This window comes from Ostrea edulis, chromosome 5, assembly GCF_947568905.1.
Source record: "Ostrea edulis chromosome 5, xbOstEdul1.1, whole genome shotgun sequence".
NCBI lineage: Eukaryota > Metazoa > Mollusca > Bivalvia > Ostreida > Ostreidae > Ostrea > Ostrea edulis.
Genome location: NC_079168.1, coordinates 82,568,253 through 82,639,569, shown reverse-complemented (window position 1 = coordinate 82,639,569; position 71,317 = coordinate 82,568,253). Strand labels below are relative to the sequence as shown.

The 71,317-nt window shown below is 34.4% G+C and overlaps 9 protein-coding genes across 10 annotated transcripts in view; 5 read left to right on the top strand and 4 right to left on the bottom strand.

Moving 5' to 3' along the window:
- LOC125673117 (uncharacterized) overlaps positions 1-1,193 on the top strand; it is a 4,470-nt gene extending 3,277 nt beyond the window's left edge. The window contains exons 3-5 of the mRNA XM_056166487.1: positions 375-424; positions 638-759; positions 1,055-1,193. Of these exons, the coding sequence (XP_056022462.1) occupies positions 375-424; positions 638-710 (123 nt within the window). The 3' untranslated portion in view covers positions 711-759; positions 1,055-1,193. The remainder of the gene's footprint in view (positions 1-374; positions 425-637; positions 760-1,054) is intronic.
- A 2,705-nt stretch (positions 1,194-3,898) lies between these two features.
- Positions 3,899-8,128, bottom strand: LOC125654250 (ATP-dependent DNA helicase RecQ-like). The gene is made up of 2 exons (XM_056166488.1): positions 7,563-8,128; positions 3,899-5,138 (listed from the first exon to the last, which is right to left on the bottom strand). The coding sequence occupies exons 1-2, from the start codon at positions 8,030-8,032 to the stop codon at positions 4,214-4,216; spliced, it is 1,395 nt and encodes a 464-aa protein (XP_056022463.1). The 5' UTR covers positions 8,033-8,128; the 3' UTR covers positions 3,899-4,213.
- Positions 8,129-18,063: 9,935 nt separating this feature from the next.
- LOC125648942 (uncharacterized) lies at positions 18,064-20,833 on the top strand. The gene is made up of 3 exons (XM_048875991.2): positions 18,064-18,213; positions 18,306-18,518; positions 20,588-20,833. The coding sequence occupies exons 1-3, from the start codon at positions 18,064-18,066 to the stop codon at positions 20,831-20,833; spliced, it is 609 nt and encodes a 202-aa protein (XP_048731948.2).
- Positions 20,834-31,113: 10,280 nt separating this feature from the next.
- On the bottom strand, positions 31,114-35,875 carry LOC125666156 (uncharacterized). Its single transcript, XM_056166493.1, has 6 exons — positions 35,133-35,875; positions 34,737-34,855; positions 33,557-33,631; positions 32,384-32,503; positions 32,006-32,137; positions 31,114-31,461 (listed from the first exon to the last, which is right to left on the bottom strand). The coding sequence occupies exons 1-6, from the start codon at positions 35,152-35,154 to the stop codon at positions 31,291-31,293; spliced, it is 639 nt and encodes a 212-aa protein (XP_056022468.1). The 5' UTR covers positions 35,155-35,875; the 3' UTR covers positions 31,114-31,290.
- On the top strand, positions 35,824-65,084 carry LOC130046513 (uncharacterized). The gene is made up of 26 exons (XM_056166184.1): positions 35,824-36,003; positions 36,137-36,268; positions 36,654-36,779; positions 38,387-38,484; positions 38,845-39,016; positions 39,254-39,315; positions 39,882-40,005; positions 40,574-40,715; positions 40,902-41,019; positions 42,344-42,410; positions 46,321-46,692; positions 47,375-47,583; positions 48,525-48,625; positions 54,308-55,060; positions 55,737-55,837; positions 56,413-56,487; positions 56,593-56,818; positions 58,743-58,924; positions 59,012-59,184; positions 60,927-61,125; positions 61,280-61,357; positions 61,601-61,744; positions 61,864-62,063; positions 62,560-62,621; positions 62,983-63,239; positions 64,333-65,084. Exons 1-26 carry the CDS (start codon positions 35,824-35,826, stop codon positions 64,726-64,728), a joined length of 4,749 nt encoding a protein of 1,582 aa, XP_056022159.1. The 3' UTR covers positions 64,729-65,084.
- LOC125667935 (uncharacterized) lies at positions 41,880-45,778 on the bottom strand. Its single transcript, XM_056166486.1, has 6 exons — positions 44,831-45,778; positions 43,563-44,183; positions 43,306-43,430; positions 42,743-43,210; positions 42,280-42,514; positions 41,880-42,096 (listed from the first exon to the last, which is right to left on the bottom strand). Exons 1-6 carry the CDS (start codon positions 45,123-45,125, stop codon positions 41,969-41,971), a joined length of 1,872 nt encoding a protein of 623 aa, XP_056022461.1. The 5' UTR covers positions 45,126-45,778; the 3' UTR covers positions 41,880-41,968.
- Positions 46,018-49,130, top strand: LOC125680509 (uncharacterized). Of its 2 annotated transcripts, XM_048920177.2 has the most exons (3): positions 46,021-46,135; positions 46,321-47,608; positions 48,525-49,130. In XM_048920177.2, the coding sequence occupies exons 2-3, from the start codon at positions 46,645-46,647 to the stop codon at positions 48,527-48,529; spliced, it is 969 nt and encodes a 322-aa protein (XP_048776134.1). In that variant the 5' UTR covers positions 46,021-46,135; positions 46,321-46,644; the 3' UTR covers positions 48,530-49,130. The 2 variants fall into 2 exon arrangements, with proteins under 2 accessions (XP_048776133.2, XP_048776134.1); XM_048920176.2 differs by having other exon boundaries at positions 46,018-46,135; positions 46,321-49,130.
- On the top strand, positions 54,218-57,497 carry LOC130055095 (uncharacterized). The gene is made up of 6 exons (XM_056166489.1): positions 54,218-55,557; positions 55,737-55,837; positions 56,072-56,188; positions 56,413-56,487; positions 56,593-56,818; positions 57,285-57,497. The coding sequence occupies exons 1-6, from the start codon at positions 55,431-55,433 to the stop codon at positions 57,407-57,409; spliced, it is 771 nt and encodes a 256-aa protein (XP_056022464.1). The 5' UTR covers positions 54,218-55,430; the 3' UTR covers positions 57,410-57,497.
- Positions 63,963-67,693, bottom strand: LOC130055096 (uncharacterized). The gene is made up of 4 exons (XM_056166494.1): positions 66,683-67,693; positions 66,277-66,455; positions 65,958-66,083; positions 63,963-65,815 (listed from the first exon to the last, which is right to left on the bottom strand). Exons 1-4 carry the CDS (start codon positions 66,736-66,738, stop codon positions 65,691-65,693), a joined length of 486 nt encoding a protein of 161 aa, XP_056022469.1. The 5' UTR covers positions 66,739-67,693; the 3' UTR covers positions 63,963-65,690.
- Between the last annotated feature and the right edge of the window lie 3,624 nt (positions 67,694-71,317).

Sequence of the window (71,317 nt, the reverse complement as noted above, 5' to 3'; positions counted from 1 at the left end):
AATCTAACAAGTGAGCTTTTCTGATCACCCGCTGTCTGTCTCTCTGTCTGTAAACTTATCACATTATCGACTTCTTCTATGCAGAACCACTGGACCAATTGCAATCAAAATTGGTACAAATCATTCTTGGTTGAAGGGGATTCAGATTTGTTTAAATGAATGGCCATGCCCCTGTAAAAGGGGGAGATAATGCAAAATTAGGGTGGGGTCATTAAAAAATATTTTCAAGAGCCACTGGACTAGAGAAATTGAAATTTATATGTAAGCTTTCTGACATATTGCAAATTCGTGTCATGTGAATTCATTTCCAGTTTGTCATACTGTGCATGTCTTATGATGTATGTTGTTAACTGTTTCCTTTTTTATTATGTTAGGTGACGTTTCACCATTGGAATTTACTGTTTTTGGTTTACTTCATTCTACGGTAGGTCAATCCAATTTGACAAACATTACAGAGTACCAATAACTGACAGGAAATAATTCAACTGTTTTTTCTTTACCAAAGTAATGTTGTGGACGTAATGAATCAAAATATTGGTTGCAATCCCCTGAATTATAACATATTATTTATCAATAGATAGTACAATACTATAGGAAATTAAATGTGTTTTAGTTATTTCTGAATTATTTACTTCAGGGCATATATCAAGAGTTTTACAAAGAGGAAAGCAGTGGTGATGGTGGCAGTCTTTATCAGCTTCGTAACCTAATCAACAGAAGAAATGTATCAGGAGCTGAACAAGTGACCAAAGACTTAAGGTAATAGTAAATTGTCTTCATTGAAGTTTTAGTGTTTGAAAAAGAATGACATTCCACATTTATTGTATTAAAGTGGCCCCCTTTCTACAATGAATAATCCAAAAGGTCCATGGGCTGCATTGCTCACCTGAGTCACCTTAACCATTTTAAAAGATTTCCCCTCTATATTATATTCGCATTTAAAACTTTAATAATATGCAGACATGTATCAGTAATGAAAAATTTCTTGTTGTATGTACATATCATGGATTATCCCAAATGCTCTTTTAAAAATATGAATCACTGCATTGTTTAGGTCACACATGACATACATCATGGATGTAATGAGTGGATATGTGGTTGCAGCATTTATGAGTTTACACAACATGAATGATTTAGACGACAAACCACCAAACCTCCCACTATTTTCCCTCATGAATGAAAATCAAAAGAAGGACTGGCTATATGATCAAGCTGAAATTGTGATGGATAGTTTAGGAATCAAGGATACAAGCTACATAGAAGTGCTGCGTGACAATGTTAAGCATTTAGATATAGACTGTCAAAAAGTTGGTGAAATGAAAGACGTGAATGGGTTTAAGTGTGCACTATGTGATAAACACTATCTAACTGAGGGTCACTTTAGGAATCATCTCAAGAAGAAGCATCGGTGGCAGTTTCATGAGTGCGTACCACCAAAAAGCTCTGACAGTGTTGTTTCTAGTTTCATGAGGATGGTCCTATTGCTTCATGACACTTGTGATGCATATCGAATGGGGGATGGTGAACGTTGCTTTCGTAATGCAAAATTTGAATGGCTCTACGCAGGTGCGCTTGGGCATACCAAATATAAATTATGGTTATGGAGGTATATTGCATACATAGCTGCCATTCTTAGCCCAAGAGATAGTTTCGAGTACAAGTGGAACATTTGTCAGAATTTGATGGGAGGAGTTGACCAAAATGTACCTAATGATAATTGTGTGGAACTCCAGATCAAAAAGATAAAAACTCAGCTCAATACACAGGGAGCTAATAAGTCATTTAATTCAGCCAAAGTGGTGACAATGTCTACGCAAGTAATTGATACGATGAAGCAAAAACTTATGCAAGTAAATAATACAGTGAAGGCTGGAAGGAAGAGACCAGAGATTGACAAATCCAGGGACATCAGCCGAATTGCAGAGTGTGTGCTAAAAGATGGACATCGTGTTGTCACAGATTGGCCATCGCTCAGTCAAGTCAAAGAACCGCTTTCCAAACTTGATCCAAAGGCTATGCAACAGTGGATGCAGTTTCAGAAGAGAATTGCTTCCAAATTACTACACTAGAACATGGACAGTGAAAATGTAGTCTATGTAATCGTAGTAGGTCTTTGTTAGGCCTCGCCTAATGACAGGTGCCCTATAGGTATCATTTTATGTCAATGAAGTTGTTTCTTTGAAAAGAATTTCATGAACTTTACACTTTATTTCACAGAGGAAGGCCTGATTTATCAGATTTGTCATTGAATACATAATTATGGGAGTCGGAATTTTTTTGTGAAATCAGTAAGATAATGATAGCATCTTGTTTGATATACAGTATCTTTGAGACTAGAATTTTTTTTAGGGTGGATGTACCAATTCAACTACCAGACCAGATACATGTAGTTCAGTGGTACAGCACCAGATGGTTAATATTCATTGTAGGTCTCTTTCTCACTTGGCAGTTTTCTGTTAAATATGAGAAAGTATTTAAGCTTGTTACAATTATCGGTATCAATGGCCATTTTCACAAAAAATCTTTGGAGTAATAAAGTTTGACTCTGCCTTAAACTCAACTGTTTAAGAATGCCAGTTTTATTACCTATGTATATAATTAGGTTTGCTCTTTCAGAAATATACCAGTATGTAAAAGATATTAGAATTAGTGTTTTAATGTATTCAATGTAAAACGAAGGGATAATCAGCAATTTTGAAGGATTTAAATCAATTGAAAATAATATCTATTGTTAAATAATGATGAAATTGAAGTAGAATATATTTTCATGTCTGGTAAATGATTAGAAGCTAGTCTTTATGCACTTCAGACTTCAAAGTTATCTGCCCTTTGTAAAAATTAGAAAAATAGAATTTTCTACAGATATGTGTGGTAAATGATTAATTTTATTTCATGTTTTCATAGAGAAAGTGTATGATTCAATTTGTGCAATCATTCAAACATACTGAACATGCTGAATGAAACTGAAATCTTGAAAGCAATTTCACATTTTATTTATTTCTGTTAAGGTAGTTCCAACTTTGTGTGATGGTTGAAAATGAAAAAAAAAATCCATAACAAGAATTTACCAATTTTTTTTTATCCGTTCAATTAAATTTCTCTGAAAGAAATATCTCCATCATGCGCAAAGTTTCATTTGATAAAATATTTTTTCAAAAACCTATGATCGATGACATCTCATGAAGATCGATCTACCTTAATTTATGTACATGTGTTGACTTTTATAACGGGTGTGTATGTGTGTGAAACAACAATGTTGAATGTTTGGTTAAAAATAACACAGTATCTAATTGCATGGGAGCAACTTCAAAATCTGAGAAATTTTTTTTACATTACATAATAATACCCACCCCCATAGAATTCAATGCCATAAATATTTATCTAAATTTGATTTTCCTCATTCTTATATATAAAAATAAACATTTCCAATAACAACAATGCAAGATGCACTTTTTAATAAATACCCGTATGAAATTTTTAGACGTACTACACCTGGAAATCAAAGAAATCCAGGCGTACAAGAGTTTTACGTAGTTTTGAAAATACGGTTAAATTTGAGACGTACACGTATTTTGACAAAAATACGTCTCCTTAACCCAAGGCGTATTTTTCAAACTCCAGGTGGATTTTGTAACTTTGTTCATTCTAAATAGGGAATTCAGAGACTTAGACTTTTCAAGAGGCATATTTTTTTGTTAAAAGAACTTAGTCAATTTCATGAGACATATTATTATAAATCCAGATGGATTTTACAACTTTGTAACTTTTTTTGAAATTGAAGCTATTCTCTTTTTTTTTGTTGGTATGATTCTGTTAAATTCCCAACTTCAAGCAAATGTCTCAGTCCCTTGATACCAAAACCTTAACCAAAAAAAAAAAACTTGACACAAGTAGCTACATGAAATGAAATGCTTTTATCTTGGATATATACAAATTACAATGACAGCCATTTCCTCTAGATTGTATTGAAGTTGTGAACATTGCACATACAAATCTTGATAAATAATAATTACCTGGTATGTCTATTTCAATGACTGAGAATTTTGACAGAAATTTAATTACAATACATAAAAAATAAATTTCATTTTTGAAATTACATGAGGGTATGAACTGCAATGCTTCAAACATGTCAAACTGGCATTCATGAAGTGGTATAATGTTTAAAGAAGCATGTCAGTAGGAAGCATTGCTTTTTCAAAAATGAAATTCATTTCTACATTATATCAAATGTATCATCATCCTCATCATCAAACTCAAAATCTGTGTCATCTGACATACAAAAACTTTCATCACTTGAATCATCATCAGTTTTGTATAAATGAAATGGGTGCTGAAACTGTAAACAACACTTGTCTTCACAATCACATTTCTGTGAGCAAATATCACAACACAGATGCTTGATACCTTTTCCATTTGGAAGAGAATCGTATGACTGTAACATTTGAAGTCTACGGCATTTATCTTTATTCTCAATGTAATTTTTCATGTCAGAATCAAGTTTGTGTGTGTGTCTGCTGTTGTAAATAAGCAGATGCAAAGCTTGACAACCATCACGACCAGCACGCCCAAGCTGTTGAACGAAACTGTCCATATCTTTAGGTGGACCATAATGTACAACATTGTTGATGCCTTTATAATTCACCCCCATACCTGCTGCACTTGTAGCAATTAAGACTCGTATTGTCCCATTCTCATCATTCATGTCCTGTCTAATTTTTTCCTTCACTGTTTCAGATGTACAAGAATGAAACATATTGACATATTCCATAACAGACTTGTCCAACACCATCAGAAATGCAGTATATATGTCTGCACAAGTTTTTATACTTGAACAAAATACAAGTGTTCTGGTACAGTCCTTTTTCTCAAGAGACAAGTCCTTTAGTAACCAACCAAATGTCACTTCAATAGGCACAGTGTTTTTAATCTTTTCCAGAAATAATTTTATGTTTTCCCTATCTGGACTGTCAATAATGTCTACACAGTTGTTTAGAGCAAGTCGTTTCCTAATTAATTTTCTTGCTTCCTTACTAGCAGTGGCTGTGATCACTAGGGCAGGACAACTGATCAATGATCTTATCTCCCCGGTCCGTGAAAACCATTCCCTGAAAGCCTGGATATGCATTGTACTTTCTCCCCTGTGAACAAAAGTGAAATTAGAAATGAATTGAAAATGAAAGAGAAATTTGCATGTAAATTGTTGACAGAATTACAAATAATGAGAACAATTGTGTTTCACATGGGGAGGGGGGGGTAACTGGGGTGAAATATAATTAAATAAGAAAAGAGCCACACAAGCCGATTATTATGGACCCACCCCTACCCATGGTATGTTGAAATTAACTATTTCAATAAAGGGCAATGAGACCTGGGACTAGTAAGTTGTTAGAATTTGTTTCCCATTCCCTTTAATTTGTTCAATAACCAAGATGCCCACGGGCCTTATTAGTTCACCTGTCAGTGATGAGTCATGATGACTGATCTGATCGAAATTAAAGTAATTTCTGACAGGGTTGGCAAAAAAGTGGTCAATATGAGTATTGACCGTACTGGTGGTCAATACTGGTTAAAACCGGTCATTACTGGTTAATACTGGTCGATTGAAAATATTTGGTCATTATTGTCTGTGTTATTTATTTTAAATAAATAATGTACAAATGACTGTTGAATTGGGGAAGATGTAAAAATTTCTGTAAGTATATTAAGTATTGTTTCATCAGTCTTCATTTTAACTGTTGAATAAACATTTGAGGGGGTGGGTTGGTGATGTTTTCATAACAATGTCATACTAATATTTTTGCCCAATTTGTCTCCAATCTTTTAGGTTTATTTACGTTTACAAATACTCATAAGACCTATATGATTATCATGTGAAAATGACATTGAATATTCCTAAATTCAAATTAATCTATCATAATATTCAGTATGTCTTCATTTCATTCTTCATAAATTTTGAAAATACATAGATATTTTTGTTGCGGACACTACAGGTCATCATACATTACATATCTAATATATTGTCATTTATTTTAAAATCAATGTTGATAAATGTTTCTTTCTCGACTAATTCATGTGTCATAGGATCAACTCTGGAAAATTAGACATCAAAAGTTGTAGAATGGGTTTTATTTTAAATGGGAATTACCATATAACATTGACCATTAATTTTCCCTCATTATATATTGTTATGCAGTTTCAAAAAATATTGATGGTGTCACAGATGTTCATTCTATTAAACATGTTCTAAGGAATGATTTTATAGATTAAATTTCATAAATTAAAGAATACTGATAACTCTTATTTGTTTTCTCTCAAATTTTATATTGTTGCGGACACTACAAATATACTAAAGTATTTGAATATGTATACACTAGATGTTATGGGTGTAAATTCCGAGTTTGAACATATATTTTCACAATATTTTAATCCATTACATGTTTAAAGTAAATACTTGAATAGTTATAGTTATCATAAAGATAAATCATAATACATTTTCTTGAAAAAATCTATGAAATCAAAAAGCTGTTTCGGGCTCTACAGGGTTGTTGACACTACAAAACACAATATATCTGTCAGAAAACTTAGCAATACTGAGCTAAAGTCTGTTTCTTTGGTAGACACATTAGTAACTGTATTGCCTCTTACCAGTAAGAGTATAGAAGTTTAAGTCATCAGGCATTCCAAAATATGCACAGGTTGCGGACACTACAGAATGTTTGGGACATTTTTATGCCAGTTAGAGAAAAATGCGTAATTTTTTTGGGCTTTGAATAATCCACTCAAACTTTTTTATAATGTTTCATTTAGTATTCAACTCAATTTTCAATGCAAAACAAAAGTTGAAATAATGAATTAACATGTAGTTTTTTTTTCTTGTAAGTTTAAACATTGGAATTTTATAAAATTGCAAGACGTACAGGCATTTTCACTTATTTAAACATTATTTCGCTAATATTTTTTTGATTTACATACAGTAAATTGCACGTAAAAGTGGAATAATTTCTCACTGATCTGGTTTCTATTACCAAAAGCCTCTTCTATAAATCTCTTTGAACAAAAACTTGAAAATAAAGCCATTTTTGAGCTGCAACAGCATAACACACAAAATATCCCTTTTTTCAATTATATATCTTGAATATTTTTTTTTTAATAGAACATGGGACTTTTATATATCATTGGATTTGTTAAAGGTACCATTTGGTCAATATTTGGTCATATTTGTTATGGGTTTAATCATATATATTGATGTAGAATGCATTATAACATTAGCAAGTATGAATTATCACCAATACTGTGAAAATGGCATTTTGCATACGACCCTAATTTAACAAAATGCAGATGTGAATAACATTAATCTCAAGTTCGTTGTAGTGAATATGGGAAATTTCTTTCAACTGTAAGTAACAAAATAGTATAATCTATTTTGGTATATTCCCTATACTCTTTCTCATATGGAGTGCATTGAACAAAAAACGGGATATAACAACACATCTACACGTATAATTTACGTCACAATATTGAAATTTATTTTCTGTAAATAAGTAAATATACGGTTTACCTACCAATGAACAACAGTATGGGCTTCATCAACAACAAATAATCGGAAGGACTTGGATGATGACAACATATTCCGCCATTTGTCATTCTGTAAAACAGCTTCTGGTGAAGTGAAGAGAAATTGGTATTCACCAGCAAGGATCCCATCGTCCTCGTTCGCATCTTTACCAATGTAGGTTGCTGTAAATCCTTTTGATTTCAAAAATTCAGTCTGTTCCTTCATAATAGCAAGGAGGGGACTAACAATAAGTACGTGTGCAAGTTGTGGTTGGTACATACGCTCGTAAAACAAAGGAAATGCCATGTAACAGAGTGATTTTCCACCACCAGTTCTCAGGGAGAGGAACACATCCCGATTATCTAAAAGACTACTAATTGCCTTTTCTTGTTGAGCACTTAGCTTTTCCACTTCAAAAACTTCTCCGACTTTCGTCAATAATGGCGCTTCCATACTTGATTGTTTTCCGAATATCATTTTGAAAGGTGTTACGTGATTGGTCGGGCTCTCCGAGTAAAGTTTACTCGGACGTGATTTGATTGGTTACCCCCGTCATGCATAACTAATGAGAAACGAGCAAAAATAGCATCAGACAACCACGGGTATGAGGGAGCGTGAGTGGACTCAAAACCGTGGTTTGCGACGATGGAGGGATACCACGTCTTGCGTAATCTCCGAGGTTCTCCACCTTACTGGGAGAAGGCAAAGAAAGACATATTTGGTATGATTAGACAACTGGGTCTTCCTACTTGGTTTTGCTCTTTTTCAGCAGCTGAGACAAAGTGGACCCCTTTACTTATAACGTTTGGGAAGTTGATCAATAAGGTTGAATATACAGAGGAAGATGTTTTGAAGATGTCATGGGAAGAAAAATGCAAACTTATCAAAGCTGATCCTGTTACATGTGCACACTATTTTGACTACAGGTTTCAAAGGTTTTACCATGAAATCTTGTGTCATAAAACACACCCTGTAGGAGAAATTGTAGATTTCTTTTATAGAATAGAGTTTCAACAGAGGGGTTCACCACATGTTCATATGCTTCTTTGGATTAAAAATGCACCATCAGCAAAGTCAAATACATATGGAGAAATTTCTGAATTTGTTGACAAATATTTGACATGCAGGAAAGAGCAAGTTGAGTCATTTCTCATTAATTATCAAATTCACAGGCACGCTAGAACTTGCATGAAAAGAAATAAACCTATTTGTCGATTTAATTTTCCAATTCCTCCAATGCCGTACACAACAGTTTTATGTCCACTTGAAAATGAAGATCAAGTACCAGCAGCCCAGAAAGATTATCAAAGGGTGTGCACATTTCTCGATTCCAAAGAAAACAGAGATTCGAACTTTACATTTGACAGTTTTTTTTAACAAACTTGACATGAATTTAGAGACTTACATACTAGCAGTTAGGTCTTCTATAAAGCAGAAGAAGATTTTCCTCAAGAGAAATCCCAATGAGAGTAGAGTCAATGCCTATAATTGCACACTGCTTAAAAGTTGGTTAGCCAACATGGACATGCAGTTCATTTTAGATCCTTATGCCTGTGCTGCTTATATAGTCTCTTATGTTTCCAAAGGACAGAGAAGGATGTCTAATTTACTACATCAAGCATGTGAAGAAGCTAGGCCCTCCGATTCTGAAATACGTCAGCAAGTAAGACGAATTGGAAACCAGTTTTTGACTCATGTGGAAGTAGGTCCTAAAGAGGCTGCCTACCTTGTATTACAGATGCCTTTGCGAAGGACTTCAAGATCATTTATGTTCATTGATACCCACCCCCCTGAAGACAGAGTTGTTATGTTGAAACCAAGACATGTTTTAGAAGAAATGAAAGAAAATAGAACTGATATTGAGTCGAACAACATTGTTGGACTTTATCGACAAAGACCAAAAGATATTGAAAATGTGTGCTTTGCAGATTTTGTCTCAAAATTTTCTGTTAAATATAAAGTGAAAAAAACTGGAAATGAAGCCCAGATTAATCATAATTTGCTGGAAACCGAGTATGTTGAGGACACTTCTGATGACATTGAGTGCTCCTTGGAAGAGGATGTTTTGCAACATAGCTATGTATTTAATGCCTCGTTCACACGGAGATTTTAATGCGCATTAGTTTACTTCGAATTAAAATTGACGTCGCGATTTAATGCGAATTAAATTTACTTCGCATTAGCTCCGTGTGAACGCTAAGCGAAGCTAATTCGAATTAAATGTAGACGTATGCGTAATGGCCAATTTGGGTCACATGCATCATACCCATGGTCAGCTATATATATTAATGTTAGTTTTGTACGAAAAACTAAGCAAAATGATAATAATCACTAAAAACATGTACAAACAGCATGTCATTAGATAATGTCAGAAGTAAATTTGTGCTCTGCATAGGCATACTGAGTAATACATGTGGAAGGAATTGTTTTTAAATACGACAACAATGTTTTAAAATAGTGATATGATTTCTTTTTTTTTACATTTTTAAAAACAAATATGCCGCTCATTGTTAATTTTTATACCATATGACGTCATAGTAGACTTATAATACGTATTAGTAATTAAAAATTACGTCATAACAGTAGTCAGCGGAATGGTGAAAAAGACTTTCCGAAGTTTTTAAATTGGGTCCATGAAGAAACAATATATTGTCTAGAGTGAATGCTGGTCGTCAGAGGAAATATAACAAGTAATTTCTTGGGGACATATAAATAAACACGACAAAACTCCTTATGTGTAGATCAGCATGTAAATTGTAAACATATAGTATATACTACATGTATATAGCGTTTTGAACAAAGAATTCTGTACCTACACAATATTCATTAAAATATCTATAAAAATAATTTTCAATAACATACTCTATTCTTTAATTTATTTCGCGCACCCTTTAATAGATATGCATATGAATTTGATGCGCATTAGTTTACTTCGCATTAAATATTACCGCCGTGTGAACGCTATTTTATTCGAATTAAGAGGGTGTCCATTATGATATCAGGCAGAGGTCGGCACATGCTATCTCTCAGATTTTCATGAAACTTTGTGCACAGGTTCCTACTGACCCCAATATGAAATTTGCCAAATAAAAAGTTTCTATCATGTTTAGTTTGGGTTCAACATGGAAAAACAACTTTGAGATAATTTTCGGTTCAAAAAGGTCACGAAATATTGGAAAAAAGTGCTATGTTTGAACAGCTCTAAAATGTCATATAACTAAAAAATAGAGAAAAGCAATATTTTATATGTTAGATATACACTATATGCAATAACTAAGAGGGTTTTTGTGTGTATATTCATCCAATGAATGAATTTATTAATTGTTAAAATTGCACATATTTCACACCAATATATTTTACAAAATAATGATCAAAATATAAGATCTCACAAAACCCAATACAATGTCTCAAAAGAAATAGATTATGTATAACCAGAAACTTGAAGAGGTGTATTTCAAGTTACAAAAATAAATTCAGTGGGAAAAGCGAGGTTTGATGGTGAAAAGTTGAACTGAAATCTAAAAATTTTCAATAAGTGCAAAAAGGTCAACTACTTAAATGATGATTGTTGAACTACATAAATAGAAATAAATATGAAGTAGATATAACAAATCAATGATTAAATGATTAAAATTCATGAAAAATTACTAGAACATATGAACATTCAGAAATAAATTTCATGTCTTTGTATACATTCTATATAATAAAGGCAAAAAAAAAATGCTTATGTAATTCATTGTATAAAATTTTACAATGTTGATTTTTAGAGGTCATTTCTGACACAGGATTTGAGATAATAGTCAATTAATTAACACACATATATGAAGTTAAAATTATCAGTAAATCAAATTTTAATAAATTAAGAATCTAAATTCATTCACTCACATTACAAACTTGACATTGGCAGATCCCGAGGGGGTGGGGGGGGGGAGGGGTAGAAAACACCCTCTCCTTTTCTCTGGGACATCTAGATAGTTATTTATCATTAACCAGAAATTTTTTGACTCTCTTGTAAAGCATTTCCCTTTGCATTCATGAAATAACATGCCATATTCCATTTTCTGCCTACATCAGATTGGCAGACTTGCTTTAATGCATGTTTACTCTGATGCTGAAATATATATTGACCACTTCCAGATACACAAAATGTTTGTTGAAATTTACCCAGTGACAGAAAATGTTCATAAAGTATCTTCAGCTGATGCATAAAAGGTTATATGTAACTAGCAATCAATAATAAACATATTTACTTTATCAATTCATCGGATATGACCTAATGCAGATTTTAGATCATTTTTCTGGACCCCCCCCCCCCTTTCAAATCACTGTCTCTGTCTCTGTTTAACAAATGACAATAAACAAATCATGTCTTAATGCCTGGTACTTAGTAGCATGGTTTGCAAAGTAAGAGCTAGTGCATATTTCTGTTACAAACAAACTTTTCCCCTAGAAATTATGAAAATTGGCACTGAATTTATATTGATACATGTATATTAACAATTGATACATTTCACAGTATGGAATCTTATTTTGCCACCCCACCACTCTCTTCTAATTTATGTCTAATGCCATAGCAGTGTTTCTTTTGAATATTGGTTCACAAACAGGAATAAAATTTGTCACTTCAAAAATTGAAATATGCTGCAACCATAGAGTTAAAGTAGTGGTCATCATTTGATTATCTTTGTCAGCTGCAAAGTGTTTCTGTGAAATAACTGTCAACATATCTAGATTGAAGTGGAGCTATGAGTTCTGCAATTCCCCTTATAACTTCACAAGTCTTTTGTCTGTAGTAATTCTGTGTTCTCTCCAAAGCCTCTTCCTATCTTGGACTCAGCTGAGATCTAAATAACAACAGTTGTGTAAATTAATGGAAATAAAATGATGAACATGTTTAAATAGCACTGTAAGCAATGCACTAAGAAAGTCAAGATCATATGTTTGATATAGTCACAAGGTCAAAGGTCATGATATAAAATAAATTCTGGTCATTAGGCATTTCATGTGAAACAAAATAACCCAATACCTTATCCCTCAAGATATAACAGATCTGGTAATAATGAATGTTTTTCAAAAGTAGGTCAACATGGTCAAAGTCAGAAGTTCAAAAGTAAAGCTCTTTTCATTAGTAATCTATAATATGTGAAATATATATCAAAGCCTAATCCAAAGTGGCTGAGAAACTATATACCAATTTAAAGTTTTTGAAAATCATGTTATTTTAAAGACTAAGGTCAGGTACTAAATTAAAAGTCTGGTAATAAAGAATATACATATTTTGTATATCTTTATGTAAAATATCAATATAATAAAATCTGGGTTAAACTTCAAAACCAAGGTCACAATATCAAACAGCATGGTATCAAATGAAAGTTCTTGCCACAAGATATCTAAATACTAAACATAAAAGGCTAGACTACCTTATATATAGTTCAGGAGAATTGCCTACTGTAGGTTATATTTTGTTAAAAGTAGGCCAAGCACAAAAGTAAAAAAAAAAAAAATTGATATCAAAAGAAATGTCTTATTATGCAAGGTGAAGATAACGAACAGTGATCAATCTCATAACTCCTACAAGCAATACAAAATAGATAGTTGGGCAAACAGGGACCCCTGGACACACCAGAGGTGGGATCAGGTGCCTAGGAGGAGTAAGCATCCCCTGTTGACCGGTCACACCCGCCGTGAGCCCCATATCCTGATCAGGTAAATGGAGTTATCCGTAGTCAAAATCAGTGTGCCAAAATAATAAGGAATAAAAATATGAGAGCCTTATTACTAACATGAGCAAGTTCCAGACAGATATTGCCAGTAAAAAAAAAATCAGTCAAAAATAATCAGATATAATTTTAATATATATTATTTTTTATGCATGCATGCTGATATGTACATAGCTTGCAGGACAATAAACACTTTTCACCACTTTCATCTTGTTTTTGTGTGATTCTATTGTTTCTTAATTCAATGATTTGTGGATAAACATTGTGTTGTAGTACAGATTTTAAAAATCCCTATATTAACACACACCCCCCCCCCCAGATTGATTTAATGGTTTTTTTTACTGTGGGGATTTATCATTTTAATCATTATTATTTTAAAAAGAATCATTTCATCAAATGAATTGTTTGCATTGACACATCATGAGAACTTGCATCAAAATTGTCTAGCAATCAAAGACAGTTTTCAAAAAAAAATAACAGAGAAGATTCAACATTTATACTTACCACTTCCAACGGGAACAAATATTTCCCTTGAAACATTGAAGTTTACTGCTCTGTCTGCTTTACAATTTCCTTTGTGTAGTAGATAACAACATTTGGTGGTGGTTGCCTCCAGTAAATCCCAAAAGAATCGCAATGACCTCGGCATACTAGTAAGCATCTGCACCGTGCACGATAGTTTAAACAGTTAAACTTTTACGTCGAATTCGAAGTACCCCGATCTGTACAGCAGGGGGTCAATCTCGGTTGAATATTACACGCAGTTCCAACTTTAAAATATCTTGAATATCCACTTATGTCTTTTGAACAATTATTAAGGATTGACAAGTCCCTAAAATAAGGACCACTCCTAGAAAAACTTCACGTTTCTATTACTTATCAGCCATATCTGTTTACCCACGAAACTTTGATAAGGTCCGGGCTGAATATTTATTTTTCACCATCAAATTAAAAAAAAAATTAATTCCACGTTTACACTTGATAAAAAAAATCGAGATAAGTGAAAAATGTTCTAAATAAATACTGTTTTCTTCGAAAATTACAATTTATGCAAGTTTCGGATCATTTTACATTTTTTACGCCAAGGGAGGTAACTCAATTTACTGGCCTTTTGGCTACTTCTGTCAGTAAATGCTCAACAACAGCATTGTTTCCCAGCAATTTTATTGTTTCATCTTAATTATTAAGGAATTTCCTTCAAATATTGTTTATACTTTCTGGACAAATTTTATTGTATTGGGTATTATTTAACTTTACAAAATGATTATTTTCTATAGATTATATAGTGTCCTCGAATTTATGAAATAGGCATCTAAGTTTTGGCATCTAACAATGTTTTTTGTGAAATTCACTTTACATACGATAAAATTGGCGTATGACCTTAACTTTTATTGGGTATGAATAAAATTTTGGGGAATTGCATGTGCCAGCCGTATTATAGCTACTGCCTGATATCTCCGTGGACGGCCTCTTAATTTAATGCGCATTATTTTACTTCGCATCAAATTTGATGCGAAGTAAAATTTAATGCGCATCCGTGTGAACGAGGCATAAGAATGACACAGAAATTGTGCTAAGGAGGAAACCATGTATATTACGTTGGGTTCACTTTGATGTCGAAACAGAGTCGGAGAAATTTTACAGAGAGCTTCTAATGCTTTTTACTCATTGGCGAAATGAGGAGAAGGATTTGATAAAAAAAATTTGGTTCTTTTGAAGAAAGTTACCTGGCAAGATGTAGCTTCATCCAAAAGAAAAGAGCAGAATATGAACACAATCAAGAACTTCTTCATGACATTGAACAAGCATGTCTGAACAATATCGCAGATGAAATGTGTATGAGTAATGTTGCACCTGAAAATGAGCATCAGGAAGAAATTGACAGAAACTTGGGAGAAACGATATCTCAGCAATATGGTTGTTTTGATCCTGGACAAAATGCCCCAGTGTATGACGTTGGATTAGACCTTGGTATCAATAGAAAGCAGGTGGAAGAAGATCTTACTCAGTGGGGAGAACTGAAAGATAGTGCTTTCAGGGAAATGTTGAGAGGATTAAATGAACAACAAAAACAATTTATGTACCATGTCTTGCATAGATTGAAACTTGTTCTGAACCATTATTCGCATTTCTCAGTGGAGGAGCTGGTGTTGGGAAAAGTATTGTCACCAGAGCTCTATATCAAGCCTTGTACAAATACTTTTCACACAAATTGCACAATTCACCAAACAATTTGCATGTCCTACAGGAAAAGCAGCTCATAACATTAATGGGTCAACCATACATTCAGCTTTCTGTTTACCTGTAGGACAAGGATTCAAATACAAACCATTGGATATGCAGCAGCTAAGTCCCTTTCGCACAAAGTATATGCATTTAAGTTATTTTCATTGATGAAATATCAATGGTTGGATGTGGTATGTTTAATTTCATAAACCTAAGGTTACAAGAAATAACAGGAGTCAGGGCACCATTTGGAGGTATAAGTATTATTGCTGTGGGTGACCTTTTTCAATTGAAACCGGTGATGGATAGGCTGATTTTCTCTCAGCCAAATGTTGATTATGGGCCCATTGCATAAAACTTATGGAAAGACAATTTCAAGATGTTTGAATTAACACAAATCATGAGACAGAAGGACGATAAAAGTTTTGCAGAATTGCTGAACAGGTTGAGAGAAGGTTACCATGCAGATGAGGATTTTGAAGAATTAAAAAAAAAAAACATGACGGTCGAAAAGTCTGAGTACAAAGGTATACCACATTTGTTTACAACTAGGAAATAAGTTGAAACATTCAATTGCTCTGTATTTAATGCAGCAGCAGAACATTTAAAAATTGTTGTTGAAGTTGTAGATTTTGTTGCGAGTTCCAGATGACAGCACAAAAACAATGGGGTTAGCTAGCAAGTTAAAACTAGTTTTGAATGTCCCTGCTGAAATTACAAACAACGTGAGTGTTCAGGATGGCGTAACAAATGGATCCGCTTGCATAATAAAACGTTTTGAATATCTTGTGGAAGGATCTAACAGAGTCAGTATTATATGGGTTGAAATTTGAAGAGGAGAAAATTGGGCAGAAATTGCGAATTGAATATGCAAGATTTTATCATTCAAGCATTAAAAAGAGTTGGACACCTATTTTAGAAATAACAAGAATGTTGAAAGTACAGTTCAATGGAACCTTTCAGGTGAAAAGGAGACAATTTCCTTTGCAACTTGCAGCAGCAAAAACTATTCACAAAGCTCAAGGTTCTACATTACAGAGTGCTGTTGTTCATTGTGGAACAAGGAAAATGGAACATATACATTATGTTGGTTTAAGCAGAATCACAAAGATGGACAAATTGCATATTTTGGACTTGAACGAAAAAAAGATATCGGTTTCAACAGCTGTTCTTGAAGAAATGAATCGACTTCGAAATGAAGCAAAGATAAGCTTATGTTATGAATCTCTTGAAAATCATGCTAATGCAGCTGCAAGAATTCTTTTCTTAAACATAAGATCTCTCCACCGTCATTTTCTTGATTTGGAAAAAGACTTTAATTTGCTATTTTCAGAATTCATTGCAGTGGCTGAAACGCGTTTCATTGAATCGGACAAAAATGAACATTTTTCATTGCCAGGTTTTCAGCTGCATCGCTTTGATTACCCTTGTCAAAGTCTGCAAAGACCAGTATATGGATTGGCTATTTATGTGAAGAATGGTGTCTTGATCCAGAATTTACAGAAAAACATGTATGAATCTACACAGGTACTTTCTGCTGAAGTTGCTTTGGGCCAAAGATGGATTACTCTAAAGTGCTTACATTTGCCACCCAAAACTTCTACTTCATGTGCACAAGAAATTCTAAGAATTTTACTTGGATCTGATTTGCTAGAAAAACCTCATGTGATAATAAGTGATCTCAACATTGATGCGCAAGCAACTTCACTGTTTCGGTCTTTTATGTTTGAACAGTTTGGTCTTAGATACTTGCCCACATGTGTTACTACTGACTATAGTTCTGTGATTGACCATATTTATTTGATCAGCTTATTTCTTGGGGCACATTAGAGACATACTATTCCGATCATAAACCCCTTTTTGTTTCCTTGAAATAAAAAATTATAAAATGTTCTCAACATTTGGTAAAATCAAGAGAGAAAAAAATGTAATGTATTCCAATATTCAGAAATAATTATTCCGTACCTTTTGATACTTATCATAAACTCCTTATGGAAAATATCAATTTATTACACATTATTTGATTGTAAAATCTCTTTTGCATATGTAACTTGGCTTGATATACAGCTTAAAACAAATTTTACCTCTAAGGTAAGTTTTTTCCCCATCTGTCCCCCCACCCCTTTCCCTTTGATCATCCTCTTGACCTGTGAGAGCTAAAATGTACAGTTTATCTATAATTACTTGAAATCACTCAAAACATGATTGTCAAGCATTTTGCTCTTTCGTATAAAAAAATATATTGAATTCATTTCTTTTATTTTTAGATGTTCACAATATTTAATCAGTAAGTTAAAGGGGGCAAAACCCAAACCTTATTCAAACCCTCTTAAGGTCAAAGTCTGTGGTGTAGGTACACCTGGAAGCTACACAACATCTGCAGGACAAAAGAAGGAGAGTGTTGTCATAGGTGTAACGGACAGAGATTCTTCAATGAAAGTGATCCTTTATGACCTTGAAAAGCTTTCAAGTGTGAAGGTATCAGACACTGTTATGCTCACAAACTATGTTTTCAAATTGGACCCAGAGCCAGTTGTGATCTTAACAAAGGTCAGCAAAATCATGAAAACATCCAGTATTGATGTCCCTCAAAAGGTCATTGATGAAGCAAAAAGCATTAGTCATCCACCACCTGCTGAGACCATCAGCCTAAAAACAGCAAAGACCTCTCCAGTTAAAACATTGATCAGTGTCAAAGGGAGAGTCACTTCGGTAAGTTGCCAAAATTTACATATAGTTTTCATCAAACTTGCCAACTATTTTCATTTATGCATTACTTTGTTAATGTTGTATTGAATTTCCAGGAAGAAATGGTGAGGACCGTTCAAGTGAAGGGGCAGGATGTCGCTGTGCAAAACATCAAGATAAAAGATGACACCGATGAAATGAAAGTCAGTCTTTGGCGAGAAATGACTGCAATTTGTACTGTAGGAAGCTTCCTAGAAATCACAAATGTAGTTGTGAACCATTTCCAGGAAGACATTTCCTTGTCAACCACTTCAAGAACACAAATACAGGTAAAACCATTAAACTAAACACATATGTAAATTTCACAGACATTAAAAGTGTTTCCTCGGAGAATTTTTAATGCGTTGGGGGAATTTCATTGAATCAAAGGTGCCCGGATGCACAGCACACCTCGTACATGTACTCCTGTAAATAAATTTATTTCTCATAAACATGATAATTTAATTTTTGAAATTGAAATGCAAATAAAGAAGACTACCAGTTTGTTGAAATTAAATTCCCAATCTAACTTTTTTAGCTCACCTGAGCTGAAAGCTCAAGTGAGCTTTTCTGATCACATTTTGTTTGTCGTCTATCTGTCTGCCCTTCCATCTTCCACTTATCCAGAACCACTGGGCCAAATTTTAACCAAACTTGCCACAAAGCATCCTTGGGTGAAGGAGATTTAAGTTTGTTCAAATTATGACCCCCTGAGGTAGTTTGGGCCACAATTGGGGATCAATGTTTTACATAGGAATATTATGAAATTTTTTAAAATTCCTCTTCTCAAGAATAGTAGAGCAATGATTAAATTTGTATTGATATGAAAGCATCCCTATGTAGTATAGATTCAAGTTTGTTCAAACCATGACCCCCAGGGGTATGGTGGAACCACAATGGGGGATCAAAGTTTTACGTAGGAATATATAGGAAAAAATCTTCAAAAATCATCTTCTCATGAATAGTTGAGCCATGAAATGTCATATTGATATAAAAGCATCCTGAGTTAATGTATCAAGTTTGTTCAAATCATGGCCCTGAGGTGGAGGGAGACACAATGCTGGATCTTATTAACATCATCTAAAATCAGTAATTTACAGAAAAAAATTCTTCTTTAAAAAAAACCCAGATCCGTGATTAGATGTGTTGATATTGAAGGATGTTCAGGTAGTGTAGATTCATTTTGTTCAAGTCATGACCCCCAGACGTAAGATGGGGTCACATCATCAACTAGAGTGTTCCAAGGAACGCATGTGTTACCTGCTTTGAAGCTTCATTAAAGATGTAGATAAATCCAAGAGTAGTCAGCTATTGTAGAAACTGATAATCAAAAAGAAATATGGTTCCCCGACCCTCGAATAAGTAAACTTCAATTCTTAGAAATAATTATTTATCAATGTATTTATACATTTGTCCAACACTCCTCCAATAGAGATTTCAGTGTGTTTTTACTGCAAATGTTAGTCGACACGATCCATTGTTGGAAAACTGATCCCAATTTATTTTCATAGTATAAGTTTGTGTTGTACTGTATATAATACTTTCAAAGTACATTATCAGGAGTTTATAAACATGTATAAATACTAATTAGCAAATCTCTACCTCTCAAAATTCAAAAGACATAAGTTAAATTAACCCTCCTGGAGTATTTTTTGCAAAGTACTAAGGTCCTGTATTTTTCATAATATTTTATGACGAACAATGCACCTGTTAAATAACACAGAATTAGCACTTAAATGTCAAAAGTACTGGTTATTTGCACAATGATTTATTTTGAAAAGAAGCTCAAGGTCATGCTCAGGGGTCACAAGGTTGGTAACCATGGTAATTTGCAAAAGCCATGGTGACAAGCAATATTTTTGCAAAATATCAAATTCATATCTCTTACGGTTCTCGAGTCATGAGGTGTGACAGAGGGACAGACAAACAGACAGAGGCCAGGTAAAGTGATCCCTAAGAGTCGGTCTAATATGCAGTCATCACAAAAATCTTCCCAAGAACAGGAAATCCTTGATTAGTCACATGGATGCATCCTCAGATAGTGTAGATTCAAATTTGTTCAAATCAGGACACCTTGGGGGGGGGGGGGGTAGAATGGGGTCACAACAGATCCACTGTATTTATTTCTTATGTACTTTGTTGAATAAGATTAAACTCTCATTTTATTTCTCACACTTACAACTGGACTAGTATAAAATGATTTTTGATAGAAAATTTTTCTCATTGTTAGCCTGACTGGGCTAGTGCTGAAAATTTTTATGTGCACTCTGAACTCTGATGTACAATTACCCATCATCACCATAATGCTGATTCAAATAAATGTATGCACACATTTATTTTATTAAACTTAATTTTTTAGAAATGCGAAGCTCCACCGTCCATTTTGAAAGGCAGTGTTATTGCTTATGAAAAGACTGAGTTGGGATTTTCCCTTATGATCGAAGAAGGAGAAAACTTTCAAAATGTTGACGTATCAATGAACTTGGTCATGAAGGCTCTTCAGTGTCAAGAAAATGCAACTGAAACAACCCTGTCAGAAAAAATTCCATTCCAGTGCATTGTCCAAACAGTTAATGGAAATGTAGAGGCCTTCTCCACTGCTTGAACATCACAGAAGATGTGAAATGTACATATGTATAATGAAAACCAATTACATTGTATGCAGCTAGTACTTGTTATTTTAGTTATGGGTTTTTCTACTTTGTTAAAGATAACACATGATTTTTCTGTCTTATTCCAGACATAATTATTCATAAAACAATTTTGTCAATGATACTACAATTACTTGTAATTGAAATAAAGGAAAATGCTCATGAGGTCATCAAAATTATGTTTTTGATTGTTTGGGTTTCTTTCTTTTTTGGGAGTGTGCTTTTTCTCCCTTTGATTAAAGTATTGTATCATGAATACGCTTTATGTAAATCTCTTGTTGACTGGACATTTGTGTTCTTAGAGAAATTTGTACTTTGTCAATATAATTTCCCATACTTAACACTTTTTTGTCTTCAACTAATACATTCCCTTTAAAATACAAATTGTGTAAGCTTAACCACAGAGACGTTCTTTTGTAAAGACAAACTTGACTGTATCAGCAAAGGATTTTTCACAATGATTGTCTCCAAAGTTAATTTGAAAGTGTGTCTCTCAACATTTATTTATAAATAGGTATTCTTTAATGATGCTGTTAGTCTTCTATAGTATATTGTTACATTGTAAATATTCTGTTTTACTCATTTGCATTGACAACGTTTGTGTTCAGTATTCTGAAACATTTTTGTGATTTTGGTTTGTATTTTTCTTTGGACATGACATGTGCAAATAATTTGTACAGCTGCTTCTGTGACATCTTTTACTTGTAAGCCACAGACGTTTCATATTCTTTTAGTTGTGATCTGAACATTGGTGTTACATTAGATTATTTTAGTTTAGTCAATATAGCATTAGTGTTTCTTCATTTTCATTCCCATTTCTTGATGTGTCCCAATGTAAATTGAATATCAAATGTCTTCATTATAAATGTAACATACCATTTCTAGAGACATTTGTGATTTTGATGGTGCAGATTGCTCATTTATTAACAGTTTTAATTATTGTAACATGTTAAGCTGAAGGTCTATTTGAAGTAGTGTTATTTAGGTATTGCTGTACTTGATTAGTATTTTGTTACATGTAAATATTTACATACACAATTATAAGTTTTTGGCATGTTTTTAAAATTTTCTCTCAGATTTTAAATGTTCATGCATGTACAGTTTCAAGGAGAGGTAGAACAATTGTAAGTTTAAAAGGAATAAATAAAACAGTGTTCACCCTAGTTTAGTCAAGTCCGTCGGATATTGGTACATGTACATTCTGCACAAATGATACTGAATATTGTCATTTCTTTTTCTTCAGCTTCCATATTTTGTATAACTTTTTCATTCAATAGTATACATGTAAAATAAGTAGTGTTTATTGTTTGTGACAAGTTTTAGATTGGTACTTTTGGTAAACGTGACTTTGTTCTGTATATCTGACAATTTTTAAGAAATAATGCAAAGTATTACTCATCTACTCATCCTGATTTCTTATTAATGCAAGGTGAAGATAACAGTGATCAATCTCATAACTCCTACAAGCAATACAAAATAGATAGTTGGGCAAACACGGACCCCTGGACACACCAGAGGTGGGATCAGGTGCCTAGGAGGAGTAAGCATCCCCTGTTGACCGGTCACACCCGCCGTGAGCCCCATATCCTGATCAGGTAATGCTGCGAAGAATGTTGAAAATAGGATACACTTTTTTCTTTTGAAAATTACAAAATCTTGCAGATTTCCATTGTTATCTTAGTCTATTTTTCTTTTTAAAAAAAATGAGCTCCTTTTTACAGACCTATTCTAGATGCAGTGGTTCATCATGTGCTCATCTGTTTTCCATATTCCATTCACTATACAATATTGATGGATTTTTAACTTTCATTTTAAGATATCATGTCCACGTATTTTGATGTATTTCAGTTATTGTGCATGTACTACAGGATTGAATGTTCTGTCTTCCTTTTAAGCTTTATACCACTGGGATTTTTTTTATTAAACAAGTTTACCTCATATTGCTTGTTTTCTTTCACATTGCAAAACAGTGAAGTTTCATTCAACCATAATGCTTGTGTATTCTAACTTCATTGAAATTCACTGTGTATTTTTACAAATAAATGCTTAATAGGATGCTTGAAAGGATATTGTGTAAAAATGTTAAATTCATGAACATTGAGAGTATACCTGATAAAACATTGAAATTTTAAGAGCATGGGATAAGGTGCTGCCATGTATTACTTCACTATCAAAGTTTAACCCAGTTGCCACAATGTTGAATTTATGTTGCAAAAAGGATTGGAAATTGCTCTGGTCAAAACACATTGTTTATTTGTCTACAGATGAAAGAGACATGAGGATTCTCCCTCACAAACTGAAAAAAAATAGTTATGGATCTTGTACATGTATAGTTTATTAATCACTATAGATTTCCAGCATCACAAGTCTGATTCCACTATATGCTTCCCATACTGTCAGGTTCATTCACCCCCTGTTTAAGCCACAGTATAATGTCCCAAATACTTTGGCAATAAATAACATTATTTGACTAGTGTTTCATTTTTAGCGGAGTTTCGATGAAGTCGAACTCGGCTTATGATCCTGATGAAGTGCCTTTGCACGCATCAACATTTCATTTCCGCACCATAGCTCTTGAGCAAATTATAGGATCTCATTCAAACTTAGATGGATTGTCACCCTCAGTAAGACGAGGAAGCCTATCGATTCTGGGGTCACTAGGTCAAAGGTCAAGGTCACAGTGGCTATAAATAGACTGAAATTTGGAGAAAATTTTGTTTTCCGCACCATAGCTCTTGAACGAATCATACGATCTCAATCAAACTTAGATGGATTGTCACCCTCAGTAAGACCAGGAAGCCTATCGATTCTGGGGTCACTAGGTCAAAGGTCACTGGCTATAAATAGACTGAAATTTGGAGAAAATTTTGTTTTCCACACCATAGCTCTTGAACGAATTATAGGATCTCAATCAAACTTAGATCGATTCCGGGGTCACAAGGTCAAAGGGGCTATAAATAGACTGAAATTTGGAGAAAATTTTGTTTTCTGCACTATAATCTTTTAACAAATTATAGGATCTCAATTAAACTTAGATGGATTATCGCCCTTGATGAGACAAAGAAGCCTATTGATTTTGGTCAAGGGTCAAGGTCACAAAGGATATAAGTCGGCTGAAATTTATGTACGCAAAATTTTGCTCCCTGCTTGATAATTCTTGCAAACTTTTCTGCCGGTTCCCTCTATGCCCATTCCTTGCGCAACTCGGCTTGTGTATCTCCGATGCCGGACGATTTTTAAATTTTTTTGCATTTCATTTATTTTGAGTTATTATACAATTATTTACCATTCCACTGATCCTCTACAGGACTGTAGTATACTCAGGTGACAGTTTAGCATATTGGACTACCTTTTCAAGTAATGAATCCTTAGAATTAGCTACAACTAGGATTAAACTTGAATGTATATATACAGGGAAAAAAACTTCTTCATAACTGCAAGGCATTGATAACCATATTGATTTGAATGTTTGGGCCATAATATGTGGTCACATTTTTCATGAGAATATAAAGGGGTGAAATTCTAGAAAACAACAACACGACTTCAGTTACTCGAGGAGCGTTGTGGCCCATGGGCCTTCCATTATCCATGTTTGCTGTTGTAACGCTTTGAAAAACAACAACAATTGATTTGTATCTAAAATCATGATAATATTCAGTCATTTATCCCCTCCCCTTCCAGTGATATCTGTTCTAACTGAATTTCCACAATGTTCAACTCCCATGAGTACTTTCAGTACTTTGATTTTTATCCAGTTTTTTTTGGTTTTCATTTCTGTGGGTAGATATGGTATTCTCTAGTTCTTTACGAGTTTCAGTCAGCATTGTTTTTAATTGCTTCAGCTGTTCCTCATACCTGCTTTTCTGCAATAAGGACGCTTCCTTTTCACTATGAATTTGCTGTTTTAACAAGGTTACATGTACATCACTTTGTACAGGGGAGTGAACTTTTAATCCATTAACTGCATTCAGAATGGTAGCCGATTCCTTTTCCATTTTGGCTTCAATTTTACTCAAGCCATCAAGTAGGGCCTCCTGTAGTAGTTCAACGTTTTGTAGCGTTGCTTTCTTATCTTGTGTGTTGCAAGGGGCACCTGTAGAACTATCGTCATCACGTACTTCTTTCGTCAACGTTTGTTCAGATATAGGTTCGGCTAGCATACCCACAAGTTCAAGTAGAAGTGGAACATGGTGTTTAGTAAAAGTTTCAAAATCTGTACCTTGAACTCTAATGGTTCCTGTAGTTATGAAGGTTGTAACGTTGAATGCCAAGTCTTCGTCTTTAAAAACTTCTATGGCAATGCTCGTTCCCGAGTTCATAGATTCGGGTGTCCAGGTTTCCGGGGTGTCAGACCATTTCACCTCGAATCCGGGCATTTTCCCAATGTTTCCATAGTATAACACTGAAAGTGCTTTAATCCAGGTAAATAGCCTGTTCTCAGACGTGTGAAAACATACCATTCGAGCATTACTTTCATACAGATTTGTATCGATTGCTTCGTACAATGATTGTTTAGCCTTACCAGATCGTGGTTTGAATTTTGAGACAAAACATGCCTTTGGGTATTCTGTCTTCAAATAATTTGTGTCCAGATCAGTCGTTAGATCTTGTATTTCAATGCTATGTAATTCCCTGGCCATTATTTTCGTCAACAAAACTCTTTCATAAAGTTTAGCGCCTCACTCGAAACATGTGCGCGTAATGGCAACGGAAATAGATTCCTACTGCTCCGCTTTTAACTGTCCCGAGAAAGTTTTGAATTGAGACTGTATCACCTCTGTAAAGAGTTTTAATATGTCCGAAATTTCCAGTGTAGAGCTCCCTCCTGTGTTATCTTCCATTAATTTATCTGTGTCTAAAGTCAGCTCGTCGCCCGAATCGCCCATACTTCGTGGAAATGGAAGGTTGAAAAAAGCGTGTTATCTGTACTAAAAAGAGCCTTCGAATGGTTTCACATTTCTACCCACTGACGTTGGTCAGTTGAAATCCGTGTAATGAATATTTAGATGTCACCTGACAAGGTGACAATTAGACTACCCAATAAATTACAGGTATGAATAAACACGAACACGTTATTAGAACCTTTAATAAATACATATTGTATGATTTCATGCAAACCATAAAGGTTTTGGTAAAATGGGTAGTAAAAACCGGGCCGGTTCACTTTCGTAACCCGATTTTTTTTAGTTTTCTTCGTTGATATATCTTGTTTGTTTTGAAACTTACAGAATATATTCTTAATGATACATTTAGTCTTCGGTACAAAATTTAGCACATAATATTACCTACAGATAAAGAATGCAATGATTGTAAAAAAAAAATCTGGTTGGTAAAATGGGTAGCGAGACCAGAACACATATTCTTGCATATTTTCTGTGAACTATGCACCTGCTGCTTAAAACCTTGCATTTTTTCAATTCACAGAGAGTTGAATTTGATACCAAATGCATTAATTGACCATTCCAATGCCTTTCATTTTACTTATCGGCGATTTTTCCAAACCCGGGCCAAGAGGAAACCGGATGCGGTTGACCCGGGCCGGTGTTATTTATTCCGATTTAGTTGCTAATGTTTTTGATTAATTAACCGTAATTGTGAGATCAAAGTGATATCCATTCATGATTAGTAATTGATGGGAAGCTGAATTACATTCAGGATGCGTCGAAGATGAAAGTGAAAGCTAACACCCTCATTTTATTCGGAATTTCAATATTCGGACATGGGTTACCCGTATCCGGTTTCTTTTTGACCCGGGTTTTAATAAATCGTCAATATCAAGTATATAAGACTCACATAACAGGTACTGCAGCATTATGATTGTAGTAGTGTGTTTTTTATCTTAATTATAAAAAAAATAAAAATCAAACTGAGAATGTTCACGTTTTAACTTATAGATCCACCCCATAAAAGTGGGTGGTCATGTGGTCAAGTTGAAAGGGCTTTTATTGAACTTTCATTGGTTCTTGTGACTGAGTTTTATTCAGGTACTTCTACTAGAGACTTTGAGATAGCATTCATAGCAAGTTGACAGAAAGTTCTAGTTTGCTGACAAGATATATTTAAGACATTTATGATATTTTAGACTTTATACGGACTGGACAGTAAGTATTAACTTCTTTATTAACATGTCTGTATAATTAATTTCACTTTGAAAGAAGGGTGCAAGTTTAAATTATCAAATAAAAGTAAAACCCTGTAATTCATACTAAAGTCAAAGGATTTGGAATAAGTGGTTTTATACTGATTAAATATAAATAATGGTCCTAAGATTATGTATTTTTATTGACAGATTTATTTCTGGAACATCCAGTTGATAGGCTAGTATATGCACTGGGCTCTGTCCCATAGAGAGGTAATGGAATGTATTGCCTATTATATATTATGACATTTATTAGTTTCATAGTACTCATAATGAAATATTGTGAGATGTAAGCATAATGTACATATTTAGATTATCTAGATTAAGGGATAAAACTATTAATGTCAAATCATTTCATTGTGACTGATAATTCATGCGTGATATATATTATTATGAAATGATATTTATGTATGTTTTATTTGTTATAGGGCCAAAAAGATACATTTTAAATAAATAGATGAACCTAAGCCAAGAGTTTGGTGTTTTGATTGTGACAGTACTAACCAACCCTGTTTCATGATGATAAATTATCATAATATTTATCTAACTCATGTGTAGTTTCATTGTTGTCACAAATATCACTCGCAATCACAGAAAAATATGTGTATTTTTTCTCGCTACCCATTTTACCAACCTAAAATAAACAATCGTTGACATTTTCACAGTGAGGCAAAATTATGCCGTACTTTTTGTAGCGAAGACCAATGTATCATCCAGATTGGGATTAAGAAGTTTCACATCAAACGAAAGTAAAGTAACGAAGAAAACTAAACTATTCGGATTACGAAGGTGACCCGGCCCGGTTTTTACTTCCAACTATCTTTTAAAAATTCCTACCAATCTAATTAAAATTAGACTTTCCATCCGCTCCCCAGTTGCGACGTATCGAAAACTGGGAAGCGGATGGAAGATCTAATTTTAATACCTTGTCCCCTTGTCATTCGAAGGAAAACTAGATAGATACTGAGAACACCAGTCAAGAAAATTTGATTATAAACAAGAGATAAACCTGACCGGACAAGACCAAGTAAAACAAAGATTGAACAAGAGGCTGACAGAAAAGACCTCACTGGGGACCCACAGTCAGAATAGGATCTGTGAATATGATCCCCTGTTCTACGATTTGATGATCCCAACTGGAGTTTTACGAAGAGGCTTACTTTTACAACCGACGGCTGACTTTTACAATTTAAAGGGGCCAACTCCAAATATGAAACAATTGGGAGTGGTATCTGCAAAATTCAAAGACTTTACCGCATTCATTTGTTGTATATATTGTTTAACGTCCCACTCGATAATTTTTCACTCATATGGGATCGTGGTAGCCCAGTAGTAGAGTGTTCCCGCTCGTGCCATGTCCGCGTCAAACCTAATATTGATTGATTTACTATTGTTTAACGTCCCTCTCGAGAATTTTTCAATCATATGACAAACCTAAGACGTCAAAATAGGTAGTGACTGCTATTTCGCCAAACGTTCGGCATTTAGAAGTGAGAATCACGGGTCGTTCAGGTATGACCTTAAAAACGGAGTTCCCGTGCCGCGGCATGCGTTGGCACGATAAAGAACCTTCACTACTAAGGCACTGAGCGCTAAATATAGGTCGGGTCTACATCCTACAGATGGTGACCTCTCAATACGAGTGAAAAATTCAGGAAGGAACGTAAAAGCAACCAATCAATCAAATGGAGATGTCATTATTGTCGGTGAAGGGCTACAATATGTAGGCCCATGCTCGGCGCTTACGGCCTTTGAGCAGGAATGGATCTTTATCGTGCCACACTTTTTGTCACACGGGGCCTCGGTTTTTCCAGTCTTATCGGAAGGATCGCCCAATTAATCGCCTCTTACGACAAGCAAGGGGTATTGAGGACCTATTCAAATCCGGTTATCCACGGGGTACGGCATTTCTAAAGGACAAGCACATGTATGTCAAATGCTTATATTGATAATGCATAGAATATATAAATACATGTATTCTAGGGAATAATCGATTTTCATGGGGGCCAATTTTCATGAGTCATTGATTTATCACAAACATTGTCGATTCTACTCTGTACATGTATACAATTACACATCACGTATTGGTTGTCTTCGCATTTAGACCTAGAGATTCAACACGAAAGAGAGGGAAACAAGGACGTAATATATATATATATATATATATATATATATATATATATATATATATATATTGAAATCAGGGATGGGCTATGAAAAAATATATCTCGACAAGCCTACCCCCCTCAACGTTTTGGTCTAGTATAGAGCTGTCATTCAAAAGTGTGTGTATGTGGGTGGGTGGGGGTTACTTTATTCCTGAGGGAGCCAGAATCCTAAAATGTGATATATAGAGAACTGTTAAGCTTTGAGGGCTGATGACACATTATTTAGAAATGTCAGGATAACTTGAGTTCGCCTGCTTACATTGAGCGCGCTATGGTACATTAATGATATACAGTACAACTTAAAACCACTCTTTCTTTTTATGGCAATTTTCTGGGTCCCTTTATGCATTTCTCAGCTCGTCATTCGCAGTTAATTAAAACGAGAAGTGCATTGCGAAAGTTTTGAACAAATGTAGAAAGAATAAGAGTAGCTAAAAAGTTTACAATACCCTATTGATAAACATAATAATCAGTTTGGTGTTTTTACTGAAGCAGTCTGTACATGTATATATTTCGGTCCAATTTCTGTAGTTGGAGTTGATCCCTTTAAAAAATAAACATCACCTTCACCATCTTCTACTTCCATTGGTTCACATTCAGATTCTTCAGACTCTTTGTCCGGGCACACAATACATGCTGAAGCACAGATTTTTTCCTCAATACATTTAGGTGCAATAAATGTTTTGAAGAAATAAATCAAATTTGATTGAACATTTGAATAATAATCTTCCTGGAAATTGATTCTTTTTGAGAAAGTACCATTACAGGAATAAACAAAAAAATCACACCACATTCGCTTACTAATGGCCATCTGTCCTTGTATTTGACAGAAATATCTATGTTGTTTTTTTTTTAAATCTCCAAAGCGTCATTATCGGACGTAAATAAATAATCGGGCAAGTTACATGTACAAAGTGCGGAGCATAAACTACATTTTGGTTGCATTGATGATTTTACCTCTAACAAGCCATCTCCACAACATTCACAAGACACCAGCATGTCGGGACTGGCAGCTAAGAAAGAGACGTCTTGATCTAGAAAAATTCCACAATCTTTAAATTTTGCTTCGAAATGACTTTCTAGGTACATTTTGCAATAGATGGATTTTGCAAGTGGCTCTGACTCTCTACCAGACTTCAGAGCTTTAATATTAGAATTAATAGGCTTTCCACCCATTACCATAGATACAATGGCACTGAGGTCCACCTCAGGATTTTTCTTGAATGAATCCATACGTGTTTGAACTGCATACATATTGGATGCAGTAATCCTGTCTTTTCTTAGAACATGCCATGATTTATTTTCACTCTGTCCTACAGTCTCTTTCTGAATATGGTCCACTTCAATTGGTGTTAGAGTTGGTTGATGGTCAATAAAATCCTCAACTGTATACAGGCATGCTTGCCACATATGATCCACATATGATTTTCATATGTGGATCATATGATTAGCTTCACATGAGAATCATAAAAAAAGGGCATCATATGTGAATCATATGATGTGTTTCATATGATTTACATATGATTCACATATGTATATCATATGAAAGGGACTTCATATGATTCACATATGAAGGTTTTGTGTGCATGCTGTGCTAATATGTTATATGAGAATCATATGTAAGGAAACTCATATGTAAATCATATGAGACATGTATGTGTACTTTAATATGTAATATGCAGATGCTGGAAATCAAGTATTTCTATTCATTCTACAACTATTTCTTGATTAAATACCAATGCAAAGTACAAAAAAATTATTACTCAATATTCTCTAAAATATCTCAATCTTATAAATATGGAACGGCTTCAACGATGAACAGAAATAAAAGATTTGACAGTGCATATTTACATAACTTTTGAAATCAGAATGAAAGATTCACATTTATAAAAAGTGAAATTTTCACCGAAAAGAAGACAAAGCAAGATTAGCACTTGTCGATACTTATATTTTGTGCTAAATTTCAGTTCCTTTGATACACATATAAAAACATATCATATTTAAAAGTAACAAGTAAATCAATAACTGCACATGATTTTAAAGAAGAAATACACAAATATACAATAAACAATAACTTGAATTTATAAAATCTTAATTTAAAAAGTTATGATAAATATTTCTCAATTCTTCTCTCCTTCTTTTCCTCCAATTTCTCCCACTTGTCCAGTCTACCATCCTTGTTGACGGTGTCCACAAACTTATGGAATTCAGCCCAGAAAGCAAAGCCACTTGTTCCTCCTTTACGGAACAATTTCTGTGATGCGCAGAAAGATCTCTATGGAAATTAGAAATAAACATGTACAAGTATTGTTTCAGGTATTATGCATGCCTTTAAGTGAATCAATGCTAAAGTGAAATGATTTCCTTCTAAGGAAATGCTATTGTATCAAGCCAAAATCTGGAGTTCGCTCATAGCTCTTTCCAGAATGGGAGAGGATGGTACATATTGACCGCGACATGTGACAACGAGTAAATGCATGCCATTTCCATTTCTTATTTTTTTTTTTTAAATAAATAAACTTCAGATTGTAGTACAATGTAGTACGTCTCATTGCAATTAAAATGAAAGTGTTTAGAATTTTTAAAGTCTACTTTAATTTCTGAATTTACATGAGACAAAAATTTGATTCCCATGCAGGCAAGAGAAAGAGAATTAAATATTTCTTTCACATATCAAATTTATGAATCTATAAATTATTGCTAGGCAAATGTGGTATAAACAAAATCTTTATCTTAATATATAGAGCATTTAGAAAAATACTGTATAACTAATGTGGTTGAAAATGGTAAAACAAACAATATTGCATGAAATTAATTACCAGCAATAAGGTCAAGCGTTCCCTCTCTATGTCCACAAGTGGAATTGCTGGTGGCAAAAAACACTTCCACAGGTAGTTGTGGAGGGACTTTAAAGAAAGTCCCTCCACATCAATCTCCTTGTTGCCCATTAACTACAAAAAGGAATAATGACTTCAAGCATATGTATACTTTTAACTAGATATTTCAAATAACATAATATACAATTAATCAAATATCAAATTATTTCCATGAATTATGTGTATTTAATAGTACACCCCACTGAAAAAAGTTTCCTTTACATTAAAACGTTTAACACTGTTTTATGTCTTAATTTGTAATGAAATACATTTACAATAAATCAAGACATCACCTTTTACTACACATGGTTTCTTAATTACCTTTGCTGTTGTCTGGTTCCTGTAATAAGTAAATTTTGTCGAGCCAAAGCTCGACAAAACCCCCAGGACATGACTTCTTTCTGCCCAACCTGCTTTACTGGTAAAGTCCTTCAGCATTCCCTAAAAAATGTTATCATACAGTTAGAAAATTCATACCTGTTTTTGAAATAAAAACAACATACAGGGGTTAATTTGTCAATGTCTTTGCCTCTCAGTGCAGGCATAACAATATAATATAGCTTCATTAACCTTTGTAAAATTTGGCTGATGCAGTTTGGTTGCACCATGCATGCAGTTCTTAGAAGTATTTTATTGCGAAATAAGGTATCATTTCAAAACTTTTATTGGGATGTAAAAATATGAGTTGGTCACATCATCAAAATCCCATAAAGGGCATTATGATAGATTACATCATTTATCAACACACATTTACATCCGAATAATGTTTCAGTGTGAAATAATACTTAAATGATTTATTTATTTAAACATCAAAGGTATAAATTAAATGTTTGAACACGTTACATGACCACTATGATCTTGGCTTTGCACTTCTTGAGAAGAAGAGTTGTAAAGATTTTTCCGTTATATTCCTATATAAAACTTTATTTGCCTATTGTGACCCTGCCTTAGCCCCGGGAATCATGATTTAAACAACTTGAATCTACACTAATGTATTGAAGCTTTTACAGAAGTTTGATCTTTTCTGGTCCGGTGGTTCTTGAGTAGATGTTATGAAAAATGCAATTCAATTTTCTTTAATTCAACAAAAATCAACCCTTGGAAGAGGGTGCATGGTCCTTCATTTGAAGAAACTGAAATCCACTTCACACAAGGATGCTTGTTGGCAAGTTTGGTTAAAAATGGGTCAGTGGTTCTTGAAAAGAAGTGAAAAATGTGAAAAGTTTACAGACGAACAGACAAACAGACAGATGGATGCCAGACACCCTTCGAACAGAAAAGCTCTTTGGCTCAGGTGAACTGATAATTGAAATTGGAAATGTTGCCTCTTACAGCAAAAAATGTACTTTTCACTTTTGAAATAAAAACAATATGTCCCAATTTAAGGTACTCATTCTTAATTTTGTTAGCAAGGTGAACACTTTTGCACCTCTTTTGAAGTATTTAACCAGTTAACAATTTTCACTGTTCATCAGAATATATCAACTAACAAACCTGTATTTCTTGATCTTGGAAATTGATCCACAGAAATACGCTGAATTTGGCTTTTAGGAAATTTATATACTCCTTCTGTGAAAATACAATTAATTCATTAATTCACAGCATATATAAAATAAAACGGGTATATGATGGCTTTAAATAAGAGGCCCATGAACCACAATGCTTACTGTTGCATTTTGTGGCACCACCTTAAAACCCACTGGGCCATAATTTGAACACAATTGAATCTACACTTCCTGACAATTAATGCTTCCATGTAAATATGATAAATGATGGCTTTGCTATTCTTGAGAATTAGCTTTCAAAACCCTTTCCAATAAATTCCATTGTCAAACTCTTATCATCTATTGTGGCCCCACCCTGTCGTTGGGGTTCAAGATTTCAACAAACTTCATTGAATTTATGCCAGCTGTGGAGGCTTTCACATAAATATAAGTTTTCATGGCTTTGCAGCTCTTGAGGAGAGAAGTTTTAAACATTCTCCCTGTATTTTGCTAATTAAAAATTAAATTGCCTATTGTGGCCGCACCCTACCTCCGGGGGCCATGATTTGATCAATTTACAATTAGCTACACTATGTCAAGAATTTTTCACATAAGACTTTCATCTGTTCTGGATCAGTGTTCTTGATTTGAAGATTTATAAAGTTTTTTTCCTATATATTTTGATGTAAAAAATCACAAGTCCCTAATGTGGCCCCATACAACCCCCAGGGACCATGATTTGAACAATTTTCAAACTACGTAATTACTTCAGAGAGCTTGCATATCTGAGTTTCATCTTTTCTGGTCCAGTGGATCTTGAAAAGAAGCTTTTAAAAAAAAATTGCAATATATTTCAATATAAAACTTTGATCTCCTATTGTGACCCCATATACGACCCCCAGGGGCCATGAAAGCTAGACAGATGGACGGACGGTTGATCAGAAAAGCTCACTTGAGGTTTCAGTTCAGGTGAGCTATAAATATATTACTGGCCTGCATTTATACTAGCATAAGGTAAGTAAAATGTTATTGGCTTTTGTAAATAAATGATTCATAAATGCTTTTACTAAAATTAATAGTTTTCATCATAGGTTTTAATTAATTTAATTCACTTTCTGTTAGAATATAAAATGGATCATATTAACTGTTAATCTTATATGACTTTCATTACAAATGATAATACACCATACCTCAATAGTTGACCCTTCTACTGACACTTTGGTCATTGAGAGTGCTTCTTTGTTCTTAATCCTTTGGACCTCTCCTCTCAATTTGTTAACCTCCTCTGTCAGCTTTTTCTGTTCTTTCACTTAAAAGAACATTAAATATATTCCTTATTTATGAAGGTTTTGATTTTGGTCAAACTGTGCTTTCAATTCTAATTCTAGGAGAAATATGTATCAAACAAACAAGCATCAATTATATTATAATCACTTATTTATTTATTTATTCCCCCCAGAAAACATTAATATTTATACATAAACAATTTTTACTGAAAAATAATATATTACTTTTGAATAAATTGATACTTATGAATAAGTTAATCATTACAATAATTAAAAAAAGAAAGAAATTAAGTTCCTTACAAATTTCTGACAACACTGCCATAATTTTATCCTGTGGAGGGATGTCAACAGTGGGAGGAGCAGGGGGTGATTCAGGAACTACTCGAGCTAATTGTGGAGAATCTGAGAGATTTGGGAGAGGCCCCACTTCTGAGTTTTCGAATAGGTCATCTTGAGAGTCCTGTGAATAAATACCATATGCACCTTAATGACTGAATGTCAATTAAAAGTTAATGAATTGTTTATTTATGATTCCTGTTTGTTTATGATAAAACCAAAATATCAGACAGTTCTTAGATCCACTCCTCATCTTTGTTCGAGTTACTGCCCTTAGACATTGAGTAAACACGCATAGATACTTGTATTGCATTAAAATCTAAACATTTTATTCATAGATATGGGTCAGTGTATTGAATATAAACAAATTTAGCGATACTTACTGCCAAGTAGTCTCTCTCCATCTTTGCGAACCTTTATGTTTTGATCGTCTGCTAGCGCGTGCTAAAATATGCTTGGTTAACTTCGCGCTTGAACCGATGGCAAGTAATGCAAACAGTGTGAAAGCGTTTTCTGAACATTGATTTTGACACTGACAGTTGGCGCGATGGCTTTTCGCTGCAACGTCTGTGATGTGTCATTTGACAAAATAAATCATTTAAATCGACACAATCTTACAAGAAAACACCTATTAAATGACAGCTTCAAAAGCCTGATGAACACCTGTTGTGACAAGGAGGAAAATCTCGACAATACGACGAAGTTTAGTTCGTGTTCTTTTCAACGAGACGCAGAAATTTTAGAAAACAGTTTCGCAACGTTGATTAACGATGACGATTCGGATACCGATGGGGAGACTGAACCCGTCTCGGAGACAGAGGATTATGATCTATTGGTATTGTACTTTGAATATTCTGTATCATTATTTAGAAATTTTATTAATTTACAAGAAGTTGTTGAGTGTAAATTTTAGACCGTTTAGTTTCATGTTTACAAAGGATAGGAAAATATTGACACTTTGTTTTTAGAATGAAGGCTTCAGTAGTGACTCTGAGAGCCAAACATACGAGGACCAAACAAATGATAGCAAGTGGTATCCATTTCCAGACAAGCTGAGTCTTCTTTTATATGGATTGCTTCATAGTACAACACATCACATTGTAAGTAAAATGTGTAAATTATATTAAAATCCAAATTTAAAAAAAACAAACAAACTAGAATTTTCACATTCATTACAAACAGATCGAATCGAATTATACTTTGTTTAGAACAACTGATCACAAATATTTCCCTAATCATCAATTCTGAAAATGCATTTTTTTTGTGTGTGTGGGAGGTATGAATATATGACATTTGAATTAATTAAATATTTGTTTTAGTAATGTGCTTTGATACATGACCAAGTCAGTAATTCTTATATTGATACTGAAATTTGCATCAGTGATATTCCCCAACTCTACTTGTTTTTGAACAGTAAAAATAATGTATAACCACAGTATCTGAAAAATGTCATTCCTGTCAATTCCATTTTGTTTTCTTTAAAAGAGTTTGGAAGTGGCAAAGTATGTGTGGTTCATTTTAAAAGAAGTTGGTGTTCCCAATGTACCATCGTTAAATCATATCAGAAACATGAAATTTGGGGACTTGGATGTAAACAGCTTGATAGCTAAGGTAAGATTCATCATTCATTTGGTATGAGTAAAAATGCAAAGGCGGACCCAGAAATTTGTGAAGGGGGAGGGGGGTCTAGCACTTGATCTTTTAGGTGTTTCACAATCTCCACCCCCACCCTATTTACGCCTTTTGATTGTGCACATATTAACATTAAATTTACTGTTTCCCAAATTCTAGTCATTGTTATGGACATATTCACATCCGATTTTCAATGATAAAAAAGAGCTGGTTTAAAGGTTACTTGCAATTAGGTGGAGGGGGGGGGGGGGGGCTGCATAGGCCCCCAGAAGCTCTGCGGTAAAAAAAATTATATTACATATACTTTTTAAGAATTTTTAAATGATACTTGTATCTGACGAAAATAAAATATCGTAAATATATACACATGTATCAGTGTTTCGTCCCATTTATCCTGATATACTACATGGTGTTGATAAATTTGAATAATGTAATTGCATATAAGTATCCACCTTTCATATCATTTTTACTAAAAGTCTCGTTGAAATTGAATAAATTAATTTTTTGGTCCGCTAAAGACCCCCTTTAGCGGATGTCTGGACCCCTCCCCCTCCACCCACCCCCATGGATCTACCCTTGAAATGCATACTCATCACACTTGGAGTCATGGTGATCCAATCAGTGTTTTGTTGTTGGATATGGAATTTATTTTAAGAGTAGCTGAGGACAGATTCAGATTTTTTTTTTTACAGATTGCAGTTATAAAAAATGTTTATGAGTATAAAACATTTGGTTGTTTTTTTTCTCATTATGAAATATATATCTATTGATTTTATTCAACTGATATATTACACAGTATTTCAATGTTGAAAAAAAAACCTTTTATCTACCCAATATTTCCTACATAGGAAAGGTGTCAGGAAATATAACCATATTTCCAACCCTTAACTTAACATTTCAATTTTTTAGCTCACCTGAACCGAAGGTTCAAGTGAGCTATTCTGATCACATTTTGTCCGGCGTCCGTCTGTCTGTCTGTCCGTCTGTCTGTCTTGTCCGTCTGTCTGTAAACTTTTCACATTTTCGACTTCTTCTCCAGAACCACTGGGCCAATTTCAAACTAACTTGGCCAAAAGCATCCTTGGGTGAAGGGCTTTCAAGTTTGTTCAAATGAAGGACCATGTCCCTTTCAAAGGGGAGATAATCACAAAAATGCAAAAATAGGGTGGGGTCATTTAAAAATCTTCTTCTCAAGAACCACTGGGCCAGAAGAGCTGAAATTTACCTGAAAGCTTCCTGACATAATGCAGATTCAAGTTTGTTCAAATCATGGTCCCCAGGGGGTAGGATGGGGCCACAAGTGGGGGGGGGGGTGAAAGTTTTGCATACAAATATAGAAAAAAGCTTTAAAAGAACCATTGGGCCAAAGAAGTTGACATTTACATGAAAGTTTTCTGACATAGTGTAGATTCAAGTTTGCAAAGGGTAGTTTGGGCCATAATAGGGACCAAGGTATATATGGAAAGTCTTCAGATATGGGCCAAGGTGACTCAGGTGAGCGATGTGGCCCATGGGCCTCTTGTTTTATAATACTGATATTTTATTTACATTGCCAAAAAGTTGTATCAGATTTATTGTAATATCAGGGAGAAGATGACAATGGTTTACCTTTATACATTCTGAAACCAACTGAAATTGCCAAACTCCACTTGAGCAATCCTTCAATATCAAAGAACATTGCCAGGTATGTATAAATATGAACACTTATTTATAATGAGAATGAAAAGGTAAAACCATAGTATAACCAAATGTAGTGAAAGTGGTTCATGAATAACTGAGGTCTATTTAACTGTCACAGGCCACACCACTTTATGAACTTCAGTAATATACAATTGATGCAGATCTTTGTTATCTCAAACACTAACTGATATCAGGGATGCATGTGTCAACGTGAACTGGCAAACCAACCGCTTTTTCTGTTATGTTTTTTTTACCTTGTTTTCTTGAATCCTCGCATATTCCTAAGTTTAATTTTGGTCCGATTGAGTTCAAGATAAGGAGGTTTGACTTAATTGTAATTTAACCCTAAATTATTCTCATTAAGGTATCCACGGAAAACTGGTCTTGTACGTGAGCAAAGGGACGGCAGTCGCCTCCATGAAATCGTATCCCCTTGGGCAACATTTGGTGATACTCATTTTCATGTGGGTAATGTTGTGGAATCAACAGCTGACCATATTATTGGAATCATAAGATCATTTTACGAGAGTGAAGAGGTACATTGTTAAAATTCGCTTATTTTTTAGATTAGGTTTTCTTATGCAACTGATATACATGTAGAACAAATCAGTTTTATAACGAATTCGTTATATTTTAATTATGAATTCGGTATAAACGTATAGCAAATTACGCTTAAAGCGAATTTTTAGAGAGTGTCTGCAGAAATTCGCTATATCAGAGTTTTACTGAATACAGCATATACTTTATTATTTTGCATATTTTTACTCTTGTAGGAAAATTTTATTCTGGCTGATTTAGAAATATTGAAACAGGAAAGGAATGAAGACAATCAAAGGTACAATGTAGTGTCCAATTCATGCCCTTGTAATTTGAAATGTGTATATTGGCTTAACTATTGATTGGTTGATTGTATCTCGGATTCAAGCCCTGATCTTCCGCATGCAGGCGAACGCTCTAACCTCTAGGCCATCGCGACTGTCGTAGAATGAATAGAAATACTTGATTTCCAGCATCTGCATATTACATAATTAAAGTACACATACATGTCTCATATGATTTACATATGAGTTTCCTTACATATGATTCTTAACTAAATTTGGACATTAAGTCTATAAACTTCTGTTGAGGCCAAAATGCATGAATATGATCATGATTTTAGAGTCCTCATCAACCGTAAAATATTCATGTGAAACCAGTGTTCCAGTTAAGGTGTGAACAAAGTTGTCATTGCCTGAAAAATTGACATGATTAATACTTAGATGACAGTCTAGGCTAATGGTCATTTTGTTTGATATAAATGCAAGCTTCATAGGTAAAATGTATTTTGGTATCCCATCTATTTGTAGTACATCTATGTTCATATAACCATAACCATAATTTTTTGTCGATTTCTTTCAACAGCTGCTTGGTGAAGACAACAAAATGCAGTGCTGCTCCATTATCTAGTTTGTCTGCATACTCAGCAGATCACATAAAAATTATGGAAATGGCAACATCAGGAAAACTGGTCGAAATATCAGATGAGGTACAGTGTAATAGTGTAGTCAGAAGGAATTTGATCTTGGGCATAAGGTTTTGTAAACCATTCAAGTGAAATGTAAATCATGATTCCATTTACAATTCATGATTATAATTTTTAGACAAGGTCCATTTGCAGTTTTTAGCTCACCTGAGCTGAAAGCTCAGGTGAGCTTTCCTGATCACCTGTTATCCGTCGTCTGTCTGTCCGTCCGTTTGTAAACTTTTTACATTTTCGACTTCTTCTCCATAACCACTGGGCCAATTATAACCAAACTTACATGAAAGCTTTCTGACATAGTGCAGATTCAAGTTTGTTAAAATCATGACCCCTTGGAGTAAGATGAGGCGACAATAGGGGATCAAAGTTTTACATACGAATAGGAAAAATCTTTAAATATGAGCCAAGGTGACTCAGGTGAGCGATGTGGCCCATGGGCCTCTTGTTGAGGAAATTTTCACTATTAAACAAATTTTTTTTTTTGTTATTCTTACTGTGTTTTATATACACAATGTATAGAAAAAGACTGTGTTTAATGAAAGCAACTAAGTAACCCTAATAGTTTTTATTTTAGGAGAAGTCTGAGGTTCTGAATTCGTATCAGAATCAACGCATTCCGAAACTGTCAATTCCTGTGAATTTGTTCATTGATGACACATCTACAAATATCAGTAGGAGATGGCTGCCAATGCATTGTGCACAAATGCAACTAGCAGGTACATGTATCTAAATTTAATAGCTGTTCATTTTTTTTTTGCTTAAACTGTATAAAGTTCCAACACCAACATACATATATACATGTATAGCTAAATATGACATTGTACATGTACAATCAATTTGACCAGATTTATTTTTCTAAAAAGAAAAAAAAATCCTTATTGTGGTATGATTAATTATTGTAGGAGTTCCTTTCAAATTCCGTAATAGTGAAGTCTACTCCAACTACCTTGGAGCCTCTGAGCATGCTTCAATGATGAGCATATCTAAAGTTATTCTACAGGACATTAAATCCAGCCAACAGTAAGTTTTTGTGCTGTTCATAAAGGGGTTTATTTTTTTTCCCACTATTATTCCCTGGTGAGTTACCTGGTTGGCTCAAACTTGATCACATGTTCAAGAATAAAACTTCATAAAATCTTGGTATTTCACTTTTAAGCTTCTAAAAAAGCTTATAAACCTGGTGTTTCTAAAATTGAAAACAATTCTCTATGCAACAACAACAGTAATGGCGTTACAATGATCAACATAAAATGGATGTTTCTATAAAACCAATACTTCAGCTGCTATAAACGTCATTAATATAGTATGACGTAACAAAGTCTCGTACGAGAAACTATTTAGTGTTCAAAACGTATTTTAAAGCTATTGTTCAATAACTGATATAAAAAATTGACTAGATATACTATAGCCTTTTGATTCGGCACAATCCTTAGATACATGTATATGGACCTTAGAGAAAGCATCCCGTACGAAATATTCCAGGCGGAGAAAAGGCGGATTTCAGGCGGACAACTAAGGCGTATTTTGCCTGAAGTCAGCATTACTATGAATAGTTAACTTAGGCGAAATACAAGTGGACATTAGATGGAGTCCAGCTGGAATTTAAGCGGAAATTTAGGCGAAATATGTAAATTAGCCCGCCTAAAGATTCCGCTTAAAGATTCCGCTTAAAAATCCTGCTAAATTTTAGACGGAATATGGCATAAAGCTTAGGCGTACATTAAGCGGAATATGCAAATGAATCCGTCTTTCAATATAACAAGGATATAGACAAGTAAACTCATTGTTGCTATGAAACAATTACATTTAATTAAAAAAAATTAATTTAATAAAATTAAGTCTTGAATTTAATACAATTTAAATATAGAGGTTTTCAGATAAGGAGGTTGTACAACTAACAATCAAATAATAACTTCATAATCACTCAAATTTACAAATTTGAAGCCACTCAGCTATCGACTTGTCTGTCTTAACTGTCTTGTTTTTTCTTCCCCTTTAATTTTTTTCTGGCATACGAAATCTGCTCCGTTACTGCATCATTGACCTCCTTCTCCCCATGTTTTCCACCATTCTTCTCGCACCACACTGCTACGTATTCTGAAAAAGAAGAATTTATATCATATATCATTATTTAGTATCACTTTGCTCTGAAATATTTGTGTAACTCAATCAACTATTAATTTATCTGGTATTAAGATATTTCTTCCGAAATCTTTCTGCTTTCACTTTAGTAGAATTGCTGTTACCATGACACAGTGACACCAGCACTTATTTTAATACCTTTTAAAACTGTCATCTTTGTGACATCAAGAACAGGTCTTTTGTCTCCATCTTTTGATTTTAGACCTTGTCCTCTACTGAGGGCCAACTCCTCACATGAAAAAACTGCAGGAAGGAGTTTTGCAGTCAAAGTGAAGGCCATCTTTGAGGAATGAACCTTTTTTGCTGCACTTTTTGCTTTCCTCAGTGCATCCCTCCTAACTGTCAAGGGATGGTTTGACAGGAGCCTCGTCATCTAGAAGTAATACAGAAAATTAATTTAGGAGATTTATCTCTGCAATAAATATCGATGAACAAGGAAAAAAGAGTTCTTCAAAACAGTACATTAGATGACTATGTATTTCTTCTGCATATGCAAGTTTCATTTCAATATTTCTTATATATGTTATATATATATAGTTATTAAAATAAAGATAAATATTATTAAGAATTAAAAGTTGCTGGTATAGTAACCATCGCTTACCTGTCCATCAGAAAGCTCTGGAGTAGATACATGCTTCCTAGGTGACCTCCTTGGTGTAATTGGGCTGTCTACATGGTTTGATGGCATCTGTTGTGGTGCGGTATTCATCTTTTGTGGTGTCACATGTTGGGATGGAATTGCATGATTTGGAAGCATGTGTTGCATTGGACTTTGTTCCAGTGAAATTTGTGGTGGCATCTGTTCCAGTGTGATTTGCGGTTGAATCTGTTTCAGTGTAATCTGAGGTGAGATCTGTGGTGGCATCTGAGGTGGCATCTGTCGAGGTGGCATGTAATGTGTTGAATGTGGAGGGGAAATCTGCAGTGTTGGCATCTGCTGATGAAGCGATGGCTCTGTAATTTGTGGAGTCCAGGGAGCTGGTTGCGTATAATTGGAGTCTTGTGTCCATGTGGCAGGTGACATTGTTGTATATGTGGGTATGCATGTATCAGTCATTGTATTGTCAATCTAAGGGAAAAATTATGAATTAATTCCAAAACCACAAGAAGATAGAGTTTTAATTAAAATGGCTTTGTAAATTGATTAAAAATACAGTGCTTTACCTGGGATGTGGTCTCATGGAACTGGGTGATCACACTTCTCATGTAGCGTTGTATTTGTGGTTTCAGTAGTAATCTAAATACCTCAATTACATCATTTGGTGGTTGGATGGCATCATAAGATGGAACTATTCGACAAGGAAATATATTAAAAACATAGAATGGCACAAAAAGATGGAACTATTCAACAAGGAAATATATCAAAAACTATTTCGTTCTATGTCAATGTGGGTGTGTACAACATTTCTCTGTATAATTACCTGTTGCTGACATCACAGATGACCTTTCCAGCTCTGGGTTGCAGAGGGCCCAGGTTGATGTCAGAGTTAAGTCATCCTTGCTATTGTCAATATTTTGTGTTGCAGCTGCTAACCCAAACTGTTCACACAAAGATGATGATGAAAGCATCTCTTTTGAAGTTAGCAGCTGTACACTACTCTCAGCCTTCTTTTCCTGTTTCTCTTTAATTTTTGGTGTTGCAACTTCCATGGTTTTCTTCTTACTCTTTTCTTCTACTTTGTTCTTTTTATCAGGCTTGTTTTTGTTTTTCTTTGCTTCATCATTTGCATTGTTTTTCTTTTCTTCATTGTTGTTTTTCCTTCCCTCATCTTTCCCTTCGATTTGATTATCTTTGTCTTCATTTTCCACATTTTTTCTCTTCTTTTTAGGGCTCATTTCTTTGTCTTGTTCTTGGCTTTCTTTGGCCCTTTCCGTTTGATTCCTTTCCCGTTTCCTGTCTCTTTTCTCAGACTGGTTTTCATTCTCAGCTTTTTTGAAATGCGCGATAAGTAGTTCGACACTGTCTTCAGAGCTCAAGTTCTTCCCTCTCAGAACTTTCTTCTCTGCCTTTACAGTCTCTGCATCAAGTAGATCTTGATTCTCTATAAAAGATATAACTCGTGTTACCCGGTATTAAAAACGTAAAGGTTTATTAAACTAACTAAGCAAAGTGCTTAAGATTTCCTTTTCCTTTAAAGTCACTTAAAACTTAAAATAGTAAAAATTATAAAATAATTTGCCTACATTTGTGTGCCGAAGAAAATCACAACGGCTTGATGAACGTAAATATCCATACTAATTAATATATATATCCAAGTGTATGCATGATGACAACAACGGTAATGTACACAAGGCTTATCAAGTTTCCTACACAAAAGAGTTCCACCAAGGACTGTAATCGGCAATGCGCGCTTTCTGCTATCGGAATGACTGGCGTTTTCATAGCCAACAATGGAGAATGTTCCGAACAACATTTTTTAAAATCAAAATTAACTAAATTTGTTCATGAGCGTAAAAATAGGTTTACTGAAGTTGAATATCAATATCATACTGATTCTGTACATACAAACGATTACGTGTAACATTATGCTTAAAATTGTCAGAAAAATATTCATTTTTTAATTACTGGCATATTCCGACCATCTCCCAGAATTTTTTAAAGAGTTTAATCATGTTAATACAAGTAATCATATTGGAATGTTAGCAATAAAGAAGATAAAACATTTTAATTAGAAGTAGATAGTCTTACCATGCACATGGACAATAACTCCCGAGAAAATGTCTTTTCCCCACTTCATGTTAACTTTTTCTCTCTCCTGAAAAGATCCCAAGAGCTCCAGCCGTTTAGACTTCTCTCCAACAACGCTCAAACTTTTATCCTCGTGGAAGAAAACACATCCGAACATCTTTAGAATTAAGTTTAATAAAGGCAAAGTGATCAAGAGTGTAGCGAACTTTCGTGTTATCAAAATGTCTACCGTGGCTTTTTGTGAACAAAGATTTATCAAGCGCGTAAACAGTTGGTGGTCAGCAGTGGTCAGCATCACATGGCATCATGATCAGATTTCAGAGAACCAGGCTAAGGGCACCCCAGGGGTTATAAATGCAGCGCAAGCAAACTTGAACGTTCTGATTATGTCACAAGTATCACAATTAATCATGATAATAAACGTAAATACGGAATTATATCAACAATTTGTAATTTCAATACATATGACATACTCACACACACTTTTTAAAAAATATATAAAGCATGATAGTATTTTTAAAAAGGGTATCCCGTAAAAAAATCGTAAGCACAATAACACCCCTTGGTTGCCTTAATCGGCCAACTCAGAATCTTTGCCTGGTATTGAGTTACTCAGTTACATGTATATTGAAAATAGTACTGATAGAGAACAGTTGAAGACAACTGAAAAATGGACGTTGAAAAAACTGGAAAGCGCAAAGCAAAAGGGAAACGAGGCCCATACAAGAAGTTCGTTTTACAAGAGCAAAGCTGCAGTTTTGAGCCTTTTCAAGGGAATGAAGATTTATCGGATTCTGAGCTGATGAGCGAGACGGTAATGAAATTGGATACCGATACTACCGAATTTTCGGACATGAACCAAATTGATTTTCCTTTGCCTGAAAAATCCTCTGTCTGTGGTGAGCAGCCTGTTCCCAAGTCTCGGGATGAAAGCCAAATCGAGGAGGTATGAATAATACCCCCCCCCCCCCCCCCCCCCCGTTTTCATTCCCCCCCCCCCTTTTTTTTTAAAGAATTCTGTATGCAATTTAAAAATATTTTTTAATCAATAAAATCTTAATGAAAATATCTCAAAACGTAAATTAAAGCTTAAATACTTGATGTATTAATTCATCTAGTTTGTTGAAAATTGTGGGTCTGTGTAATATTCCGAATGCGTCCCCGAGCGAATTGGTTAATGAATGAAATTGATCGAAACATCCGGTTTTTTTAAATCTGTACATGCAATGGAATAAATATCAACAATGCCATGCGTATGCCATTACAACTGCAAATGTTTTGTTTTTTTTCCTGGATATACTTTAGGTAATTTGTGAAATGATCGTGTTATAATGATTAAATTATTTTTTACGCGTATAGTTAATTCAGAAACCTAGCATATAGCCCCAATTCGAATTTTCTCGGAATTAAGGAACGGAACGTCGCTTCACAGGTTTCAGAACCAAATTTCGTGAGTTTTTTTTTTTTCACCGAGTTATTTTTAATTTCAGACTTTGGTTGACCAAGATCAAGATTCGGTTTCATCACAAACACTGGAGGAAGCTTCTGTGGAAACAAACAAAGTCCAATTTAACTTTGTGCAAACGTACGAACAAGAACTAATTACCAACTGCAATTCGGAGCCGGAATCCTTTAAAGATTTGACGGAAGATGAACAAACTTTGGCTGAGGAAGATTTTGATTTACAGTTTGATTCATTAGCAGATCTTTACATTCCAACTGAGGTAGAGCACTCGACAGATCGGGATGCAGAAGATAATGATGTCGATTCAGATCCACTCTATCCTGGTGCTGCAGTGACATTAGGTGCATTTATGCTGTTGCTTGCCATATTTACTACGAAGTATAATCTGATTGGAGAGGCAACAGAACAACTTCTAAAGATTCTGGCCTTAGCCCTTCCACATGGTCATAAACTTTGTACGTCATTATATGAATTTAAGTTATTTTTCAAGAATCTGAGGAATCCACTTGTTCGCCACTACTACTGTAATCACTGTGTTGGATATATAGATAACACCACAGTGCAAAGCTGTCCTTATGAATTTTGTAAAGCTCAATTTAGTGTTAGAAATGCCTCTTATTTCATTGAAATGCCATTAGAACATCAAATAAAAAATTTATTCGCTCAGAAAGGATTTTATGAGAGTTTAGGACATAGATTCAAAAGGAAATCCAGTGATAACACCTATGAAGATATTTATGATGGGAAGCTGTACAAACAATTAAGTGAAAATCACGGAATTTTAAGTTTTCAAGAAAACATATCATTTACTTTCAATACTGATGGAGCTCCTGTTTTTAAAAGCAGCAAGACATCTATTTGGCCGATTTATCTTGTTATTAACGAATTACCATATAAGCAGCGGATGCAGAAAGAGAACATGATATTGGCAAGCCTGTGGTATGGAAACAAAAAACCATCAATGGGGACATTTTTAAAACCATTTTTAAAATCGCTACAGAAGATGAATGAAGGAATCAAATGTATATCACCTGAAAGAGGCCAATTTCTGTGTAGAGGTCTCTTATTATGTGGAACAGCTGATCTCCCAGCCAGAAGTTTACTTTGTAACCACGTACAATACAATGGAGCATTCTCCTGTTGGAAATGTGAGCAAGAAGGAGAGACAGCATCTGTTGGGCGAGGCCATGCAAGGATTTTTCCGTTTCAAAGTGAAGAACCCAAAGGACCAGTACGAACAAAGGAAAATGTGTTGGAAAATGCAAGGACAGCAGTACAAGACCAACAGGTTGTAATGGGAAAGCCAGTAAAAGGTATAAAGGGACCATCATGGCTTTTCTTCGTGCCCCATTTTAACATTGTATCTGGCATTGCCATTGACTACATGCATGGTGTCCTATTAGGGGTGCAAAAGATGTTGTTAGAATTATGGTTTAGTGAGAAGCACAAAGGGAAAGCATATAATATTTATGACAGTGTTTGTGAAGTAGATACCAGGCTTCAGAGTATTAGACCTACTCTTGATATTTCTAGATTACCACGATCTATAGAAAAAGACTTGAAATATTGGAAAGCATCAGAATATAGATCTTTTTTATTATTTTTTGGTGCTCCAGTTCTGCATGGAATTTTAGACATGCAGCGATTTTTTCACTTTCTTTTGTTGGTGGACTCTATGCACATACTTCTGAAATTTGGGTCAAATGAAAAAGATTTAGATAGAGCTGAAATGCTTTTGTTTGAGTTTTGTAGGTGTTTAGAAGAGTTATATGACAGATGTTTTTTAAGACTAAATGTCCATCAACTGCTTCATTTACCAGATTGTGTAAGGGATCTTGGCCCTCTCTATACCCACAGCTGCTTTTCTTTTGAAAGTAAAAATGGGATTGTTTTGAAAATGATCCGAGGAAGTCAGAGTATTGATACTCAGATAATAACTGCTATATCATTTATCCAAAAGCTACCTGAATTAAAACAGAAATGTGTCTTAGAAAATTCGGAAGTTGATGAATTATGCAAAACTATTGAAGAGCCATCTTTGCTTAAGAGGGGTCAGAAACTAGGGAGTGGGATATACATTCTAGGTGCCCCGTACAGTAGAGTATTGACCAATGTTGAGACTGCTGCACTCCAAAATTTCTTGAAATATGATCATGTGTGTGATACATTTAGAAGTTTTAACAGAGTAGAATATGAATCATATATAATTTATGGCACTGAATATTCCAGAATGATCAAAAGGAACAATTCAGCAATTTGTTACAATGGAATGAGTGGGATTAGCTTTGGAGAAGTTATCTTTTTTATTTTGTTGGAAGACAACACTGCAGGTATAACAAAACCTCTTGTATTCATAAAGAAGTTGCTATGCAGAAATTACAATGAAAATTCAAATATGTTATCAGTTATTAAAACAAATGATGTTGAAGTTGTAAATATAAATGATATATTGTCAAGCTGTTTGCTTGTTTCTTTTCCTGGAGGGCAGACCTCATTCATGTGTAAGTTTCCAAACAGGTTAGAGTCTGACTAAAATGGTCCAGAACTATGTGTAGATCAGAGTGCATGCATTACATAAGATGATGTTTAAATTATATGCTTGTTATAGCATTATTTTTCTCACTGATGGTTTTATTCTGTGTGTTAATGATGCATTAGACATTATAAACTTATTCTTGCATATTCCTAAAATGATTGCAAGCAGTGATTCTTTCTTCTTCTGTTGAATAAATGTACATAGACTGATGCCCCTTGGCCTTATAGCATTCTGATAATGTTAGTGGAAAACAACATTCCAAAAATAATAAAAAAAATTCCAAGAAATAATCAGATAAATCTTGTTTTTATTTTTTACAATTTACGTGGTACTTAACAACTTTGGTCATATAACTTGAGGTTTAATAAGCATGTTCATTGAATACCAGGGTATGCTTTGTTAATATCAGCAAAGGTCAGTTTTTTAAATTTGTGAAGATTTGAGAATCAACAAAAATTGACTAAGTTCAAAATTTCGCCTTACCGAAAGATCTAAGTCCAAATTCCATCTAAGTGACCAGACTGAAATTTTCTAATTTTTTTTTTCCTGCTTAATCATGAAATACGCTTAAAGGAAGAGGCGGAATCCGCCTCAAGGCTGAAGCGTATTCCGCCTTTTCTTAGACGGAATTTTATGTCCGTCTAATATCCACCTAAGGTTAGGAGGACTTAGATGGATTCCATGTACTTTCCGCCTGAAATTCAGACGGGATCCGTCTAATAATTTCGTACGGGATATATATAGATCGAACTTGCACTTTGTGCTTTGTCGATATGCTTTCTCTATAAGGTCTATATATTTCTAGGGATTGACCTCATCAGAAGGCTATATTTTGTATTAAGTATGATCTCTACTGATTTATTCCACACCTATTAGTATTAGTATTTTACATTGTTACTGTAGGTTATATGAAAAGGTAAATTTACCCGTACGAAACTTTGAGACGTAATCCGCCCGTAATTCGCCCGGGAATAGACAGTAAAGTAGAAGGAATGCCTATTTTCTGGTTGTAATTGGGGAGGAATAAAATTCTGCCCGTAACTACCCCAATTTTACGGCCAGAAAAATAAGAAATTCCGCCCGGAAACCGACAGTAAACTGCATCGTTATCTATCTTCACACGTAAAATCAACACTTAGATTATTTTTACAGACGGAAATCTTCATGCGACACGGAATTTATAACTTAGAATTTTCGTGAGCCGGAATTTGGAACTTCGAAATTATCGTGAATCAGAAATGTGGGACTTAGACATTTTATACATTAAAACATATCATACAATTTGAATTGTCTTTCAAAATTCCCATTTATTTACCATAGTTCCATGGATGTCCACATGTTAATAACATGTACATAATATGTACTTTCAATTAGTATGCATAATCAATCTGATTCTAGTTTATTTGGAAATCTGCACACGTATTGTCTATTTGTGCCAGCGACAGATAAATACATGCAACCTTCTTGAATGTTTTTGATGTTGACAAACTTTATCTCGTTTGTTACTTTAACAGACAAGATATTAATTTCTGGCGAAAATCGTGGAGACTGTAGACGCTCGGTCAAAGCGAGCGTAGTATCTCCTATCCGGTCTAAGTCTAATATTACAAAAAAACGCACTTTTCCGAAGTATAATTCCCCGTCTTGGCTAGATATTATTGTCGAATTGTCCCGTTTAATCATGCGTCCATAATCTAGTCCATACACAGTATTCCCTTTCACATCAAGGCGAATGAAGTATTTCACATGGTTTTGAACAGGGCAATAGCCTAAATACTCCCACAGACAGTCGAATTCCTCATTGGATAACACTTTGTCTTTGAGTGCTCCTAATACAAATGTATCATCTGAAATTAATATTCCTCTCTTCAAAGTATGCGGTGATTCAATTGACTTGCATAATCGGTCTACGTCTTTTTGTTCTGATGACAAGCATTTCTGTTTTAATTCTGGAATTTTTTGCACAAAAGAGACACCTGTAGTAATTTGATTGTCAATACTTTGAGTCCCCCTGATCAATTTTAATATGAATCCATTTTTGTCCTCGAATGAAAAACACGAGTGTGTATACAAAGGCCCTAAACACCTCACACTGTCTGCCAGATGAACAAGTTGGTGCAAATTCAATGTCATAAAAGATACATCATATAATATCTCAAACTTTGAGCAAAATTCAAACATCATTTCTTCACCTTGATTTATCATGGCATCGGTCGATCCGCAATATAAAAACAAGTGAATAGCATTGGACAGTAGGGAAAAATGTCGAAATCTTTGTTTATCCAAAATTCCGTGAAGTACTGGAAGACCAAAATAGAGGAGGAAAGATCTGAATTCGGATGCTTTCCAATATTTCAAGTCATTTTGAATTGTCCTAGGCATTCTTGTTATTTCCAAGGTAGGATGGAGATTTTTCAAACGTACGTCAGCTTCTTCTATATGGTTGTATACACTAAAATTATGTTGTTTAAATTCAGGTGCAAACCACAATCGCAAAAGTAGTTTTTGTACTCCCAAAAGAACACCATGCATATAATCTATGGCTATTCCCTTCGATATATTGAATTCGGGGAAAAATGCAAGCCATGAAGGTCCTTTAATTCCATTAACTGCATATCTAGACCGTCCGTTTTCCAAATTTTCCATAGCTTCTCTTGCGTCGCGAATGACGCTTTCTTTTGTTCTTTCGGGTCCTTTAGGATTTTCATGAATGTAGGGGAAGACATGACAATGGCCCTTTCCTCTAGCTGCAGTTTCTCCTGGCTGCAGGCATTTCCAACACGAAAAGGAACCATTAAACTGAACAGAATTGCATAGTAAAGATCTAGCTGGCAGATCAGCTGTTCCACATAATAGTACAGATTTACTTGTCACAGATCCAATGCAGGGTACGTTACACTCAATACCCTTTCTAAGTCTCCTAAAAGCATTTAAAAATGGATGCAAAAAGGTTCCCATCGATGGTTTGTGATTTCCGAACCACAAACCGGCTAAAATCATGTTTTCTTTCATCATTCGAAGGTGATAAGGTAGCTCATTGATAACTAAAAACAGAGGCCATATCGCAACTTTAGAGCTCTTGAAAACGGGAGCTCCGTCAGTGTTGAAAGTAAATGATATATTATTTGGCGAATTCAATATTCCATTATTTTCCATATAAGATTTGTATAATGTTCCATCATAAATGTCTTTGTACGTATCGCTATTACGATTAAATCGGCCTTGTAAATTACGGTAGAAACCTCTCTGAGAAAAAAAGTTCTTAATTTGTTCTTCAATCGGCATTTCTAAAAAATACGGTGTATTGGAAGTTAAAATTAGGCACTTTTCACATCCACTGTACGGACATTTATTTATGTTTTTGTTTTCAATAAATCCTAAGCAAAATGGACAGTAATGGTGATATACTATAGGGTTACGCAATTTGCGAAAAAAAGCCCGATATGAATGCAGGCTGGTACACAAGTTATGTCCCTGCGGCAATGCCAAGGAAATTAAATTAAGGAGTTGCATAATACCGTCCCCGACTATACTGTGTTTCATTGTAAACAGGGATAAGAGTAACATAAACGCTCCCGTAGTTACTCTCGATCCTGGATAGAGGGGCTGCATATCCTCATCTTCACTTCCAACAGCTTCAAAGGCATTTTGAAAATTATCCTCATTCAATTCAACGTCCAAATCATCATCTTGAAAACATTGATACTCCATACTGTCATGTAACTGCAGGTCATCATCACATCTCATTTCATCTAATGTTTCTTCAATCACTTGGTCTTCATTATCATCAGTTGTTTTCGCGAGAACATTTAGTACCTCCTCATACTTGAAATCGTATTCTTCATCCACATTCTCCTTGCTTGGAAAATCATTATTATCTCCAGTTGCCTAAAATGTTAAAGAAATATTGTATGCTGCACTTCATTAAACCACCCATACAAAAATTGAATATTATAAAGATGACAATTACATTTTTGAGCATGTCTACTATAATTACATACATATACCATATTGTCATAACACACATAATTACGATTATGGTTATTAAATCATTATTATCTCCAGTTGCCTAACTAAAATTATGATTATCCACCTGTGGGTGAGCCTCATTCCTTGATATATTAGCACATTCCTGTTCTAATTCACAGGCTTCAATGCCATCATTTTCAATTCTTTGTTGATTCTGCACATCTCCTTGAATATCTCCTTGGTCTGCAACATCTCCTTGAAGTTGCAAATGCAAACATGCATCAATAGTTTCCCCTTTAAATTCATAATCCTCGCAATTTAATTCTGTTTTTCGTTTTTTGTAAGGTCCTCTTCGCTTGCCCATCTTGCTTTGAATATACGTATGTAATGATGCTTAATTTAGGGTAAAACAGGGGTTTGTTGCAGATAGTATGGTATATATGCGTTGCATTCATTGGTTCTTTAATATACAATTAAGTGAGAAATAACTTCCAGTATGGAATTACTTCAAAATCCCCGTGTTGTCCCTCACAGCGTCCAGCCTTCGCAGCTACTCTTATCAGTTGATCGGTCAAGTTGCCATCACCAGAGCGCGCGATATACGAGAAACGTTGCAAATTGTAAACCAAGTTTTAAAAAATGTTTGCTTGCATATATTTCAAAGAAGATAGTAGCCTAAGTGTCGTAGGAAGGAATGATCGCGATTTAAAGCTTCTTGGAAACTTTTTGCCAAGAGAAAAGGTGGAAATGCTGTGGAAAATGAAAGGAAACGCGCCCAAAGTCTTGTACCATGGGACAATAGTGAAAGTCGGAGGTAATGTGATATTCTTTGTTTAAAACTTTGTGACCACTGTATGGGTAAACATAACAAACACACACACACATATATATATATCAATAGATATACATATATATTAGATTTCTTTCTGTTCATGTTTACTTACAATTTATGTTGTAGAATACCTTTTTAGTAAGGTTTATTTAGCCTTTTCTAGGAACATTCAAAACTTGGTCACGTGACTACATCCAATTCTCTGTATATTGACTCACATTTCGTAAAGCAAACGTTTCTGGTACAGATATTCTTCGAGACATTTATTATAATCTCTTGATTGTAAATTGCGATTAGAATAAACATTTTTAAAAATACACATATGAAAACATTTACAACAGTGAAGTAAACAAATTAACTACCATATATATAATTTGTTCTTCAGACAAATAATTTAGGAGAGCTTCAATAATATAACTGTTATCATCAACAGTAGTCAATTATGTTTTGTGATAAAATATCCAACAGGAAATGCACATTGTCAACCTGTACAACATTACAACAATATCGGCACCAAACAATTTTGAAAAATTAACAAAATAGGCGAATCCAAATGGGATCTGCACCCCCCCCCCCCCCCCCCCCCCCCCCCTCAAGTATATTTTTTGTAAATATTAACAATTCATACATTTTTTTTGTGATACATCACAGACAAGGGTTCGTACTATATTTCAGATAAGGAAGATTCCCTGGGGGAATTCGCTAACCAGGCGTATGTAAAACTTATTAAAAAAGCAAAAAAAGACCTCGGGGACAAAGAAACCCCAGAGTGTTTATTTCGCTTTGAGGTCAACGAGGAGAAAACGATGGGAGGGAAGAGAAAGAGGAAAGAAACGGAGAAAGTAAAAGAAAGCAAAAGACAAGATGAGTGCACCAGTCCCAAAAAGAGAAAGATCAGTAAGGAGAAGGTGACATCAAAAAAGACCACCACTGAAACTGAGATAAATAAAATTATCTTAGCAGCTCAGTTTGAGGAAAGTGGTAGTGATGATGAACACTCTCATGCTAGGACAGACACACCTACCTTAACATCAACACCCGCGCATCCAAACACACAGTACCATGGCAGGACAGACACACCTAACTTAACATCAACACCCGCGCACCCAAACACACAGTACCATGGCAGGACAGACACACCTACCTTAACATCAACACCCACGCACCCAAACACACAGTACCATGGCAGGACAGACACACCTACCTTAACATCAACACCCACGCACCCAAACACACAGTACCATGGCAGGACAGACACACCTACCTTAACATCAACACCCACGCACCCAAACACACAGTACCATGGCAGGACAGACACACCTACCTTAACATCAACACCCACGCACCCAAACACACAGTACCATGGCAGGACAGACACACCTAACTTAACATCAACACCCGCGCACCCAAACACACAGTACCAAGGCAGTACAAACACACCTCACCTAACACCCGTACATCCAGACACATCTCACCTAACACCCGTACATCCAGACACATCTCACCTAACACCCGTACATCCAGACACATCTCACCTAACACCTGTACATCCAGACACATCTCACCTTAAACACCCGTACATCCAGACACACAGAGGTCGACACAAATAGGCCACACTTTTATCTCGCCTTATGATACACAACACCTACATTACACACCTTTGCAAAAAAACACCACCAAACCTCTGCCATGTCATAAATATGGTTCAAAGTACGACACGCCCCCCACCCGACTACCTGGATTTGAACCAAATCCATCAGCACATTTTACCACAAGCAGGCCATCATCTCCTTTGGGAATGACAGCGTTGTCCACGACATGGTCAATGTGTACGTCTGCAATGGACAATGTCATACCGGTAACTGACCATCACAATGTTCAGCCACCACATACTTCACAAGCTTCAAGTAATAGGACACTCCCAGGTATGATTTGTTTCTCATCTTATGTGCTTACTTCATGTGTTACTTCAAATATAATTGATATGTTTAAAATATATATAAACATGATAAAATATACCATAAATTATAGATAAACGTTTTCCAGTCATTAATATGGTTTCTTATATCATGTCATTGTATACATTAATTCACATGTCTTTTAGCTCCAAGTCCGGAGGTATTAGATGTACTACGCGGACTAATGCGACCAGATGTACAGTGTTACCTAACAAAATTAGTCGAAGCATTTACAGACGGACAACCGGTTAGTTATTGAAAGTATTGTGCCAAGAACGAGAAAACAAAATATTCAAATTAAGTATTAAATAATTACAATGTAATTTTGAGTCATTGGTATTTAAAAGAAGTCTATAAGATGTTTTTTTTTACAATTCAGTTGTCGGATAAAACGATGAATCTATCACTTATCTCTCTCTCTCTCTCTCTCTCTCTCTCTCTCTCCACATATACAATAATTTAGTCCTTTGCACAATCACAGGATAACACAGACTTCCAGGTAAACAAGCCACGACGACCTCTCTGTATTGACCAGCACATCAGCAACGAAACTGAAGAACATTTATATACTCTTCCGCAGGACTCCGCCCCACAGATGGTGTGTAACCTATAAGTTGATGCAAAAATTATTGTCAGTGAAAATCAAAGTGCCTATTACTTACTTTATGAAATTTGATACAATTACTATGTAATTACAATTAGTTTGCACTTGGTATTTCAACAACTTGAAATATTGTTTAGCAAATTTCACATTTTCACATACGTTAGAACCAATATTTAGATAGTTAGAATAATTATAAGAACCTCGATCTTTCTTCTCAGGTCAACATGAATGACAGTATAATATCAGGCAAAGGACATGCGGCAAATCGTCCATCAGAAGGCACCCCGCAAATGGTACGTTAAAAATAAGTATACATTCTTAACTTTGATAAGACTAACTCATTTTCAGTTCTGTTTGCTTTATAAAGTCATATAATAACATCACAGAACTAATTGCAGGCAAAACTTCTCGATGATTCGGATGTCATGGTGTCCAAGGATGGCTTAAGGAAAGCGGTGTCCGCAGCAAAAAAGAGCAGTAAGCCGGGTTTTACTCTCTGTTATAAGTTGCTCGCAGAGCTGTTTAACTTAGAAGAACTTGCTGCCTCTCGAGGACAAGGTATTGGAAATACCAAAGACAAGGAAAAACCAGTCCTCGATAAAGTTAGGACTCAGGCCCTCAAAAGTGAGTATCATAAGCTTAGTAAATCACGTAAGAATGAGCGTTAGGGGAAAAGTTCAGTCCTATATAAACTTAAGATACGTTATGGATATATGTCTTTGTATTCTCATGTAATTGTATTTTTGATCAATTCATGCTATATGATGTAGAGAGACCATGATATGCATAAATATGTAATACCTGCTAAAAAGTAATGTCACCCCCCCCCCCCCCCCTTCCCCTCTTGTGCCGTACTTTCAATATAGATTGTAATATTATTTATGTATGTATTACGTATACGTCATTATAGTCTTGAAGTAAAGAAAATATTCGAGTATACTCAATCGGCTTTGTGATATTTCTCTTATATCTATCTATCTATTTATATACATATATAGCGCGTGACAGCGTAGCGAGAATTCCATGTCATCGAAAGCAAGTATATATATATATATATATATATATACATGTATATATATTCATATTTCAGATTACGTTGTGATATGGTGTCGAAAAAACGACCATGCTGCACCAAGTGAGCAAACGCTGAACAGTGCAATAACAGAAAGAATTTGTTATGCAAGAAAACAATGTGTAAAGCAAATGACTCGGTGATTTATGGTTGTGTACCAGAAATGTAATAAATGTATGTAATATTGAGGAATAAATTCCAAACTGTAAGTATTGGTTTGTATCTTATTTATTATTACCACCACCATAGTATGATATATGTTTACCATTTACAGGTATGAATAGTAACCTCTGATGATCAAATGTATATTATAAGGGTACCATTTACATGTAACATGGTTCGAGTCAATTGAATTGATTATAACGATGAAGATCAGGATTTTCATTGCAGTATTCTTAAAGCAATTGTTAAGTCATTTTGAACATTGATTTAAATGTAGCTTAATCCATTTAAAGACTTTATTCTGATGACATGGGTATTTATAGAACTCTACCACTCAAGGCCCGGTATACGTGGATATGCTGTTATATTGTGTAAAGTACTGACCTTAACTTGGATATTCAGCAGACTGAGATGTTAGAGCAAATAAAAAGGGCGGGTAGCTAAGGTTGTTATGATAATTTTTTATGCAGTCCATTATTTAATGGATTCCGTAAACACTTAAGACGTTGGCGTATTCGATATCTATAATTAATAAACATTAACATCAGTCATCAATATTTATAATCGTTTATATTTTGTGTAATTCATATTAGTATATGCTGTTAAAAAAATTAAATCAATATCGATTTTTGTATCGTTTACGTTTATTTATGCGCTCTAGCAAATATTTCATACGCGAATAAATTGTGGGCGGAATAGACAGCAGCGGATTCAGATGCGAGACGCTAAAAAAATTCCGGGCGGAATCGATAATTACAGCCAGGTTTTGAATGCGAGAGGCTTGAAAAATTACGGCCGGATTCCAGGCGAAATCCATATTACAGCCAATAAGATTATGAATGCGAGAAGCTTGAAAAATTACGGCCGGATTCCGGGTGAAATCAATATTACAACCAGATTCTGAATGCGAGAAGCTTGAAGAATTACGGCCGGATTCCAGGCGGGATTAATTTTGCGTTCTTTTTCTGGCCGGAACTCATTTAAATAATTCGCCCCAAATCCCGGTTGATATACGTACGTTTGACGCCCGTAAACCTCATATCTTCCTAAAAAGTGAGAGAATATGAAACTGCCAGATTCCGACCAGAAAAGTACAAGGAAACCCTGCCCAATTACGCCTCTCTTACGGGCGGAAAATTTCGTACGGGTAAAGATGAGATTAGGTGAATGATTGATATATATGGATTTATATTTTTGTAATTAATGAGAATTTAATGAAAAGTCTCTTTTTTTGGCTTATATCACATTGATTATCAATAACTTGCAAAATTATGGTCCATACCACCTTAAAATCATGTTGCAAATGAAAACTGAATTTGACAGCAATTTTTTTTTTCTCTACTTGTAGAATTCCATTTGAGACATTTCATGCGGAAATGAAGACTTGTGTAAAATTTACAATGGAAGTTGCTTCACTGATAGCTGACTTTAACATGTTATCATTGACGTGCAACCATGCTGGGGCAACAACTTTGAAATTTTGTCCGAAATGCCATGTATGTAGGATTAAAATATTGATTAGTTTACATCTTTATGGCATTTAAATCATACTACATGTACTGAGTTACAAATATGATTCACAGGCAGACAGAAATAGTTGCTTATCAAAGCAGAGAGAAAGAACGCCCCAGGACACAAAGAGGACAGTAGAAAGATTAAATATGCGAGGAACAGAAGCATCAAAGAAACCTTTGAGAAAGGACACAGGTGTGAAGGAGTATGACAACCCTTTCTGGGACATCCTTAATCCCCATAGGTACGTAGTTCGTAAAGTGAACACTTGATGAAAAGTTGTCTCCTTTCCCGAAAATGAATTATAACCTGTTCCAGGGAAATCATTTGACGTTATAGTAAAGGTGAATATTTGAGGCACTTTTGTTAAAGCTGTATGGTCCGAATTACAATATTTTTTTCCATCTCGTAAAAACGCTATTAAATCATCGCACGTATGTAGTTATGAGGCTGTACGACATATCATAAATTATTTCACCTGTTTTAACCCAAATTATTTGATTTTAAATCGATGTTTACAAATAACCGCGTCACGTACTCCGCCATGTCAAGTGACAGTCATGTTACCAGTTCAAATTTTCAGATCATCGGTGGTCTTATCTGTGTAAAACTTTGTATTTTGTTATAATAATAATACCATATTTATATAGCACCCTTTTCATACACTATGTACGCCCAAAGGTGCTTTACAAATGTAATGTACATTATTACCCCGGCAGACCTTATATCAATCTAGAACTTTCTCATCCTCCTAGGAAGCATACAGTGCAAGCTGCCATTACAAGCGCTAGAGCACTAACATTCTAACAATATCTTTCACTGTCTATAGCCAGGTACCCCTTTTACACTTCGGTGGAGTGAGGAAATTCATGTAAATTGCCTTTCCCAAGGACACAAAGTCAGCCCTGCCGCGGCCAGGACTCGAACCTTTCGGTCGAGAGTCTGACGGCCTAACCACTCGGCCACCGACACCACATAACAGTACCGCACCATAACTTTAATAGAAAAAAAATATATCAAATACCTCCTAGTAATTCCTTGTTTTACGCTCTTTCAGCCTTAAAACTAGACAGTTGCGTTTGAGTTAATACATCATGTTGGGATTCCCCTGATGCGGGTGGGTCTATTTATAGACGTCTATTATGGGATGATTTATATATGTACCCACTATATTTATTTTCTAAATAATATTTGCACTGTTTTCTTTTACATGCAGATGTTTTTAAGCATGTAATTAAGGGAAAGTTAATAACTTTATAAAGAAATTAATCTGCTTTAAAGCAATTATGTACAAAACAAATACATGAACATCGGGTAATACAGCTTTAATATTAGCTCACCCGAACCAAAGGCTTAAGGTAGCTCCATCCTCATGTGACTTATCAATATTAATGGTTAAAAGTGGGAAAACTTTATTAATTTCCACTCAATATAGTTTAATTTAATTAATAACCAAAGAAAATATATATGTTGCCACCTTTTTAAAGATGTCAGACATACAAAAACAGAAGTATACATCAACATCAGAAAATCACATATTTTCGTTAAACAGAATAATAAAAAAGATAAAAACTTGTTGAAATGACAAAATTTAAATATCAACAGTTTTAAAAAACTGATAATTCATAAATATGTATAGATTAATTGTGGATATTAGGTAAACCAATGTATAATAGACATCCAGTAGAGGAAATTCCAGCATAGGAGTTATTGCCCTTGACAAAATTATTTTAATCATAAACAATTGATTATCTATGGAAAATATAAACTTTTTCAGTATTAATAGTTTACCAGATTTTTTATTATATCCAGTGAATAAAATTCCTCAGAAAGATATATTTCTATCATGCGCAAAGTTTAATTTATTAAGATTTTTGCAAAAACCTATGACATCACACGAGGATCGATCAACCTTAAATGAGAATTTCTCTTCTTTTTTTTTTTAAATCCGAGTGATTACCATATTTACTTGTTTTTATTTGATAGAGATGTACCATCTGGACTTCTTCATCTTTTTCATCTTGGAACATCAAAACATCTTTTTAAAGTCTGCATTGATTCATTAACTGATACTCGGGCAACATCACTTGAAAGCCATTTAACTGCTCTAGATGCCCATCAGCGAGTGAAATTTAACATTACCAAGAATGTGAACAGCAGACAAGGGAAGGATTTGAAAAAATTTGTGAGTAGCATATAGATGAATTAATCTGTAAAGAAAGTATTATGGTACTTAACATTCTTGCAAGGAAAGATCATTCATTTTTGATAGACATTTTGATGAAAATATATAGTAAATGACTTTGATAATTAATATTCATATCTGATGTTAAATTTAGATTCAAGTTGCACCCTTCAGTTTCGAATATGCTGGTCTGGATGCAAGGTTTCTTAAGATGACCTGTGTCCTGTCTCTGGTAAGTATAAATATGATATATTGTTTTTCTGAAGAAGTCAAAATGGTCAATATTTTCTAAGCTTTGTGTGAAAACTCAATTGCTCACTAGGTTTCAAGTTTAAATAGGGTTTCCACCATAATTTTACATGTGGAGAACATTTCCTTTCTTCCAATAAAAGTTTAACCATTTTCTGCAGAGAAAGTTGAATTTTCATGTATTTCTCTGTAATGTAATATTGAACATGATTTTTCTCTGAATTAGATAAATAGGATTGTGCACTTGGATACATTTGCGGAGGAAGATGTACATCTGCTTGATAATCTTGTCGAGAAGTATCTCATTCTTGTTGAACGCCATGTACCAGAGTTGATGAACAAAGTAAAGACACATTTGATGACCCATTTGGTAAGTACAAGTATGTTTTCCTTATTATTTTCAAGCAAAGCCAAAAGATAATGTAAACAAGATAAAATACACTCATTTATTTTTTGTGGTTGATTCAAAGAGTTTGATTATGTTTTCAGACTGATGAAATCATTCGGCATGGTCCACCCCTTGCATACTCTGAGGATGTATTTGAGAAGAGGCATGGTGTGATCAGAGCAAAGCTATTTCATCAGGAAAATCAGCTGGCCAGAAGTAGAGATACTGCAGTCATTTTCGGAAAAAGCTATTTGTTCCAACATGTCATAGTGGGGGGCTATTTTACAGACAATGGAACCTGGTAAGACAGCAATTTAAATAAAATGTTTTACATACAAATATATAGTTAAAATCTTCTTCTCAGTAACCACTGAGTCAGAAAAGCTGATATTTACAAGAAAACTTTCTGACATAGTACAGATTCAAGTTTTTTCAAATCATGGCCCCCGGGGGGTAGGATGGGGCCACAAGTGGGGGGGGGGGGGTCAAAGTTTTACATACAAATATAGGGAAAATCTTTAAAAATCTTCTTCTCAAGAACCATTGGGCCAAAGAAGTTGACATTTACATGAAAGCTCTCTGACGTAGTGTAGATTCAAGTTTGCAAAATTCGTGGCCTCCAGGGGTAGTTGGGTTCATATTAATGACTAGGGTTTTACATGCAAATATATATGGAAAGTCTTCAGATATGGGCCAAGGTAATTCAGGTGAGCGATGTGGCCCATGGGCCTCTTGTTTTTGAATGAGGTATGCTTCTGATGTAAGCACGTTTTCATACTGAAATTGCAATGTTGTAGGAGGCAGTGTACAAAGGAGGTGCAGGATTTATCCACTAGGAAGGAAATGTGCAACTTTTTTGGTATGTCAATTTAACTCTATATAAATACCAAATTAGTTTATAAGAAATTAGATCTAGACTTTTTGAAAATTTATGTAAAGAATTATATTATTATTTATATGAACCTCAGCAAAATATCATAGTAAGACTATGTCACATCCAGAGATGTTTTGGAATGTCTGCAAGTGTGTACACATTTATTTGCATGATGAATGTTATGAATATTCTTGTAGAATAATTAATAGTACATGTTCTAGATATCTGACAGCACAAACTATTTCAATATGTTTTAAGGTTTATTTGGCCTGAAACAATCAAGTACTGGTAATGCTTTAACAAAATCGAAAGCTTTGCATCCATAATTTTCTTTACATTAATATAGGAAATCTATCAGAAATCAAACAAGACTGTGAGAAGCCTTTGCTTTTGAGACCACTTCGTACAGCCAACAACAAAACAAAGCTGCAAGATATGTCAGCATTCCAACACCAATGCCTCCTATTGCAGGGTCTTATTGACCTAGGGATCCCATCCCCCTGTTTGGAGGGGAAGATGATCAGCTACCAAATGTGTAGATGTAAAGATGGATCAAGTATTGCTGAGGGGATGTCCATCATGTATTTGAGTAGAGAGGATGAGGTGCATTCTTTTTAAAATCACTCTCTTAATTTCCAATTGCTATTTGATATATATGTTCCTCATGAGTGTATTATAACGGTTACCAATGAATTACTTCAAGTTTGGAACAAAGATACTAAACCTTATAGTGTAATGCATGTACATGGTTCGTACGGGTCATGGGATTTGAACTCACTCATGAAATTTGGTTTTAGGTCTTGAGAAAGTAAGGGAATTTTGAGAGAGCTAGGTCATGGAAAGCCATGGGATTTCACTTTTTCCTGGTTTAAATTTTTTAAAAACTCCTTAAATTAAGATAAAAATCCTTTAAAATAAATGGATATTGTTTCGCCTAATCCGGAACTACTAAAACCATGTTGGTTATAATCTGTATCATAAAAGCACTTGACACAAAGTAATTTCCATTACTGTGAGCATTTAGGTGCGAATGAACAAGTGTGCTACAGGTAATGGCACATATACGGGTATGCAGTCTGATGAGTCGTGCCTTGGAAATGTGTTTATTCTTCTGAGTGGGAGCACAATTTTGAGTAGGTCAGGGCTGTTAAGAGAAATAGATAGAGCGTTCTGCACAACGTGCTTGAAGGTGGTGGATATGGGAAACATGGAGGTGGGGGCACTGACTTCACATTGATGTTCAACGAAACACGTAAAACTTCAGAGAGAAGTGGATCAACGAGATTTGAGTACTTTCTTAAAAAATGACATTAAAGAGGAGAAAACTTAGATTGTTAACGTTCTATCCCCATAGTGCAGTTTATTCAGAAACAACATCATCAAATCACATTTTGTGGACTATACATACAGTAACGATGTATAATTCGTACAAATCAAATGAAAATGTGAAGAAACTTTTTCAAATTATATTTCCTGATATGTGCAACTGCTAAGTCGTTTTCATGTGGTAAGAAAGACCTCATATTTGTGTCTTATTCATCAGTCTGTTGTCTGTCTTTGAGGTCATTGAAAATGGGTTGAGGTCATGAAAAAGTAATGAAATTTGATGACTGCAATTCTGTACGAACGATACATTGTATGTTACCATTGATCATGATATGATATTATGAAATGTTTTAATATTCTTCACTTTCAGTTTAAAGTTGGAATCTTCAAAGGTGGTCTACTCCTTCTTCAGGGTGCTAGGAGAAGTTCATTAGCAATTGTTGAAAAGGGGGTTATACAGCAACCAACACATCTTGGTTGTCCTGTGATAGAGTTCTCTGAGGATTTGGATGTTATTCCTATTACAAATGTTCTTTCCTACATGCCACTTGTTCATCACTGTATCCAGTGTCATTGCAGCATCAAAGAAGGAAAAACCCCAGCCAGGATTGAACAAGAGGAGACTGAACTCAAGCATACAAAGTTTATTAAACACAAGTTATCCAGGGGACACAGATTGTTTCTAGTCAATGTATATTCACTAAAATGTCCATCTAGTTTTGATTTTTCTAAACCATCAGCTTGTGCAAAGTCATTTTTGATATAAATCTTCTTTGTATGTATTTTTAGTGTACTTGCACAAGCAATCCCCTTGATGCTCTGAGAATTTTTTGAAATAGGTATACATGTTTGTTTGCTTTTGTTTTACAGCCCTTTGAGAATTTTTCTCTCATGTTTGGGATGTGACCACCCCTGTTGAAAGGCTGCAAATAATATTTAAACCTATACTCCCCACTTGTGTTCATTGACCAGTGGGAGATTTTTTTTATGCCAACATAAAAAATGTGCTGTATGGTGTGATTATGTAAAGAATATGCTGTACATGTTTTAATGTATCGTGGATTCCTGCTGTACATGTTTTAATTTATGGATTCATCACTAAAATTAAATTTTAAAAGTAAATGATTTCTGTTGTCTTTGTTCAGAAAAAACCTTCTTTTTTTTTTAAAGAACAATTATCATTTGTTGCAATTCTCATTTTTGATCAATCCCTTTTTTGGATTAAATAAGGTTAAAATTTTACATATTTCTTAAAATATATTGAATAACTTGACAAAATTTTGCTTGTTAACTTTTGATTTAGAAAGCAGATATTCAAAAACTTGTGTCCTTCCCAACATTAAGATTTTAAGCCAATATTGTACATTTTTCATAAAATGAGCAATCAACCAGTGTTTTTTCTCAAACCCTCAAATATGCGAGAATTTAAGTTATCGGTATACTTTGCTCTGTCAGAGAAGACATACTATTTTTTAAAAATTCATATATGGTACACATTAATTTATTTTATATGAGAAAATCATGTGATTTTCATATGAAATTTATACCATGTGATAATCATATGAAAATCAATTCATATGAAATTCATATGATTTTCTACATATGAGAATCATATGTTTGTCACATATGATCCTCATATGAAGTGAGTTTCATATGATACACATATGACTTGCATATGATCCTCATATGAAACTCACTTCATATGAGGATCATATGTGGCACTTTTCCCTATGTATGGACATCTTTAACCATGTTGCTGATGATGTAGTGTTCAACAGCCTCCATGGAATTGTCTCCTCCAACATCGTGTGGCAGTTCTTGAAGACCTTCTTCACATACCGGTAGATCCGTTCCTGTTAGATAAAACATTTTACAAAATGTTGCACTATACAATAAAACTTTATAATAGTTAAAGGTCTTCCATTAGCCATTTCATGTATTTTACATTGAAAACTGACTGTGATCAGTGGGCATTAACAGAACTGGTTAAAATACCTTTCAATAAACATGCATTTGGCACAACTTTTCTCAGCTCATCAATAAATGAGTCCCTGTCCAGGTGAACAGACTCCTGTGGTTTATACTGGTGTTTCTGCTTTGAAACTAATGGTCTTGTTTTTTCTACAAAACATAATATATTTAATTGTTTTAGAGCAATGTTTTAGCCAAATCTAGGTCCTTATTGTTTGAATGTTTTATACTCATGATCTGTCTAAAAAATAGAAATATTGTTAAATCTGTGACCTAGATTTAGAAAATTGAATTACTAGGCCTATAATATGTACATATGTCAATTCAATACATTTAGTAATACCTAGTCCATGACGAGACTTTCGAACACTTAAGTCCTTTATTTTGACAGGCACAATTTCTGTTGTTGCTGATGGAACCTTCCACTGGCATGGTAAAGATGTACATGAAGTCAGGCCTAGTTTATTTGCTGACTCTACCCTAAACATTAGGGCTGCTACATGACTGCATGTCTGACCCATTCTGAAAATATAAAAGTCTACATAAAAAAACCAACATTTTACCCATAATAACTATATCATCGGGGTTCATGTAGATAGGTACATTAAAGCAAGGGCTTCTGAATATATAGAGGGGTTAATATTATATATCACTCTGATCAATCATATAGGCCTAACGGCTTATTGATAGAAATTCAGAGACCTGTGATTAAAGTGTAATTGGTAAAATGTACAAATTTATTAAGTTACCCTGCAGTACAGGAGCAAAATGCCGCCTTCACACAACCAGATTCCTTGGATATCATGGATATGGCTACCCAAAGGGTATGGCTCTTTGACTAGGGTACACCTGGCTCTCAGGAAGCATAATGCAGATGATGAGGAAATTGGATGGTAAAATATTTCTTTAAGAAAGTTCGATTCATTTCACAATATTCGAATGCCTTCCCAATTTTGTAATCATTCAAATATGTTTTCACGGTGTTGCTGGCGCCTTTATCTATAAAAAAAGTCCGATAAAAATAGGGGGGGGGGGGGGGGGCACTGAGACACCCCGCCCTTTTCGTTCTGCCATCCACCTCCGAGTTTCAAGGGATCAGCCTATTAAGGTATAAATCAAGTAACAAATAAATCACAAATATAAAATGTCTAAATCAATATAAAAAGCATAAAAACACAGTTTACTCTGACGCGCGTCATTTCATGGACTCGTTTGTAAACACCCGATCATTGTGTACACAGGTCACGTGCTACCCACATCAAGTAATTTATTGCCGATTGACCCCGTGACCCGACAAGGCCGCTTGCATCACATAAAAAAGTTTTCGATAGGTATTGTAATTTAAGTCAGTCGTCAAACTTCACAAATACACGTGTTTTAAATTCTGGAAATTTTCATAGGCTATATATAGATCTACATTGCATTTATGTGTACCCAGGATCATAGCCCAGCGAACAAAGTCGATCTAGAGAATAGGGTGGTGTAAAACATGGAACAGAAAATTAAATAGAACGGAAAATATTGTATGTAAAAAATGTTATGAGAAGGTCAGTACTTTATAAAATTAGAAGGTATATCATGAACAAGGAAAGCAGTATGAATCTATTTAAAATCATACTTCTTAGATCCGCGCCGTATACTCTGCGTAAGAAGATCTGACATAACCCGATTAGGGGTCAAGCTCAGATGAACTTCATATCAGCCAATCAGCGTGTCGGCTTTGAAACCGTCGGCGTTTACAATTCAAGGAAAACGGCTGCGATTAAAAACACATCACAGTTAGATGTGACGTCACAATGCACCATTTACGTCGACTGGCGTTATATTCCTCGCGTTAATTAAGTAAACTATTTTGAAAACTATTCAAATCGTACCTATCCCTATTCATACATAAATCGGAATTCACAATTAATTTAATTAATTCAATCTCTCACCTGAGTCACCTTGGTCCATACTTAAAGACCCAAATAAAATACCATACGGTTTCTTCATGGATCATTGCATGTGGGCGGAGCTCATCTATGGTCATTGTTATTTACCTGACCAAGAGATCTGTGTATACTTTTGATGTACACAGGAAGGGTCTGCAGTGTTTCTGTGGTCATAGTGTTTGTATAATGGTTGTATCCCTATGGCTATATGACACAGTCTACACCACCCCATCTTTCTCTCTTTTACACCCAACTTTAAGTTAATACCCCCAAACTGTTAGCCGTCTGTCAATCAAACATTTAACAATAGATACCAGGTGGAGTGACATCTGCAGAAACTGTGGTCTAGAGCTACCCCAGAGAGGTGTTTTGATAACAATAACAGCCAGTACCTACAGGCATTCTTTAGATCTTGAGGAAGCCCTGTATTCCAGAGTTTTGATAGTATTGACCCGTCCACAACTGCTATTTTCTCGTAATTCTTTTTTTTTTTTTTTTTTTTGAATTTTCATCATTTATTAAAAAGTATAAATACTATTTGGGATAAAATATCCTCGGATACTCCCTCTTAATTCTCACCAATGGTGCCAGGGGCCCATTGGATTGAATGTATTTTATTATAATATTATTTTATATAAGGCATATATATAATTTATATGAAAATACATAATATCAAATATTTTTCGAAATCATAAAAATATCATATACAACGTTGATGTAGATATATCAACAGTAGAATAACATAGAAATTACTTAAGGAATAATATATGAACAATGTAGTCCTAAGTTGACCGTATAGTTATAATGATAAATATTTAAGGATAGTTTATACTGGTCACAGCAGTCAAGTTACATTAATTTACAAAGATGTTCAAAAAATTTATGCTCTTTTGCATTTATATACTTCAATACTGATGTATAGAAACATAATGATTTTTTAACATGATTATACATATTAAAAGTCGTTTCACTTAAAGAATCTAATCTACATAACATTTTATGTTTATATATTCTGTAGGCTATATAAGTAATAAGTAAATTTAAGGATTTGGTTTTATCATTTTGTTCTAGAAAAAACCCAACAACAATGTGTTTCCATTGAACTTTGAAGGATAGATAACTGCTAAGTTGCTAACAGTGTTCCATATATTTAAAACATTATCACACTCGTAAATCAGATGTTTTGTAGTCTCAACTTGCTTACAATGTGTACATTCATTCTTTACATCTTTTTTCCATTTGCTAATATATGCATTATTACATAATATGTTATTCAATAACTTATAACTGAATTCCGCTATCTGTTTGTCTTTCAAATCTTTAATTTTACATTCATAAATGTTTATCCAATTAGAATCACCGAATATTCTGAATTCTTCAGACAGTAATGCCTGAAAATTGGGTTTACAAAACTTTTTTTCAACTAATTTTTTATAAAAAAAGAGATTACTTGATGTTTTAAGTATATTGGTAAATCCAAGAAGGAAGTTAAAATTAGTGACATTTTGTTTATTTACACAGCTTGAATTTGAAAAATCGTTTAGTCCTCGAATTTTTCTCGTGATTGTCATAATAATTTTGTATTCACATAGCCAGTTAGATTTGTCATTAATGTTTGAATAATGTTCTAGCGGTTTAAAAATTCCATCATCAAATAAATCACTAACAAATAAGATACCAGATCTCGCCCAATTATCGAAGAAAATGGGGTTTCCTTTATATTTCAGATTTGTGTTATTCCATAATGGTTGTTGTAAAATATCATCAGGTAATCTTTTATCAAAGTTAAGTTCTCTTTTACATTCATTAAAGCAACACAGCATTTCTTTATAAAATAGTGGTAATTTAGTTTTGTTTAAATTTCCCACATCAGTAGTTGAACATTTTAACATATAGTATATATCAAAGTTAAGTTTTCTACAATAATTATTTAAAATTTCAAGTAAGACTCCCTTTGAATTTAATAATCTCGGTATCCATGCTGCTTCTAATGCTTTTAATTTGCATTCTACATCTACTATTGAAAGACCACCTCTTGTTACATCTCCAACCAAAGTGTTTCTTTTGATTCTTTCTTTTTTTATCCCAAATGAAATTAAAGATTAATCGTTGTACTTTTTTCATAAAATCTTTATCAGGAAGACAGAATTGACGATACATATGTTAATTTTGAAATGGCAAGTGTATTTATAATGCATACTTTGCCAAAAAGTGTTAATTTTCTTCTTTTCCAGGATTCAAACAATTTTTCCATTTCATTATATATTCTCATCCAATTTTTATTGTAACATTCTTCTTTATCGTGACCTAAAAAAATGCCTAGACACTTGACCGCTTTAATTGTAACTCTAATACCAGAAAGTTCTTCAAACTGATTTTTCAATCTTCCAAGCAAAATACATTCAGTTTTGTTGGTATTAATTTTAAAGCCAGCAGTTTCACAGAATTTATTTATTTCATCTAGGGCATTTTTCATAGAAATTTCATTATTTACCGCAACTGTTAAATCGTCTGCGTGCTGTATACTCTTTATTTCAGAATTATTTATCACAACACCGTTAATGCTGTTATTGTTTTTTATTCTAATCGCTAAGATTTCTGCTACAAAAAGAAAAAGGAGGGCTGATAGGGGACACCCTTGTCTAATCCCCCTTGTCATCGAGCATATCTTAGAAAGCCATCCATTATTTTTCATTTTAAAGATTGGTTCTGTATATAGAATTTTAGTCCATTTGATAAAATTATTTCCTATATTGAATTTATTCAACACTTTAAAAAGAAAATTCCATTCCACAGAATCGAATGCTTTTTCAAAATCTAATAATAGTAATATTCCTTCCAAATTTTCAGTTTCACAATATTCAAATATGTCTAGTAGGAGTCTTGCATTCTCCCCAATATAACGTCCTTTAATATAAGCAGTTTGGTTTTCATTAATTATACCTGATAAAACTTTTTGCAGTCTTTTAGCAAAAATAATGGCAATTATTTTATAGTCAGTATTTGTCAAACTTATCGGTCTATAATTTTTAAGTTGATTCTTTGCTCCCTTTTTAAAAACCAATGATATTACTGATAATCTTTGAGTATGTGTCATTGTTTCATTGTTAAAAATCTCTTTTAGAGCATCATAAAAATATGGTCCAATTTCATTCCAGAAAATTTGGTAAAATTCATTAGGCAAACCATCGAGACCAGGTGATTTATCACTTTTCATATTAGAAACCGTCTCCGTACATTCTTCGAAAGTTGGGAAAAGTTCCAACATGTCTTTATTTTCATCACTTAATAGTGGTATATTTACTTCCGACAAATAACTGTCAATGATTTCATCATCTAAGTTTTTACTAGCATATAAATTTTGATAAAAATCAACCATTTCCCCTAATATTTTATTAGGTTTGTTTATCTTTTATTGTTTGAGTTTAGAATTTCTGTAATGACATTTGAGGA

Coding starts and splice junctions, on each gene's coding strand:
- LOC125654250 (XM_056166488.1), bottom strand. CDS start 8,032: ATGATATTCGGAAAACAATCAAGTATGGAAGCGCCATTATTGACGAAA. Junction 5,139..7,562: donor GCCCATACTGTTGTTCATTG/GTAGGTAAACCG, acceptor TTTTGTTCACAG/GGGAGAAAGTACAATGCATA.
- LOC125648942 (XM_048875991.2), top strand. CDS start 18,064: ATGAAAACATCCAGTATTGATGTCCCTCAAAAGGTCATTGATGAAGCA. Junction 18,214..18,305: donor TCAAAGGGAGAGTCACTTCG/GTAAGTTGCCAA, acceptor TTGAATTTCCAG/GAAGAAATGGTGAGGACCGT. Junction 18,519..20,587: donor CTTCAAGAACACAAATACAG/GTAAAACCATTA, acceptor TTAATTTTTTAG/AAATGCGAAGCTCCACCGTC.
- LOC125666156 (XM_056166493.1), bottom strand. CDS start 35,154: ATGGCAGTGTTGTCAGAAATTT. Junction 34,856..35,132: donor GGCAGTGTTGTCAGAAATTT/GTAAGGAACTTA, acceptor TGTTCTTTTAAG/TGAAAGAACAGAAAAAGCTG. Junction 32,138..32,383: donor GGAACCAGACAACAGCAAAG/GTAATTAAGAAA, acceptor TCCTTTTTGTAG/TTAATGGGCAACAAGGAGAT.
- LOC130046513 (XM_056166184.1), top strand. CDS start 35,824: ATGAACACCTGTTGTGACAAGGAGGAAAATCTCGACAATACGACGAAG. Junction 40,006..40,573: donor TGGTCGAAATATCAGATGAG/GTACAGTGTAAT, acceptor TTTTTATTTTAG/GAGAAGTCTGAGGTTCTGAA. Junction 48,626..54,307: donor GTTGGAAGACAACACTGCAG/GTATAACAAAAC, acceptor ACTATATTTCAG/ATAAGGAAGATTCCCTGGGG.
- LOC125667935 (XM_056166486.1), bottom strand. CDS start 45,125: ATGCTGACCACTGCTGACCACCAACTGTTTACGCGCTTGATAAATCTT. Junction 43,211..43,305: donor TCCATGAGACCACATCCCAG/GTAAAGCACTGT, acceptor TTTTTCCCTTAG/ATTGACAATACAATGACTGA. Junction 42,097..42,279: donor AAAGATGACAGTTTTAAAAG/GTATTAAAATAA, acceptor CTTCTTTTTCAG/AATACGTAGCAGTGTGGTGC.
- LOC125680509 (XM_048920176.2), top strand. CDS start 46,645: ATGCTGTTGCTTGCCATATTTACTACGAAGTATAATCTGATTGGAGAG.
- LOC130055095 (XM_056166489.1), top strand. CDS start 55,431: ATGACAGCGTTGTCCACGACATGGTCAATGTGTACGTCTGCAATGGAC. Junction 56,488..56,592: donor CAGAAGGCACCCCGCAAATG/GTACGTTAAAAA, acceptor AACTAATTGCAG/GCAAAACTTCTCGATGATTC. Junction 56,819..57,284: donor TAGGACTCAGGCCCTCAAAA/GTGAGTATCATA, acceptor TTCATATTTCAG/ATTACGTTGTGATATGGTGT.
- LOC130055096 (XM_056166494.1), bottom strand. CDS start 66,738: ATGATATCCAAGGAATCTGGTTGTGTGAAGGCGGCATTTTGCTCCTGT. Junction 66,456..66,682: donor TTTTGCTCCTGTACTGCAGG/GTAACTTAATAA, acceptor TTATATTTTCAG/AATGGGTCAGACATGCAGTC. Junction 66,084..66,276: donor AAAGTCTCGTCATGGACTAG/GTATTACTAAAT, acceptor TATGTTTTGTAG/AAAAAACAAGACCATTAGTT.